Genomic DNA, 72,089 nt, shown 5'->3' on the forward strand with positions numbered 1-72,089 from the left:
TTTAGTTTTCGGTAGACTTAGTATGTGCTTCATAGCAAATTAATTTGCTCTCTAAAACACACATGTCCAATCAAACAAAAACAACTGCGGTTTCCAGTCGTACTCGCTCTGTGTCCCAGAGCAACATCTGCAAGTATTCTGATCAACTTGAAATGTCACAAGCCATATTTGCAGACGACCCCATGAAAGGCTCAGTCCTGACAAGCAGTTGTTAATCTTGCCGTAACATTTGCCTAATTGAATGTCTGCTGTTGTTTACTATTTGTTTCCATGTTGCCCCTCAAGTGACTACCACAGCTGCCTTCTGTTTCTTCGGTGCATTAGCGCTGATGTACAGTGTTGCCATCCCACAAGCCCACCAGCTGTCCTGCAGCACTGCGGCTCCATGGCAAGGCTCCCATGGGAGATTGCTTCATGAAAAGTCACATCCTCTGCTCTCTACACTTCTGTACTTTCTGCCTCCATCACATGTTCCAGATAACAGGGCATCATTGAGATACGGGAGGTGAACTCAGATACGAATCTGGAGTTTGAAGACAAAACTGTTCTAAAATGTGTGCCTGGGATTGTGTGTAAATATTAGGTAATGTCCTGCTCTGGTCGTGATAGATCTATCAAAAACTTACAGTACCAGTCAAAAGTTGGGATACACGTTTCCATTCACTTGACTTGAGAAAGTCAAACTTTTGACTAATACTGTATGTTTTTGACACATCTATCGTGACCACAGTGGGAGGCCACAGGTGTGTGAGCCCACTCTGTAGAAAGCCTCCCCTCTGATGCTGTATTCTGGGTAATAATAGTTAGCAGCAACAGCTGTGCCACCTCTCCCCCCTTCACCTCTAATGTTCTCTAATCATCCTCCTATCAGGCCTAATACCCTGCAGTGGTGCCCTCACAGCTGTCAGAGGGGCCCTGGGTATCGAGACACCTGTCAATCTCTCTCCCTCCCCCTCTCTCTCTCACACACACACACATGCACACAAACACATGCATGCATTAACAGGAGCACAGACCAACACATTTTGGAAATCTATTTTGTTTTATCACCATTTTGTTGCATTTAAAGAAAAATGCCAAGTTTGGTGCCAAATGACCATTTGCTAAATGCTCTAAAGAGGCTAAGCCTAACAAGCTTTCTGTTCTCAGACAGAAGTTTACAATGTTTACAATGATAAGAGTGGCTGACTTATTACAATATATAATGTCTTTAGAACAGTGGTTCTTGATTTCAGAAAGAGTTAGACATTATCAGCCATGGATTTTTTTGGCTGTAGCTTGAAGTTTATATCAGCTTCAGCTAGCCAGCTAATTAAGCTAAAGCTCCAAAGGTGGTTGAAAGCTGTCTCTGACAGACTTTTTAAGGTTTCTGGTTGACTCATTTTTAAAATGAAACACCTTCAAGAGGCGTCTTAAATATTAACTTGATGACTAGAAATATGATATCATACATGATATCATAGCTGTGTGTCCCAGGAAAAAAGTTGGACATGGAAATAAACAGCATTGTTCTTGTTAGCCCTAATCTTATGAATATGATGGGGAGGTACATAAGATGAGACTATTACTAGACAGAGGATGTGATAGTGATGAATGGGCGTTTTTTCAGCGTAACCTTTTTAGTTAACGATGTATCTACTGTAGAAGTGCTTACTATAGTAACACAGATAAAAACATTCTTTTATACATTCCTCATACTTTTGTTCTTCAGATACATTAGCCCCAAATTTCTTTACCAGAAAACAATATGCCACAACAGGTGCACCAGTATACCTTTCTCACCACAACAATACTAGCTTAATTCCAGATGTTCTTCAAGGTCTCAATTCTTTTTTATGTCTAGGCCCATAAAAGTAGGTATTTAGTCTTGTTTTGCTCAGTTGATGAATTATCCTTACTAGTGTTAAATAACCTGTATGATGTTTTGTTTGGGTCAGTGTCTGCTTTTATGTTTCAGTTCGTGTAGCAGTGGTGGTATTCATTTATTTTATTTTATTTTTTTAAATTGATGTTGTTGTTTGGAACTTCAAACTGTAAATTAAACTGGTGTTTTTCTCTACTAACTCCCTGATGCTGTCCTACCCAATACCTTTTTTTGTGATCTAGAAAATTCAGACTATCACAATAACATTTGCCACTTTTGCCAGATTCAACAAAACAAGCTTATAAACTTATCTTCAAAAAAAAAAAAAAAAAAAAATCAAAGGGAGGTTCAATTAGCATTTCCTCCTAAGAGACTTCCCAGAAGCCATCACCCAGGCGGACGCTCAGCTCACATCAGCCAAGCGCACACAGAGTGCAGCTAGCATCTCTAAGAACCACAGACCTCTGGGTGGTCTTGCCGCGTGCATTACTGTCTGTCTGTCTCAACCAAGCAGACCTGACTCCAATCCAACTTCTGACGGTCCCGCTTGTTTAACACTGGGAGGCTGATATGTGTTTAACTGCAGCGACACCCCGCAGGCTCTTCAGGCAGTTTATGACACTGCATGTGTGTGTGTGTGTGTGTGTGTGTGTGTGTGTGTGTGTGTGTATGAGAGACTTTGGGCCTGCTACCCCCTTTTCCGCTCCGTCACAAATACTGTCTGCTAATGACTACCAGCTCTGTAGGACCTGAGGCAGGAGGGGTTAAAGCCCACCAATTGAGCGAATAATGAGTTGAATTAGGAGATTTAGGGATGAGGTGGAAGGAGAAGGGGACGGGTGGTACTGAATGAAAACCAGAGGTGCTTACCGCAAAGCTGCGGTGCATAGAGACTGTGCATTGGAGTGTAATAGAGGACACAGCAAGCAAAGCAGTGGTGAGAAAGCAGTGTGAAAGGCACAGCGCCGTGAGAGAAAACACTCTAATATTCCCGTAATGCTCTCACAAACATATTTATAGATGTAATATGCATTTGGGTTGCTGTCATGAGAAGTAGTCCAGAGAAAAAAAATCAGAGACAGGCCCTCAGATATTATTACTGGAACAGATGTCATCACTGAGAGGAAATAACTTCTTAATCAGAATATTCACTTCTCCTTCCAGCAAGAGATGAGGCTGCTGAGAATAGCATTTCCATTCAGATTCAGTTTTTTGCCCCTTTAAAAAGTATTTTGCATAATATTTGTTGGTTAAGCTTTGGACTGATGAGTTTGGACCATTAAAGGGAAAATGTGCATCTCAGTGTTTATCCGTTTTGAGGAGGCCAGGCGATGGGTTGATGAAGTTTATTTCCTGGAACCTCCATAGAGGCCCCCTTAATAATACAATTTTCATTCCAGTTTGCTTTCGGAAAAAATGGCAGGTGTGACTAACATTTCCATTCAGATTGAGTTGTTGGCTACTTATTAGCTTTATCTTGCATAATATTCTCTTTTACTTTGTTACATGCTGATTAGTTTGGGCAGTTAAAATGAAAACTTCTCAGCAGATTGAGCTGTTTTGAGTTGGCCAGCAAAGCCTTGACGAAGTTTATTTTTTCTTGGAACAATTTGTAGTACCCCTCTTCAGTAATGGTGCTTTTAAAAGTGTATTCTTTTTTTATATATATATAAACACAGGAAGATGCATTGTCATCCACAATTTCCAGTAAATTTCACCCAAAATAGCCTCTTGGGTAGTATTTTTTCCATTTCTGGTTTTCTTTGATTGCATACATGTACAAATGAAGCAATATTTGGTTCCTGTGGCCACGTAGTTGCCTCGGCCCAGCCTGCCCCCCGTTCCTCTCTCAAGCCAAGCCCTATTCAAGTTTATACACAATGCATAACATTGTTCAAAAGACAAGGCATTCTGAAATCTGGAAGTCTTTGAACATCATGAAACAAGTCATTAACTCGGTTAACTTGGACGGCTGAACGTAAACTCTCAGAGAAGACTGATTCATGGTGAAATGAAGGAATAGATGACAGGTTTCTGTTCACTACTGTAGCTAATGAAAAATATCAAATGCACTGATGAAAATAAAAATGAGTGTTAAAAAGAACTGCTGCTCCATTTTAGCAAGCATCAGCAAATCCTTTTCATTCTTATTTCATTTTTCTTATTGCTTGGTCAGCTTAGTTTTAAACTCATCATTAGTGGGGACTGCAGGGGGCTGCGTTGGTGGAGGTATGAAATACAACCCGGGAAGTCCAGTTGGAGTGAGAGATTTATGCATTTAAAGGCTTATCAGACACCTAAAGTGCAGTTTGTTATACTCCCAGGCAGGATTTTACAACACAATCTGCAAGTGTTTTATCTTTTGGATCTCTTGGAAATGATCTCGAGCAGAAACACATCATTCACATTGTAAATTAATCCACCAGGAATGTGCGCCTGCATGTATGTGATTGGCCAACACAGCGCCTTGTTGGATGACATCACTTTGCGTTGCAGCAAACGTTGAGTCCGGTTAGATTTTTTTTCACTGGAGCCCCATGTGTTGGCACCCCTGCTGCTTCGATGCGCTGGTCCCATTCAAATGAGCGAGGGGGGGAGGGGGAGCTGCGTTTTTCACCCTTACACTGCAGAGTTATATAGCAGGGAGGCAGGCAGACAAGCTATTTTGAGGGGAGACGTGGAGAGACATCGGTGTATCTCAGCAGGTATAATTATCCCACAGTGGAAGAGTCACAGCATGAGCTGATTGTCTTCAGTCAGAGAAGACAAGCTGCGTGTAAAAACCCTTCTGCTGGAAGACCTCGACCCTCCAGCTCATCACCGACATTTATGCTCTATTGTTTATTGAGGGAGTCCAACTGACAGACACACACTCACACACACACGCGCACACACACTGCTTGACCCAACCCCTTGCGGCAGGTTAAACACCAAGATTGTTCTGCCCTGCCACACCTCATCAGAGTTGAAGCTCACTAGAGAAGCATTGGAAGTAAGTGTGTGTGTGTGTGTGTGTGTGTGTGTGTGTGTGTGTGTGTGCTTGCTTGTGTAACTGATTGTCCAGAGGTAGCCTGTCAGATGAGCTATTTTATTTTACTCATTTACACAAAAGTTGATTTCATGTCTGCCACATGGTTCTGGATTGACACACTCCCTCAGATCTACTTTCTCTCTTATTTAAAACACAACTGAGTCTTGATTCAGTTTTGTCTAGGTAGTTCCTTTAAAATCGCCAATTTTAAGAAAAACATCTTTTACCCAACAGTTGCAACCGCTAAACCACAGACTCCCCTGGAGCCAAAGATACTCTATCTTGACTAGTTTAATGAGAGAGGCCAGTCATAGAGACAAGCATACAAATATACTGGTTTATTCAGCGGCTAAAATTATACAAATCCCTAAGCTATCACAGAACTAAGAGCCGTGTTTATGTAATAGAAATGAATAACAGGGCAAACATAACAAACTAAAAAATTTAAAAAAAGCCCATCTATTGCTACACACATTACTGAATTTTCTCTGCAAAATATCAATGCAACCATTAAAGCCCTACCACGCATTTTGTGTTGAAACAGAACTGTGAGCAGCTTAAATCAGTGTTTGGTCAGTGATATTTTTAGTACGAAAGAGTCGTAATTTACCCAAAATACACAGCAAATCAGTTTGTCTTCATGCAATCACACTGTGGTTGCACAAAACACAAAATGTTAAGTTAGTCTTACTTCCATGTGACTAGTCTAATACAAGTAAGCCTAAAAGTTAACCAAGCTATCTCTGTTTTCCTGTTATATTCATACAGTATGGAGCATTGTGGCAGATGCAAAAGTCACGTTTTCTTTTGTTCTCCGTGAGTTATCCCACTCATTGAGGCAGGCGATATAAGCTGGCTGATACATGTTCATTCTTTTTACTCAAACGCTCACACTGCTCTGGTTTTCTTGATGTCTGCAGTCGAACTGCCTCCACCCCCTCCCAAGTCTGTTCCAGCATTAGCATTAGGTGAGTTGTGAGTCTGTGCCTAAGCTGTCTCAGATTTGTCCCACCGCCAAACAGAATGCATATCATGTTGAAAGAAAGTGCCCTGACTTCCAGTAAATACAATCAGTGTCACAACAAAGAGGGGAAAGAGCCATGAGCAAGCGAAGAGTTGTTGCTGGACTTGAGAAACCCAGTGAATTTTCTTTTCCTCCTATTTCTTTTACTCAACACAGAACAGTGAAACAGATTTTATTTGATAGCTGACAGTGGGGGAGCCAGAGGGATATGTCATGAAACAGAGGTCCCAGGTCGGAATCGAACAGCGGACCCTGCAGTTTTGTGGTATTCACCTTAACCACAAGGTTAAACAACCATTAACCAGTAAACCATTATAATATAAAAAGTGTATATGTACATACACATATACATAGGCATATAGTAAATAATATCACTGCTTACTATTGGGCTGTTTTCTACAGTGCTTTTCTACATATTACCTTTTTCTAAATGGTGAAAAAGTAAGTATTAGTCACAATGGGACTCATTCCAGAGGCAAGCTCTTTGTTTTCAGTGTGTGCTGGGTAAAGTAGGACTGCAGCTTCCAGTTTCTCTAATCTTGTGGGACGAGAGAGAGAGCTGGCTGAATTTCCGTGTGAATTACTGTCACTCCCCACGCACTTATTAGAAACCCCAGACCCTGTGGCTTTACAGACCTTTAATTGATTGGCTCAGAGGACCGCTTGGCCCGGATACAATGTTTGTGTGTGTGTGTGTGTGTTTGTGTGAGTGTGTGTGTTAGTAGAGAGGTGAAGAAATGCTTTGGAAATAAAAAAACAGTCCTTTTTTTTTTTTTTTTTTTGAATTCACAAATTTTAATTCACTTCAACACTGAATGAACTGAGATTTCATTGGAACTGCGTTTGAGTCTAACCCTGATTCCTGTCATACAGAAAAGCACAATAATATCATACGGAGTGATCGACGTAATAATTAAAAAGGCAGGTCATCTGTTTGAGTGTAGCAGCCGATCAAGACGGTCAAACAAGAGACTATCCGCTCTCAGATATTGTTTTGAACACATATTTGCACACAACTGCACCAGACATTGAACAAACCCCCCCCTCCCCAAAAAAAACAGTTTGAATTCTTTTTAAATACTCTTGTGATTAGATTTGCCTGGCACAATGAAATGAACTGATTTCACTGAGTTGTCCAAAAAGACACAAAAAACAAAACAAAATAAAAATAAAAAACAGCACTCTTCTGGTACTCCAAACTGGCTCAAACACTTAAAAGTCGGCAAAATAAAAAATAGATGTATATCAATAACAATTTATCCCATTTTTTTGGGTATTTACAGACATTAAAAGTGAAGAATAGAGTCAAACCTGCCACATTTCTGTAATGGCTCAAAAAAGTAGATTGTCATCAACTGCAGCAAAAGAAAACGCACAGTTTTGCTTTCTTATTTTACTATTTCTCTTTTCACCAAATCTTATTAACTACTTTTGGGAAACAGAACTATAAAAATAATACAACATAACAGGACTTTTCTTTAACCCAATAACACTCAGTAACTGCTTCTTTTCATTTTTCTTTCACTCTCCACTCCTTGTCTTCCTCTTCTTTTAGGGCAGAGCGCTCTTAATGTCTCTTGTTATCCAAATAACCGCCCTGTTCCGAAAACCAATATTTAAAACCATGGAAATAAAAACTAAATATAGCACGCAATGACAGCAATTCTAACCATAATAACAACAATAATAACAATAATGATAATAATAATCATGGATAAAGATAGCAATAAATAGGGTTGGTGAAGTTTAAGTGCGGGTAGGTGTGGTGAAACACAAGACCGTGGGCACCAATTAGAGAGGAAAAAGGGGGAGAGTGAGATGGAGAGGGAGAGTGGAAGGGATGGACTACCGCACATAAAGTGACTGATTGTTTGGTTGCTGAATCTCCGCTCTGTCCTTCCTTTCTTGACATTTTTCTCACCACACAGACGCGAACGGAGCCAAGAAGGGTTCAGAGTCGTGGGTATACACAAGCCCGAGTGTCCCTCCACGCCACATCCTCTTGATGTCAGTCCTCTTGCAAAACTGTCCACTGCTCTCCTCTCGTGAGTCATTTTCAAACCTCACTGCCTTGTTGTGAACCTCGAGAGGAGGGAGACGAAGTGGCAGGAGGCGAGAGCGAAAAGCATCCACAAAATATCTTTGTGAACTATAAGTGCTAGATAGGACTGGTAGTGATTCTGGAGTGTTACGGTGAGGCGAGGGCAGGATGTGGGGTGGTCATTTTCTTTTCCCCGCAAACTGAAAAAATGAAGATGAATGGCGACCGCCGTCCATCCGAGTTCTCAGGCAGGCAACAGCATTAGCAACATCAGTGTGTGTCCTGAGGTTTTATAGGATTGTAGAGGTCTCAGAAGGCCCCAGGATCCTGTCCATAAATGTCATTCGGCGGGGTGAATTCAACCCAGCATGTATGTCCTATGTGACTGTGCTCAGATTTAAGAGACAGAGGAGGAGAACTTTTATTCTGGAGTGCCTTTTCTGGAGATTGGCTGATTAGGAGAGAGCCCCACGATAATTTTGGTCATAAAGATTTTTGTGTTTTGTGTGTTGAAGGCATGAGCAGCAACTTTTTAATGAGAGTTTGTGACTGACTTATTTAAATTGTCCTGTTGGGGAAAAAAAACAACCTTCATTCACATTTACACGATCACTGCTGCCAACCTGCTCTCTTCTGCTGAGGTAAATTTACAGCTGTCACTCTAAAAAACAGGTTTTCAGAGATGTTTTTCTGAGACTGATGAGATTGTCATGAGAAAGAGTGTGTGGTTATTTCACTACATGTGGTTATTTCAGTATGTGTGGTCATGTACAGTATTTCAGCCCAAAGTTTCTTGATTAATCTGTTCCTATGTAGACATTTATCTCTCACAGTTTCTATGTGGCCGAACTCCATTTATCAATTCATTATCAGTTCTTCATTTCATTATCATAGACCCTTTCTTTATCTTGTTTTGTCTCCCTCTCCCTTTTTCTCGGTCCTCTCCTCTCTGTTTGTCAGTCTCTACCTCTGGTAGTCAGCCTGCTCTCTGGGACTGGATGAGGAGCTTCCTGGAGCCAGGGGGCCTCCAGGCCGGCCGTGCCCCTTGTCCTTGCTCTCCTCCTGAGCCATGTTGGTCCCTGAGGACAACTGGCTGGAGTTAGAACCAGATGAGGCCGGAGGCTGGTTCCCACCATTCCCATCTGTGGACTGATAGATCTCCTCAGCTCCATCCTCGCTGGACTCTGGGTCCTCTGAGCCAGAAAGCAACTCCTCTTCCCGGTATTCACTGACGTCCACACCTCCGCTGGCGGCAGCCCCCTCACTCAGCTCCTTGAGGCGGCCGTGGTGCTTGACGTGGTAGCGCTGGTTCTGGAAGAACTTGATGATGGTGTGCTTGGGCAGGTCAAGCTGTGCCGACAAGGTGTGGATGGCCTCCTGGTCAGGATAAAGGCCGACGTCCTGGATGAAGCTCTGCAGGATACCTAAGGCCTCCAGGGAAATCTAAAATGCAGGAAGGATAGATGGTGAGTGACACAATACAGAAGGATCACTTTATAGGTCCTAGTAGGAGAAAAGAAGGACTGTACCTTAGTGCGTGATCGTGGCTTCTTGTTGCTCCCAGCATTGCCAACATTGCCTGATTGACATCCGCTTGCTCCCACATTTTGCGACCCCTCGTCGTTCGCAGGGGCAGGTAGCGGCTCCTCGCGCATCGGAGACAGGCGGTGCTCCTTCATTGGAGTCGGGGGTGGCCTGTGGAGTGCCTGCCGAGAAAGACAAAAGAGCTGATTAATGGGGTACAGTGACCCCTGATCAAGATTTCAGCCAGGAACCGTTTTAAACAAAGTAAACAAATGAAATGAATGATAAGCTGCACAATGTTTATTTATTTTTTTTTCCTCCGTTTTATCTGTTTTATGTTCATTTAAGGTATACATTATTTTATATCAAGAATAAATTGGTGTGTATTCTGTACCTGACAGTGACCCTTTATGACGCAACACATCCTTATAAAACAACCAGTAACCTGTTGCCCCCTTCCAGCACACAGTAGCCAGGGCTGCAGGGTGAAGCGAGGGTGAGAACAAGTGTTTCACAGCTCACAGAGTGTCACGGTCTATTAAGCAGCTCTGAGGCTGGCATTCGAACTGCTATGTGTCCAGTATACCTTTGACCTAATGTGTGTAAGATTAGCTATAGTGAAACGCCAACCACCTGTCTGCCGGGAAGTCTCTCATTTACAAATTTATGACACCCTAACTATTTAACCAGTCCATTCAAAAACTTAGAGGGACAGATTGGAGAGCAAGAGAGAGGAGAAATGTAATCATCTTCAGTCAGTAATTAGATTAGTTTTATAACAGCTCCAGTGGTTGTACTTTGATAGTGGAAGGAAAAATGTTAAATATGAGATAGCATAGTTGATACAACTGTTAGACAAGGCAAGTTATTTATACACTACTTCTCAAGTAAAAAATTAAGTTTACACTGCATTAAAACATCTACAAGATAATGAAAGGTAAAATATAATACATAGTAATAAAAATAATATAATACATCCCCAAATTTAATAGTGTAAAATCAGTAATGGAAACATTTTCAGCCTTGATTCCCAAGAGTTTAGAGTTGGCGTAGTGCTCAGATCTTCTGCATAATTATTTCAGATCTAATTCATAGAAACAAGAAATCAGCTTTATTGTGCTTATTTTTAACTTTCAGAACAGTAAACAAACCCTTAGTCACAAACAGTCTGGAACAATCTCATATAAACCATTTAGTGTTTTACGAGCAAATAATTTAATTTAAAAATCAATGCTATGTTCTGAGAATGACCAAAAGCCACAACAATTGTTTTATGTTTAACTTTATACCCTTTTAGTACATCTAATCACTAAACACCCACTACTAGGTTAATAGGAACCAAAACAACAATAAAGACGGACTGAACTTTACTTTTGTGTCACGCAACTTTTGTTTTGGGATTAACAGAGAGTGATATATACTGATGTGACATGCAAAGGGTCTAGATTCAGAATGCAGGAACAAGAGCTCTCTCCTAGCATATTCATTTTAACCTCATACATTATACTTCTTATAGAGGGATGCAATGGTACCAGTTGGTCAATATCTATACACAAGGCTAATTGGCTAATTTAATTAATTATAAGAAAGTGTTTTTTAGTATTTGACTGTTTGTACTATCTTATTGTACCATGGAAGCCTCTTTTTGTCTTTGAGAAACCAATTATTATCAATTTTATTAATATTCATTTCTGAGAAACTACAAAACCAACAAGACAAGAAACACAATGACCTTGGTGATAAAAGGAATGGTCAATCATCTGCATTCCCCTTCAGTACCTGTCCCTACTCGCTCATCTTCAAAATATATTATTTAACATGCTTTCAGGCATCTGAAGGTCTAGATGAGCTTTCTCTCTTTTTCTACCGCTCCTTTAAAATATGATTTCATGAACAATTGTTATCCGACTATAAGTAATATGTTTTCTGGATTCTTTTCTTCCACAGTGTATATTGAGCCTGTGGGAACGAGAAGATTTAAAGGCTCAAGAATTGATCCTTGGGGAATTTTTGTATGCTCGGCTATGTAGTCATTACACAAAGTAGTAGAAACCTTTCAAGTTGAGCAACTATTCATTGTTTTATCAAAAGCACTGTGGTTTTCTTTCACTGATCTAAATTAGCTCTTACTGATTGATTTTCATATTATTTTAGGTGAATTTTATAAACCGGTTTCAAATCCAACTAAAGCCTTTTTTAAAAGAATCAAATTACCCTTTACCACCACTTTGATCCACACTGAAATTCTCTGTAGTGGATTGATGAATTCTACTGACTTTGGTCAACCTTTGACTTTTCCTCTCTAGCGCTACCATGAGACTCATTTCTAAAAGGTTTCACGTCATCCTGAGTGGAAACAATTTCCTCTTCTTCACTGGACAAACCAAAGAACAGACGGGCCGAGCAAAAAAAAAGAAAAAGAGCAAATGGGATTAGAAGGTGTAGAAATAGGCGTAGGAGAAAATGATTATAAATAGAGACAATGAGGGTGGGTGTGGAAATGTGTTTATTATTCTGATGGGTGGAGCTCTCACTGACAGAGAGGGATCCTCTAGGCGGTCGGAGGCAGTGTGAGGGCTATTTGACAGCAGTGTGTAGGGCAGGATGAAGTGTTGGGAGGGAAAGTGATGACTTTGGTTGTTTGTCAGAAGGTAGTGGCTGTTGTGAGAGCGTTGTGGTCGTGTCCCGCCCGCTCGCTTTAAGAGCAGGGAGGGGCCTCCCCACTGGAATGCCCAGCTATAAATCTGTGGCGCATTAAAATTAAAGGACCCACATAAAGATAATAGTCATTCGCTTTTCTCTCCCTCTCTTCAATAATAACAGGGTATTACTTAAATAATATTGAGGGCAGGCCAGACCATGAAATTGCTCCAATTTCATTCGCAGGGGCTTTATTTCCAGGGGGGGGGAATGACCAATTTACAGGAATTCGGTAGGTTTTAAGGTTTTCCTTTTTTTGTCATTTTTCTCTTTCCCTTCCCCCGTCTTCTCTTTCTTTCACGCAAAGTGACGGTTTCAGATATTGAGAAAAGCCTTTAAGAATGCTGGAAAACCAACAACAGAGAGAGAGAGAGAGAGACAGAGAGAGAGAGAGAGAGAGAGAGAGAGAGAGAGAGAGTGCGAAGCATAGGCCAGAAAAAAATATATCTATCCCTGCCCTAATGAGGACCACACAGCCACAAACATTCAGCTTTACAAACTTACTGAGACACTTAATAACTAAATTGAGGGTAAATCATGGATGGGATTGCGAAACCTACCCTCTCCACTCCCCCTAACTCTACCCCCCCACCCTCCCCCATCCACAGACCTTCATCATTTCTGAGCTTATTTGGGCTGACAGCAAGGACTCTTGGATCAATCGCCACACACACATGCACACAGTGATGGCGGGGCCTGGTCTCCCTCATGCACTAATGATGATGTTAGAGAGCAGAGCCAAACACAGGGCTGGTTGGCTCCTTCAAAGTTCATCTCGCAGGACTTCTTGTCTCTCTCTTCCTTCCCACTCTTTCTTCTTCTCGCTCTCCTCTTTTATATCTTCCATTTCTTTCCCCTTCAGTGTCTTTCCCTACTCTTCTCTACTACCCTGATATACTTTCTCTCCACCCCCCACCCCCCCACCACCACCACCACCACCCGCCTTCATCTCTCCTCAGGTCTAATGCATCAGGACACTAATGAAGTGGGCCCCTGCCAAGCCAACATGACTCCGCGTCCAAATCAGCCCCAAACTGGTGGATGCCAGGACTCTCCCCAACCTCCCCCCACCTCCTCCCTGTGTCCTCCACCTCCAGTACCCTCCATCCCATTCTTATTTCCCTCACTCCTCCTCCATGCTGTCCCTCCCATTGTAACTCCCCACTCTTTTTACAACCCATAGCTGTTTACTTGATGCCTTTAAAGAGCTGTGATAGAATGACATTAGATATAATCAGCATCTTCTTACAGATGCAACTCAACAACATGTGAGGACTTAATATCCAGGTGAAAACTATTAAACCAACCTGCCTCTTTTTTGTAAAATATCAGTAAAAACTGTAATTAGTCACTGAGAGTAGACTTATCTTGGGTACATCTCTGGGACAGTTGCCTTTCAGACAGAGATGCAGGCAAAGAGGCTGCAACCCTAACCCTAACTATACACAATAGGTGAAAGTGATTTATATGGCTGTTCACCTCAATGGTTAAGGGTTGGTTACTTGGTTAAGGTTAGGGTGGTGTGGGTTAAGATGGCGGTTTGGGTTGGAAAAGCACTTCATGAGTCTGACCTTAACCAAGGTCAGAGAAAGATCACGGTTAAAAGAAGAACTATATTTGCGTAAGATCAGGGAAAGATCGTGGTCTTGGTTAAAATAAAACAACGCTGACTGTTTTGGATAAACAGAATAGTGGTCTCACATTTCAAAGTCACTGGCTTTATTGACCCTGCTGTCATTTTTCTGTCATTCCATTGGATGCTTACCTGTACTGTATAAAATAAGTAGTATGTTTAATTTTCACCTACATTCTACTCCTTGAGTTTAATTTGCTTCTGAAAAAAATTGATCCTACGGTTTATTTTTAACTCACATCCCTCTATTTATGTCATCCGAGGCTTTCACCTTCATCTCTCCCTCCCCATCTGTCACCCCTCCCAGTCCTGACCGTTACACTTTGGAAGAAGCTGAATGTCACTTCAGCGCAACACAATACAGCTCTGCTCTCCCCAAAACCGCAAGCGCTGGAGCCCCGCGGCCAGACCGGCTCTTCTCATGGCTTGATTCAATATTCCTGAAAAACGTCTCTTTCTCTCTCTCGCTCTCTCTCCCACCCTCCCTTTCTTCTCTCCGTCTCACTCTTTCCCTTTCTCTCCCCTATACTTGCTCTCTCTCTCTCTCTCTCTCTCTCTCTCTTTCTCTCTCTCTCTCTCTCCTGGCAACGTTGTGAGTGCACTGCAGTAAAATGAAAAAAGTTTTCTTTTAAACGTAAATCAAGGCAAATTACGGTGCAGGACTATGAAAGAATTATAGAACATAAAATATTCATCTTCTCCTTAATGAGCTCTGGTCCTCTAGGGCCGCTAACTCTCTCTCTCTCTCTTTCCCTGTGTGTGTTGGTATGTGTGTTTTGGGTGGGGGGGCAATGTGTGACCACCAGAGACACCATTAACACTGAGATAAATATGTAATGTAGGAAAAATCACTTTTCTCTTAGTTTTGTGCATGACTTCACCTTTCCTGTTAATCAGTGTGTATTTTTTCTCTTTCTTTCTGCTTCTCTCTCTCTCTGTTAGTCTGTCTCTCTCTCTCTGCCTGTCTCTCTCTCTTTCTCTGTCTGTCTGTCTTTCTCTCACTCTTGTTTCTTACATTTGAATAAGTGTGTGTGGTTTATTTCATGAGGACTGGATTTAGGCTAAAGGAGTAGATGAGTCACTACAGTTTCCTTCTTTTTGCAAAATAATGCTTCTTTGATGAAAAACTGTATACGCGTAATGTTATTGAGGCTAGCTAGCAGTACACATGTGTGTGTGTGTGTGTGTGTGTGTGTGTGTGTGTGTGTGTGTGTGAGAGCGTGTCCATGTGTTTGTCTGTGTGGTCATATACGTGTGTGTACATGCACGCACACGCTTGTGTTGTGCTTGTGCATATTTTCTTCATTCAAACTGTGTGTGGTATTCATTCCATTTATCTGCAATTAAACAATTAACTTAATTGTGGTTTGCCAAAAAGCCCAAACTCCACCCTGCATCAGTGAATAAGAGGCCACCGGGATGCACTAAAGACTGGAGAGACACAGAGAGAGAGAGAGAGAGAGAGAGAGAGAGAGAGAGAGAGAGAGAGAGAGAGAGAGAGAGAGAGAGAGAGAGAGAGAGAGAGAGAGAGAGAGAGAGAGAGAGAGAGAGAGAGAGAGAGAGAGAGAGAGAGTACTTCCTCACAAAGTGGATGGATGAATACTGCATATGTTGTGACCTTTAATAAATGTGTCTAGTGGAAACTAATAATATGGTGGAAACACTTAATCATTGAGCTCTGTGTTATTATTATGGGGAGTTTTCTGTTTGGTGGACTTATGTTTACATTTTGGATCACATTTTAAAGAGATTACTTATAAAGGATTAGTGAATATTGATGACTATTCTATATTTTTAGTTCAACAAACCCTAGAAAAGGTCCAAACCAACAATGCATTAGTCTGTCTCAATAATTTGTTGACTTCCCCCTAATTTCTTTAGGTTTCAGCCCAAAGTCCATTTGACTCGTACTGAAGATGTAAATTCGTTCACAGATGTGAAAACAGCTGGGCTCTGTAGGTTTATCAAATGTTACTCACAAAGGTTAACGAGTGCATTGGTTTGGGACGAATGTGGTGCTTTTGTGAGTAAGTATTTACCACAGCAATAAGGTCTATGTGGGATCCACTCAAAATAAACATGTTCATCATAATGAAGGAACATGTCACAAAGTGCAATGGTGTGCCTCATTGATGTTTTTAAAGAGTTTTTGGACAACAATTGTGGTTTGTTGCACAAAACTATAATCAGGCTTTGGCTGCACAGTCCTAGTAGGATTAATTTGTTATAGGTTTGATCTTTTTATAGGATTTGTCGACAGTAAGAAAACATTAGAATATTACCAGACTTATATTTTACAATGATTAGCTTTGTCCTGCATAATTACCTTATTGTTGACTACAATAAGTTTGCATTGTATGCTTAAAGTGGATTTAAATTAGATATATGTATAGCACCAGTCAAAAGTTTGGACACACTTTCTTATTCAAGTGAATAGAAAAGTGTGACCAAACTATATATAATCATTTGACATTTTTGTCCAAAGTGAATTTAAATTTTTCCCCTCTGCATACGTTGGAAATAATTTGTATTTCGTGATCACAATAAATGCACAACCTGTGCTACAGCTGCCTCTCACAACCCTCAACAGCCATTAAAGCCAAGCAGACATTTTCATGACACTGACTTGTCACAGTGGTAAAAGTACAGGTGTCACTAATAACATTAACAATGGCTTTGTTCTATTCAAGTGTCCCAGAAAGCAGTGAACAATAATTCGCAAAACCAGGAACCTGAAACTGAGGCAGCCAAGTGGACTTCAGCCATCATCAGTGTATGACATGTCAAAATATCTTCAGTGAAAAAGACCTACTGAAAGCAGAGCGCTGCCTAACCCATAACCCTTTTAATCACCAAGAGGTTTTTTTTTTTTTAAAGACCTGTTTCCAAGAGGTGAAGGGTATTACAACCTACAGAGGACAGTGTTATCTTTATAAGAGGCACTCCTCTGATTTTACACATCAAAATCTGCTTACTCATCGTGAAAAGTACTACTCAGCCAGTGAAAGCAGTGTCATGGCTATGAAAGAAGAAGCTTTCCAAAAGTTTTTTTGTTTCTTGCTTTTTGACTTTTTTGCTGCAACTCAAATGCACTTTTGATAATCACTAAAGAAGACAGATGTGAGTTTTTCATGGTCTCGACAAGAGGAATTTGTTGCCGGTTTGACAATAAGCACCTCTGTACGTGATGCTAGTGAAGCGGCTTTGGATTAAAGTGAGACACACAGAGGAGGAAAGGAGCAGTAGTTGTTACTCCTTGTTCTAGTTCACCACTCCTGGGGTCTCAGCCACTGTGAGTGGTCATACACACATACACATACACACACACATAAACACCCCCAGACTTGCAGCAGAAATCAATTTAGCAAAAACAATAAAGAAATTATTTATAAGGGCAGACTCTGCCAAATTAGCTGTGGGACGCACTTAACTGCGAAAGCTGTATGAATAAGAGCTGTGGAGTGAGCACCAGGACCGTGTCAGTCATGAAGAAATGTGACGCTGCTGGGGTTACTGACTGACACACACACACACACACACACACACACATACACACACACCTGCAGACTTAACAGACATGCTGTAACACAGTCCAAGATCTCCCAGAGCTCTCTACATGCAGAAATGGCTCACGCTACTGTACATACAGTCCAGTCCAAACACACACACAAACACACACACACACACAGATCACAGGGTGGATTTACTGTACAGCCTCGGAGGATAGCGCTACATTCATTTTTCATGTTTGTGGTTGGTTGTTACAGTTTTAGAGACCCTCTTATTGTCCGAACACAAAAGAGCGCTCACGTTACCAACTATCAGTGTGAGATTTTTTGTGTACCGTATGTGCATGTGTGGCAGATGGGACACATGTGTGGTCTGTGGTGGCAGGCTGGCTGGAGCCTGAGGTTAGATGGCCGGGGGGTGGAAGGGGTCTGAAGAAAGACAACATGAATACACATATACAGTACACACACTCCTACACACACACACACAAAAACTTCATCTCCCATTAATAAATCACCAGTGTTTCACCACAGTTCATCGCTCTGCGTCTCTCAGGGCGAGCGGGGGGTGGACGGGTTACAACATGGGCGTTATGAGAGCGAACTTTATTTTTAGTCGTAGTTGAGAGTGTGAGAGGAGCGGAGGAATGTGTTAATGGTGCCACCGCAGCTTCCTCCCCATCTTCCCCTCAGCCTTTAATACAGAGCTCAGAATGGGAAGAGAGAAAAATCACTTGGTGGTAGACTGGAGGTGGGCGGAGCTGCAAAACAACCCATGTGATTGGTGTTGAGATGCTAAATGGGAAGTTTCAGCATTTGCCTGGTTTTGATTTATGGCATATGGTATATACTGTATGTGGTATATAATAGCTTTGCATTGGGAGGGGGGGCAGGGTGGGGGCTAGTGGTTTGAAATACTTTCAATCAGAGGACCTGGACTCAAGCTTATTTGAGCACTGAATTCAGTTTGCGTGATGACACTGACCTTTGACCTTTTTACATTGCAGTTAATAAGCAGGAGGACAGTGACATAGTTTGTGTAGTTTTGGCTCTGGACTCTCAACAGATTGGATATAAAATAAAACTGTGTGGTTGAGCTAACTTTCATCATTAAGGGTGTTTGTGGGTGTTTTATGTTGAGTGAAAAGTGTTGTACTTGTAGCTCTTTTTATACCATGCCAAGTCTCAATTTTAGGACAATGCAACAGGGCAATAATCCATTCAAACATACAGACAAGGCAGTTTTTCGTGGCCAAACTAATGATTGCTTTTAACTGGCAAAGTCAGTCACCTGATCTCCGTCCAAATGAGGAGATATTTTATACTTGTTGAAGACCACACTGAGGGCAAAATAACCCAAAAGCAAGCAAGAAGTAGAGTATCATTAGGGAAAAATATAATCTGCTGATGTTTGTGGTCTGTAGATTTCTGCCTGGGACTGCAAAGGGGTTTATTAACTTGTATTAGTAACTATTAACTATGATGACTTGAGTTTATTTTAACTTACGCAGCTCTTTTTTATCTGTAAAACTGGGGAACTATGTATAACAAATGTTTATTTTTTTGTCAAATGTACCAGAGTACAAAGCTAACACAGTAAAAAAAAAAGATGTTTGTAAAGGCAAGGGAAGAAGAAAATTGAGTTGTGTTGTATTTTCTGCTATTATCTGCTACTTTAAATAAATAGCAAGTACGCTTTTATCTCTACAGCTTAAGTGTAATAAAAAAAGACAGCTAGAAACAGACAGACAGGCAGGGTGGGTTCAGAGGATATCACTTTAACAGACAGCAGGATGGTTAATGAAAGAGGCCAACACGCATTGATCTCCCCTCCTACAGCCTCAGCCTCTCTCCTCAAAAACTAATGGGGCATTTCCTCCAGTGCCACACCACCCAGAAACACTGTTTACTCTTCATTGCACTGGGGCACGCACACAAACACATGTGCACACAAACAGTACAGTGCAAACTTAAAGGAACAAAAAAAATAATGAGCAAATAGTAATAAATAATAAAGACGTGCATGGCTTCAGAGGGTGGAGAAATATTTCGTCAGTCTGTGGGTCTGAACAGTACATGCATTGTCTATGCTATTAGTGGTTATTTGCGGGACATGGACAATGTGTTTACAGACAATTTCAACACATGTAAATATTATGGGATAAGATGACGTGGCCGAAAAAAATCTGTTTTCAATACGTTTGCCAGAGATGCCAGGTGTTAATAAAACCCATTTAGGATACGGGGTGCATCTCGTATGGACACGGAGATAAGAGATGCGTGTGAATGTCAGCTTTCACATGTGTGTTTTTTACCTGTGTGTCCTGTGGCAGGTGGAGGACGGTGTGCAGCCTCTCTGTGTGATGGTGTCTGGACTCCTCTTCGTACGCCAGGTCTCTGTCACCCTGCGGCAGCGCCAGAAACCTCCGGATGGTGCACAGGTTCTCCCACAGAGTGCGGTTCTCTGGGCTGGGGTTCTCCTTCCACCGGAGCAACTCGCACAGCCATCCCTGGAGGAGAGGAGAAATGAGATGGGGGTTAAAGAGTGAGGTGGAGTCAGGCAGATGTCAAAACAATAGTTTGAGATTTGGGGAAATATGCTTATTTGCTTTCTTGAGTTAAATTAGAAGTTTGATACAACTGACATGTCTAGAGGTTTAAAAATGTAGTTCATGTAGTATTTTAAAAATACACACTAAGCAAATAAGATAAAATATGTTAGTTAGTGAGCTTCAGTGCTATTGGTTGGCAGATTTTGTTACCTTTGGACAAACCCAGGCTAGCTGTTTCCCCCTGTTTCCAGTCTTTATGATAAGCTAAGCTAACTGGCTGCTGGATGTAGCTTCATACTTACTGGGAAAGACACAAGGGTGATACTGACCTTCTCATCAAACTCTCAGCAAGAAAGCACATAGCCATATTTCCCCAAAATTACCCGACTGTTTGTCATGAATAGATTTTGGAAGTAAGGGTATCCTGTTCCCCAAACATGCTGGGGTCTAGTATTTTCTGTTTCATGAACATTTACATCTCTCTACTGCTACGGGGGGCTAAAATCGTTCAACATACTACCAATGACACTGTTTGAAGAAGGATAATAAGGATTAAGAGAGAAAAAAATGAAAACATCAAGTGTAGGCTGCAGGTTAAGAAAGAAGGGATATAAAAAAGCTCAGCTATATGGAGATGAAAGTAGTCAGAGAAGAATTAAAACGTACCAAAAAAAAGTTGAAAAAGTTGTGAACGTGCAGGTTGTGTGAAGTAAATGTAGGAAAGGAAGATGAGGGGGTTGTGGAGGGAGGGGGGGGGGACAGAGAAGATTCAATTATATCTGCTAGACTGGTTCAGTTTGTGACACCAGCTGTTGTGTTCAACCAGCCACCTCGGGCAGCATGCACCGCTAATAGCCTGATCATCGCTCTCTTCCTCTCTCTCTGTCCTTGTGGCCAGCTGCAGCAGATGGGTGCACTGAGCCGTGACCCTCAGCCACCCCCAGACCCACCAACCTGCATGGGGGACTTCGCTAACCACACATACACAAACACACGCACATATACTGTATACAAAATGCCCACGCCATGCATATTTTCCTCCCTTACACCTGGTAACTCACAGCCACATCCCACTGGTTGAACAAACATAAACATCCCACTTAAATGGGATTATATAGCTTCTCCACTGTTTCTTTCTAACAGTAAATCACTTGTGTGTTGTTACTTTTTGTCTTTTAAAGGAATATTTATAGCAAACAAAACAAGTTCTTTTAAGACAGACTTGAAAAATCATACACCTATCATTTAAGATATTTTTCAAAATGTATACATTTCCTCCATTTTTTCACTTTAATTGAATTAGAGATGTATTCAGCTAACCTCTCTAGTGGCCCAGAGAGGAAAGTTAGTGTGTATCTCCTTTGTGACAGTTGCTGCAAATAGATGTTCTGTCTCTCATTAATCTGTATCTAGGCCTGTGTGATGCATGAATATGAGAACGCTTTACCGCCTTCATGTGTGAGCTCTGGCAGGTCTAACAGCTGTAGCCAATCTAGCCAACCTCTCCATTTAGGAAAATGGTGGGATTGGCATGTGCTTGAGGAAATATTGACTGAATGAGGAAAGAATCAATCAATCAACTAGTCGTGTGGCTGATGTGATTGGACGAGATAGAGAAAGCTGATGAACGGAGAGAATGTGGCGGGATGTATTTGAACGATGAGATATGATGATTTCCCTGCTTTTTTTATATACAATTTGACATTGTGTGGCTTCCGTGTTCCCGCTGACTCCCTCACCTGACTCTTGTTGGCGGCCACCTTTGCAAACAGAGCTTGCGACACTTTGGCTCTCTTCATCTCCTGCTGAATTTCGTCATAGATGCCTGACGTAATGTTGACCAGTGATTCCAGCTTCAGTGGGAGGTCCAGGGCTGGGCCAGATGGCTTTGGCTGGGGGAGAAACAGAGAGAGAGAGAGAGAGAGGGGAAGAGAGAGAGAGAGAGAGAGAGAGAGAGAGAGAGAGAGAGAGAGAGAGAGAGAGAGAGAGAGAGAGAGAGAGAGAGAGAGAGAGAGAGAGAGGCGACACGTGATGTAATACTCATGATGTACAAATTAAATGGACTTCGGATGGTCAATGTTGTAAGAGGAGCGCTTGTATTAAAATAAATATCATAAAGGCATCCCGTCTAGTTTTGAAATTCTAAATAACCCATTTAAAACTACTAAGAGATTTATCCACCAAACCAAATCTTGTGTATACAATATGAGGAAACGTTATCAGCTGATGATCAGGCCGAGAGTAAGTTGCCCTGAGAGCAGACACGCAGCGTTCCCTATGAGCACATCTGCAGCACACGTCTCCACATGACATTTGTTTACAGATCAAAGTCATTAAGTCCCTCTCTTTTGTCTTTCTTTGTTGTTTCTGTTTGAATGAACATGTATTGGCTTTCAGAAAGCTTGTATACACAGTGTTTGAAGTTGTCCGCAAGACATGTACAGACCGGCTAGCTTACATTCCCGCAGTATAAACGATGCTGAGATAATTTTACATAGACATAATAAGAATAGCACACAAATTCACCCAGAGCCATGAATGGGCATCAGAGAGAGGGAGCATCTTATCACTGACGTTGCTAAATTGTTATGTGCAGATGGAAAGACATTTCTAAATACTGTATAATGTCCTTTATGTTTACAATATGCGCCTATGATAGCTTTGAACTTGTCGTTCCATTATAAACGGAATTTAAGATTTAAAAAAAAAAGTAGATCTAAAGACTGAGAGTGCATTATGTGCTGCCGCCTACTTTGTGAGGGCAAGTTAAAGATTATAGATAACTCACTGAGTTGGAGATCTTAGTCTTGTTCTTCCAGATGGAGGCCCAGGTATCAGGGGTTATCTGGTCTTCCAAGCTCCTCTCCCACACTTTCTATGCACACACACACGGGACACATGGCATGTTAAAAATTAAGCTTGTAGATGTGTGTGATTACATATGCAGCCATTATACATTGTGGTACAAATTCCATCGTTTTTTGGGTGCTGCATTACAGTTGCACCGGTGTGAAAAGTCACTCCATTTGTCTTTCAGGTTGAAATCCTGTAGGTTGGTGTTACCTGTGAGAGACGTGGAGTACCGGGGTTTGAGGAATTGGAGGCAGGAAGGCCAACTGTAGGGTTCATGGTGCGCTCCCTCTCCTCCTGGTAGATTCGGTCTCTCTCGGTCTCCGGCAGGTTGAGGAAGTTCTGCATTGCTTTCAGATTCACCAGCAGGGACTGCGAGGCGGTGCGAGGGTCCTCCTCCTTCCTCAGGATCTCTGATAGCAAGCCCTGATCAATGCAAACACACACATACACACACACACACACACAAACACACTTAACTTTGCAAGAATGACATGTTATTGTAATGTTTCCTTAATCGCTAATGTTAAACCTCTTTCCCTAATCTACAAACTTATTGAGCATTGAGTTTTTGCTGTTGCTCATGCTCGGCATTGGAGATGTATGATATGTAGAGGTCATATTGTTTTCAGTTTTTATGGAGACTGTTTAAAAAATGTGTAAAATTTGGGTAACACTGTACCATTGTTTGGCGCAAACCAATTCATATTTCTTTCTTTTTACTTAAAGAGACATATTCTGGCACCATTGGTTGTTTAATCCCAGTTTTCTCTTCATTATTACTTGAATTTCTGAGACAATTTCACAAAGCACCTCTTTTACAGGGAAAAAAAACATACTTTTGGGTGCATTAGGACTTACCATACCTAGCTGAATTTCAAAGTTTATATCTATCCTTTTAAAAAATGGCTACTTATTTGTTGAGAATTGGTCAAAACTGAAAACAATAAACCTTAGATGTACAATTCTGACAAATGTGTTGGACACACACATACATGTCTATACCACAAATATGGATATTCATACAAATATATACACAGACACAGAAAACTCACTAAAACACACCTGGCCTCTACTCTATACTAGTAGGTCTATGAGCCACCTCCCATTACATTGATCTAATGGGGCATGTAGTAACCGGTTTAGCACAGCCTGAATGCATCAGGTGTTTGTGCTGCTGTGAGGGCGGGACAGGAGACTCAATGACCCAGCAAGCTACCCTGCCATGCTTCCATTAATCCTACTGAAAATACCACAAGGTGGGTGACCACAAAATTAGCCAAACCCTGCGTGAAAAATTAGAAGTCTATCAGTGACGTCAATAGCCATTTATTCCTATCAAATACGGCAATTACCTCTCCTCACCTGATAGGCTGACATGAACGTGATCTATCAACAGATTAGTCTGAAAAAATGTAGCTCAGTAAAGCCAATGCTGGATGCGATATATTCATTTTCAGATGTTCTCAAACTCTCTCTCCATCCTATCTGAGGCTACTCTTTCCCATATTTGATGCACCGTCTTGACCTTCCACTCCCTCTGCGAATTTCTCCACCACACTTTCCCAACTTCTCCTAACCTTCTTGACCACAGTCTGTCCTGTTTTCCTACCTGTGTGCGGTTGAAAGCCACACGGGCGAACACGGCCTGGGAGACACTAGCTCTCTTCAGCTCATCTCTGACCTGCTGGTAGATTTCAGAGGAGACCTCGGCGGCCGAGGGGTTGCTCCCAGGATGGTCGCCGCCAACTTTGGATGAACCCCGAGGGATGGGTGGGTGGTTGAGGAACTGCTGGTTGAGGGCCTGGGGATGCTGGTGGGCCAGCAGGCGGCTAACAGCTAGCTGTTGGTTGATGAGGTGGGCCATGGCGAGCTGTTGACGTACCAGCTGCGGGGAGAGCTGAGGGGAGAGCAGCCCACCTGGTCCCAGCAGGGGTTGGAGGGCACCAGGCGGGGGCGGAGGGGGCGGAGGAGGCACCTGGCCTGTACGAAGAGGAGGGCTGTGGTGGAGGGGGCCGTGGGGCGAGGGTTGTTGCTGGGGAAGAGGAGGCTGCTGAGATTGCTGGGAAGGTGCCTGCGGGTCTCCAGATCCTGACTTTAGGAGGGGACTGCCGGCTCCCAGGTGACTGAGCTGGGCCAGGCCGGCCAAGTGAGGAGGAGGTCTCTGGCCCAGCACACAGAAGTCTGCCATGTTGTCTCTCTCAACTGGAGAAGAGAGGAGACAGTGCAGTCAGACAAACAGCTTTACATTAACACAATGTCAGAAAAAACGGAAAAAATTCCTTACTTTTGATGTCAGCAGGATCTCGTCCAGACCACATCTTCTCCAGATAATCTACTGCTCAACAAAACAAATATAGACAGTCAGTCGAAAGGAAGATCAGTTGTATTCATGCTGATGTTCATAATTGACCTAAACAATGTTAACTCAAAGTCTGTTTAATGAACAGAGTGAACTTTGATGCTCAACCTCTAATCCATAAATCCTTGAGGTGCTCAGACATAATGGAAAATTAAAACATCTTTAATTCCAGGACGAACAGCTACTAAATATAGCTTGAGATGAGACTGTTTTGTCAACTGCTCTTCCAAGCAAGTCCAAAGCAAGACAAATGGTCCAGAATCTATCCTCCTATCATTATACCTTTTAAAAGTTACCTATTCTAGCTTCGACTGCCATAACAGCCAATCAGACAGCACTGAACTCGAAATGTGACATCTGGAGCAGAGCAGTGTGCGTTACCCGCTGCCAGCTGAGGAGCAGAACTAGTAGTCGAAATGCCGAGTGTAACCTAACACTCCTCAGCAGCAGGCTCCATTATTACACCATCCTCCATCACTGTCTCTATCGCTATCCCTCTTTTTGTCTAGGCTCAGTGTTTAATGTACTGATTATAGCGTATCTTCCTAGGAGGTAATGGTAGAGTGGGACAAACTAATGTGGTTGATGGGATGATCCTGGCAAGTTAGGGGGAAGAAAAGTCATTACATTGGATTTGTTTGACAAAAGTCAAAGGACCGTGTTGCAGAATTTCTCTACAGCAGCGTTTCCCAACCTTTTAAACAAATTCATTTTAACTTCTATCCCTCATCACAAGTTGCCCAAACAACTAAGTGCTGACACAAGAGGAGACTGAGCAGTTGGAGGGAATTAAATGTCTGAAAGCAGGCAGCAGCAGCATGGCAGCGAGGTTACAGAGCTCAGATTTGCCGTAGTATGGAAGTATGGAACATGTGAATACCATAAGGCTCCATACGTTATGATTTATAGTCCAGTGTTGGATTTCACCCGCTGAAAGCACCACTGCAGCACTAGATGGATGCATTGCACTTGATCAGGTTTGAATTATATCCCTCAAAGTTAACATGTGTTTACATGCTTTCATTTACTTTACGATAAGAGCGACGTCACATCTCTTTACTGAATAGGATGGTCGTGCAATTGCTGTGTTTACATTCATTCATTCGCTGTGAGAGAATGGTGATCACGTGATCTCTTTGTTAGCTGCGCTTTACTGAAAAACAGACAATTTCTTCACTTTTCTAATGTTGTTTCCACTCTCAACAATCTCCACCGGCATCAGAAACACTAGCAACTCAAGCTGAGCAATCACATTTCCTGCAGGCTGCCCATTAACACACAACTATAAGACAGCGATTCTTTAATTTGGAGAGTTTCAGTGCCACAGAAATAAAACTGTACAATATTTCCCAAGAAAAGGTTGGGCAACACTATCTACTATACAACTCACCTTTGATTTTCTTGTATTTCTTGTACCAACGGCCGAACTCCTGGCACTTGGCAGTAGAGACGTTGGCGTAATAGGAACTATTCACAATTGAGGAAATCATACTCTGCAAGAGCAAGAGTGGGGAACTATAATTAATAACCAACGTAATATGAAATGCTTACAGTCACGCAACAACCACATGGCAGGCACACATAAACACACACACACACACACACACACACACACACACACACACACACACACACACACACACACACACACACACACACACACACACACACACACACATATATACAGAACACACACATACACAATAGAAATAGACAAACATTAATCATGATTGGAAGCCACCCATGGAAACTCGAGCCAGTACAGTGCAGAGAGGGAATCTCCAGCCACATACACATATGCTTGCAATTGATGCTGCGATCAACACCCCCACCAGAGCTCCATTTAAACACAATATCCACACATACACACATACACATAAATCTCACACACCAGTCATTATGAGACGAGGATAGAGGCTAAATATGCAGCTGGGGAGTTTAACACGGTTGTGGAGATGGTGCTGAATCTTGTGGGATGCAGTTTGATTAACATGTAGCGATAATCAATACAATGTAGGAAGGATTTGTTTTCTAAATTTGTAATTGCCCAAATGCATCTCATGGGGGTTGACTTCAGTCTTTAAACATGTCATGTGATGTCAGACCTATTGCTGACAGCTGACAGTGTAAAAGCATATGTAACAAACATCTTTAAGGGAAGGGATAACTATTGATAAGCAGTTTTCTGATGACGACCATCTGATTTCGATGTGCAGATGAAGTTAAGACTCTGTGTGTTGGTGTGTCGCCAGTTGTTACCTGTGACAGGGGACACTCTTTGGCCAGAGTGCTTTGGTTCATTTCCTTCAGCAGCTCTTTGAGAGCGTTTCTGACAGTCGCGTGGTTCCACTGTTCACAGGGCAGGTCCTCCAGCTTTGAAAAACTACAACCAAAACAACATCAGGCCAAAGAAGTCAGTGGCACCATCTTCCATCAAGTTAATAAATCAAGATACAAAATGATTAGTCATAAAAAAACAACAACTTCTGAAGTGTTTTACAAGATGTTTTACATAATCACTACACCATGGTCTATATAAAGTTAAAGGAACATTTAGGGAAATAGACTTGTTTAATGTTAGATGAGGAGTTTCATACTTCTCATGTCAGTATGATAAATATGTTAGCTTAGTTTAGCATAAAAGACTTAAAACAGTATGAATGTTGCAGTTGCAGTGTGTATGCCAAGCTAAGCTAACTAACTGCTGGCACCAGCTTCATATTTACCGAGTGGTATCAATCTTCACATCTAACTCGCTGCAAAAGAAGTGAATAAGCGTATGTTCCAAAATGTACAATTATTCTTAAATCAGACCCCACTAACTTTTCATCTCAACCCCAAACCACTTCTTCCACCTATCTTCCTGAAGTCTTCCTATTTTATTTGAACCTGACGTAAATCATTATGACACTGAGCACAAAGTGTTCAAAAGCTCTACCCGTCACCATGGATACACACATACACGTGTAAACAAACCTGGTTGGTATGTGCCAAAACAATAACAATAATAACCCTCTCATCTGGAGTTTATCTGTTTTTATCTGTCCATCAAGACCCCGCTTCACTAACTGTAGGGAAGAAGGAGTTCCTGGCAGACAAGCGCTCCCTGACGGAGACAGATAAAAGATAAATCCCCACCAGATTGTTTAACTGGAGTTTTAGTGTTTCAGTATTGCTGCTTTCACATTTGATAAATTTGATAGATTTTTGAACTCTAATCAGCCGCAATGACATCAGCCGCCCAGTGGACTGAGAGTGTGATTCAATGGAACCACACACTGCGTATGGATTGAAAGCCTCGCTGTGTTTAAGAAATATGGTCATGCATTCTTTCCTGTGTTGTTTTTATATTCGAGGGAGCAGTACTGCTGACTGCCACACAATTCCTCAATGAATGAATCTGGATCCAAATATGCCTAGAAAAATTGCAATGTGGGACATGGGACTTTTGAACCTGAATCTGACCTTTGAAGTTGGATGCGTAGTGTGACCATGTGGTAAACCTCCATCAGCATGTCAGCCACTGTTGCTTCTGGAGCGTCAGTCAGGAAGTGGATGGGCAGAGGGTTCCACCTTCCCACCTTGATGATGCCTGGACAGAGAAAGTAAAAGAAAATTAAGAAAATCATTTGCTTATTTCAAACCATTTTCCAAAGCTTACCATACTTTTTTAAGATCAAATCATGTTTTCCAGGCAACCTCTAGTTCAAATATTAAGATAAAAAAAATCAACTTTCAGAGACTTTAACCTACTTGACACATGTAATATATCACTGTGAACTATTGAATACCATTATTTCTTTGTCAAAGCTATTTTAATCTGAAAAAGTGTCTCCTAAGCAATCAGATCAATTATTACTGAGAAACTGTTTTATTAAATTTATGTAGTTTGTCCAAAGCCAGCACCAGAAAGACAATGATCTAATATTTCTATGTAGCTACATTTCCAATTCACACAGTGTTCTTACTGGATCTCCGCTCTGATTACTGGAAGTGAGCTTGCTTATTATATTGTAAAAAACATTTACTGTGCCACATAACTATTGATGTCGCAAATAGAAGTTGTTGGACTCTTAAGGACATTTCATTCGAACTATATTTTATTGTGCCACAGTTATAGAGAAAGAATTTATTATAAAGCAGTGAGAGCTACCACTAGTATTTTTAACATTATCCGTCTTGGGAGTTTTTTTTTAACCCTGGTTGGATCTACAGTAGCCATTCATCTGTCAAACTTTTGTCACCACTAAATATAATGGAGGTAAATGGAATTGCAAATGTGCTGCTCAAAGTATTGAAATATTACATTGTATCATCTCAGCAGCGTCTTTCCTTCCAGGTATACCCACACAAACAGGGGATCGACACAGTATCATGAGTCACTCTGAAAATCACCCTGCAAAAATACTACCTTTGCATTGGGTTAACTTGTATTTCAAACTGTAACTAATAGGGGTCTGGATTGATGCACCAACCACCCATAATCATCCAAAATTGCAGTCAGAAAAGATCAGCTTTGTGTGTGTATGTTTGTGAATTAGTAGGTGTTTGTGTTTCTGCAGTGTAATGATATGCTAGTGACCTGTAAATATCTCATTTAAGCCTCTTGATTTGAACAATCTATTCAAATGTCTTTAACACGCATATAAACACAAACACACATGTACACTTCACCTAGGTCACCCACCACACACTGACACACACACACACACGCACGCACGCACACACACACACACACACACACACGCACACATGCACACTGGTTTTTCATGGGGACTGGAGCTGTGAAAACTAAACAAAGCTAATCACATTACTATCCTCTAAATGAGATCCAGATGGGTCCTGAGAAGTCTCTTTCTCTCTCTCTCTCTCTCTCTCTCTCTTACTGTCCCCTTGTCCCCCCACCCCCCCATGTCTTCCCGTTTTATTTTCTTCCTCCTTTCTTCTTTTTTCTCTTCTCCTCCGACCTCCCTCTGATCTTTCTAACCCCCTTTTCTTCCTTCCATTGTGTTTAGAGCTCAGTTATATCTTTGATTCCAGCCAGGCATCGCTGTGTTCTTCATTATCTGGTCATAGAGAGGGAACATCATTTAATCCACTACGAACATAATGGACTGAGCTGTTCAAAGTAGAACCCCCCCCCCCAAAAAAAAAACCTAAAAGCACAAAGGCAACATTTAAGAACCCAAACAGAAGCAGATATTTTTATTAGTTGTATTTCATTTGGACTATAAAAAAATGCTCTTTTTGGGATGTGAAAGTTAGGTTATTGTTAGGTTGTGGGAAACAAAAATCTAAACCCTTATTGAATAAAGATCATAAGAAAAACCTGCGCATGTGAATTTCTCACTTGAGAAACACATTTCATGACCTGGATAAATGTGATTTTCATCAATTTGACAAAAAAAACATCAATTTCCCAAACAATATCACATGTGAAAACATTAATTTCACATGTGAAAGAGTGTGTTTGCATGCTTTTCACAGGGAAAAGATGTCATAAAATATATTTTAAAGAGATAAAATAAAATAGTTACCATTTTATGAAAGAAAAGGAAATAATTGAGCCATCTTCAGCTATGTGTACCTTTTCCATTTCTGTTTTTGTCTTTCTCAGACACACCGTCTTAAGGATATCTGTTTTTTTGAAGGAATTTTTTCCTTTATTGGATTGTGGGCAGTGAAGAGACAGACAGGAAACAATGAGAGAGAGAAATGGGTACAACATGCAACAAAGGTCCCTGGCTGGAATCAAACCTGGGACACTGCAGTTAACGTGGCACATGAGTGCTTCTTCTGGCTATCTTAAGCAGGCAACATCTACACATATGAATATAAACCCTAACAATTTCACTAATGCCTAGCCGGGTGGAAGTAAACGCGTGAATAAGCAGACAAACACAAACTCACAGAGGACACATGACATCACACAGGGAAGTGGACATGTACATGTACCAGCTTGCATGCAAGCGCACACTCACCCACGCACACACTCACACGCTCACAGTGTGATGGTAAACACATTAATAATTGATCCATCATTTTTGGTCTGCTGTTCAATGGGCTCTGCTTCTTGTCCACATTTAAAAGTAGAAATCATTGTTCCCATTTCCACATTAAAATTCCACCTCCCAGAGACATGCTTTTATGTGGCCGGCTGGTGGCTTGGCTCATGTCTGAGTGTGCCCATCCGCACAAACGCAAATCCATACACAAACACACACTCATGTCTCCGACTCCTCTCGTCAGTGCTCCTACAGGCCTGCACGCATGGCTGCCTGCGTGCAAACACACACTCGCATGTACACGTGCGCACAGAGTAATCCTATTGTCCCATGCTACAATAAGTCTTAATGGTCGCAGCAGCCTGCACACACATGCAGGGCTTCTTCCAAACTCGTTCCAGGTTCAACCCGTGTCGCACCCACAGGGAAACCCCATATGCCTGAGTCACCATCACTCGCTCATCATCTGCCATTCCACCCCGAGGAACTCCTTTTGATAAACATCTGTCATGTTGTCATTTTAGGGAGCGCTGCATTCTGCCGAAACGCCTCTGAAACACTCATTTGTAAAATAGTGGTTGAGCTTTCTGCTAAGGAAATGCTATTTTTGGCTTCTAACAAACTATGGTACAACTTTCTAATGAAGCATACCTTGTTAGAAAGTTGTAACTTAAATTAATACAATTGTTTAGTTAATTATAATTATTTCTAAAGCTTTATTGATCTGAAAAGAACTCGCTGACCCATTAATAATGAAGTCCAGACTTTCTAATAGAGACTGGAACATTTATGTCTCTCTGTCTTCTTTTCCGTTTGCCATCTGACAGGAGTTGTCTTGCTTTGATGCTTAGGTCTGCACAAGGTTCTGTAGAGGAGTCAGAGTTATGTGCGTCAGCTCCTCTGTAAGCATCTGCCACCCACAGTTACCCATTACACTCTGTGTAGACCCACAAGGACGTTTATATGTGTCTTTGGAGTACTACATTCCCAGCCTGACCCATCAAATCTTAATAAATAAAGTCTAATTATATGTTACTAATATGTTACTAATGATATGTTACTAAGTCGTCCATGGAAACTATTTGGAAAAGGGCATGCACTTTCAAAAATTACTTGGCAGGTGACTGGATGAACCATTTGTGTCAGTTTGATCGGTCCAAGCCGATGGTGGTTCAGACACAAGCTCATAACTTAAAGCCTGACTAGATGGATTCTTGCGTGATCTTCTGATCTCAAGATCTTGAAATGTCGCGAATCCAGCTACTCAGTCATTATGTTGCATTGCACTTGTCAAAGTAGTATTCAGACACCGCTCATCGTACAGAAAAACTGTGTACAGGCCACTGCCAGAACGATAGGTCAAATCTGAACCAGGAGACTGATCTGTAAACTGTGATGAATATCTACAATTGATAGTTATGGTAATGCATTTAAAATTTTGCTTCTCTTTTGTATGATTGACGGATCATATGCTCATTTTTCTTGCCCCTCCAGACTTCTTGTACCCATGTTGCTGCTTTCACTGATCACAGCAAGTAACTGGGTGAGATGTTATTACCAGTGTTTAGAAATGATTTTTAAAGCATTAATGAATCATTTATTAAATAATATATTTGTCTTAAGTAAAGAAGAATGCAAAGTGGTACTTAAATTAGACAAGACCCAGACTACAATTCACAAAAGGTCTAAACTCAGATGTCCAGTAAATTGCTGACATGGTTTGCAGCAGTGACCCTTTGTGGCCTGTTAGACGTGGCACTGCAACAATGCTCTCTCTCTCTCTCTAGCTCTCTGTCTCTCACTGACCACTGTTAACTGTTCACTGACTAAAGCCGTAAAGTACAGGTCTGCGCCCATCCATTCTATAAAAGCCTTCAGACCCTTATAATTGAAATAAACAATATCTCCCAGTTAATTACTGGGCTAAGCTAATTAAAGAAAGGCCATGGTCCTCAGCTGGGACTTTAAATACACCGCTGGGACAGAAGAATGCAGGACACAATTCAAACAGGGAGAAAATAGCTGGGACTCTGTGTAATTTTGGTCATGGACCGCAGGGGAAAAAATGTATAATTTAAGCCAAAAATTATTCATTTAACATAAACGCTTGTTTTAAAAAACAAAACGTATTCATTTGAGAGAAGCTGGGGGAAGTGTGTGTGTGTGTGTGTTTGCGCGTGTGTGTTTTGTCTGTGATACTGCATGACTCCACCGTATTCTACACCGAGTGTGTGTAAATTCTAGTGCGAGCGTGTGCAAAGGCGTCCGCGCATGGGTTAAATAAAGTTTACAAGTGTGTGTGTGTGTGTGTGTGTACACTGTAAGTGAACGGAGCTCGAGTCAACTCTTCGAGCTTTGTTTGTGTCGAGCTGTGATGTCCCGTTTAGTCTAGCCTTTGAAGCCCCTGGTGTGGTGTTTTTAGTGAGGACTGCATTGATGTGGACAGGGGACCAATGTGGCTCGCTGTTTTCCATACACACTGATGAGACAGACAGAGAGAGACCTCCCCTGATACTTGGCAAAAACATTGAGGCTAAAAGTGCTACTAATGGCATTCATCTGCAAACCATAGCAAACACTCGCTGTACAATTTAGTGGCCTATTTTAGGCCATCACTGAAGAATAATGTGCATCTGTGCACTGTTTATTTTTCAAACTCGCTTTAACAGGCTGTCAATTGAGGTTCCGAATTTTACAACAACAAAAAAAACACACAATAAAGATCTTTAACGTAATCATATGACAAGAATGAGTGAACGTTTTTTACATGGCAGGAACTGAGGACATATTGGAAGGACAATTGCATATCTGAGTTTGTCAGATGGATAAAACAGAATCCGCCAAGTAGCTTAACTGACAAAAAATTGATTTAGTGGCATCTACATGAATGGACTTGGCAGAGATGGAATATAATATTCATAAGCATGTTTAAACGAGTGTATAATCACCTGAAAATAAGAATTATTGTGTTTTAGTTTCCTTAGAATGAGCCTTTTATATCTACACAGAGAGTGGGTCCTCTTCCACGGAAGCCACCATGTTGCACCGCCATGTTTCTACAGTAGCCCAGAACGGACAAACCAAACACTGACTAGTACCGAGTGCCTTTTGCGTTTTTTGTGAGTTTTGTGACCACACACTTGGAAGGGGAGGGCAGGGTAGTTGGTCACAATTTGCAACCTCACTGTTACATGCCAGTAAATCTTAAACACTGGACCATAAAAATCGCTTTTGGGTGGCATTTGATATTCATGATTTGAGGGTTTTTTTTGTATGTGATTTCATCATAATCATTTTTAGGCAATGGATGACAAATATTTCATGAGCAGCAGTGGCGCCAAGGAGTCTGAAATGATTGGGAATATTAGTTTTTATGCAATCAAAGGAAATGAAAAAGAGTCATTGAGGTTTTGTACAAATTGGGTCGAATTTTTTGTAGCATTGATCATCTTTTTCTACTCATGAAAGAAACTGTGGAAATCTGGGAAAACCACAACATCTTTACTACTAAGTTTGGTTGTAGAGAAGCAAACTGTTTAGCCAGATCATTACAAATATTGTACTATTGAGATAAAAATCCACTACGGTGAGAACAGTAGATCAAAGTGGAACCAGGAAGTCAGCCTGTAACCTCTGATGATTTTGGCTATAATTTTTTTGTTAACCTTAGTTTTCTTTTTCAAATGATATTGGCTTACATGGTGGTTTGTTTAACACATACATGAATGTCTGACTGCTCATATTTTGCATCTCATGTTTTATTTGATTTCTTTTTAGCAATGTAAGCATAAAGCCATTATTATGATAACAATGTTATCACAGATAGAAATGATGGCCAAAACTATAAACCTAAAACTCAAGCTGTGATGTTAGTCTTTAATACCCCTATTCACACTACATTAAATTTAACTTTCGTTTAAGCTTTGCATTGTTTGACAACAGGGTGGAGAAGGAAAATCTTTGACCAAAGAAGCAGAATGACTAAATGTGTTCAAGATTTGGAGAAAAACATTGTTAACAGGATGTGATAGGACTACCAGATATCTGTACTGTTCATTTGCCATAAGTGTTTTCACCAAAAGCATCAGTAATTACTTTGGTAGTGATCAGAGAACACACGCTCCCCGGAAACCTGAAAGTCTGTGATGCTAATGTGGGAAAGAACCAGCAAATGAGAAACAGATGACTAAACTGTCCTGGAAAACAGTGAGTGTGCAACAACACTGTATGCATGATGTACTGTCAAGTCCCCAAATATGAATTTCTGCCCCTTGAAACAAACTGCTCCTCTACTCAGCGGGTGAGGAAAAGGTCGGAAAGGTATAAAATCATGTCCTACCTTAATTTGTCAGTTTATACAAATGCCAGCATAGGTTTGTTGGAGTTGAATAGTTACTGTTAATGTGAGTGTTTGGGCAGATTATCTGCTAAATTAGAGATTGTGAAAACAGGTGTGCATCATTAGGCGCTCTAAGCAGTGAGTGAGTGTCAAGTTGGTGGAGGACAGGTAAAGCTGCTCTTTGTGTGCTCATAGTTGAGCGTGTGTCCCTAGATAAATTATGGATGTTAGCAGTAAAAAATTAATCCTGTATTATTATTTGTTTTGTTTTGTATGGTTTGGAAACATTGTATTAAGCTCACCTTGTGTCAACATTAGGTGAGGCCGAGAAGGTGAAAGGTCAGACGCTGGTCTATAGTAACGGAGGTGAGTAGGTGGCAGCTTTATATCTATCTATCCTTGTTGCATTCCCAGGGTTAATTTTTGCCTTTGTTTCACTCTTATTTTAGTTAATAAATACCACTTTTTTGCACTTACTCCTGGATACCAACCAGCTTCTTCAACATCCCCTTTTGACTTGTCCAGTGCCAATCAACACCTTCTGTCATTTGTATGAGGTGGCAGCACTACTGTGTACAGTTCAGATATTCAGTTCATTATCAGATTGGTTGAATTTAATTCCTAAAAAAAGGAAAAATCTGTATTTGTCACATTTGATTAACTCTTAGGTTAGATTCAAGACATCTTGTGCCAGTTTTTGGAATATTATTCTGCTTTCATCTTTAGTATAGAGTCACTATTAAAGAAGACTTCCATAAAAATAATCACATTACTCTTGTGATTGTTAAAAAATGTTCTTTTACATGTTTTACATGTAGCAGACTGAACATCAGACTGGTTTGAAACGTGATTGATTGTTCAGCTGTGCAGCGGCTGGATGCGTGTTAGAGCTTGTAAGGTGGAAGCAGAGAGTACACGTTCCTCTTCAGATGGGCTAGGGGTCTGATAAGAGCTGCTGGCCTTGAGGTAGTAAAGGGATTACCTTTGTCAGTGTGTTTATGAGATGAAGAAAACACACAATCACACATACATGCAATCTCCTGCACATTAGAACCATGTCTGCATATTCGTGGATCCACAGACTTAAATCTAACAAGACCTGCCGGTGATGACACACACACACACACACACACACACACACACACATACAAACACTCGTGAGATTTCAAACAGATGGGGATCTCCCACCATTTTCAGTCGCAATCGCATTATCCATGTCGCTCCCTGTCGCTCTGTTGTTACCAGTTTATATCGATGTGAGGCAATTGCCCCAGATGGAATATTCTGCATAGTTGAGAAAAGACAGCAGTAAATGACACTGTCCTGTTGCAATGACTACCATGTGTGCAACAATAAATTACAGAGTTTTTTTTCTCCTCTGCTTCATAAACATTCTCACACATACTGTACACACACACACATGCACACAAACACACACAGTGTATTTTTGTCTTGCGGAGACATTCCTGTCCAGCTCTTGTGTTTTTAATGAGTTTTACAGGCTCTGTCTGTGTCTTAGTTGTGTTTTTCGAAACATTTTTGTGCTTATTGCCATTGTAACAGTACAGTGTCGGCTCTAAATAGACAACCCACACATCCCGTTTTCTTCTCAGGCCGCTGATTACAGGGAGAGTCTCCTTTCAAAGACCATTCTCGGCTTGACCCGTAAGCTGCACGGTATTTAATTCTGAGTCAGTAGTACCGTAGTTTACACAGTCACAGACACTGGTGGTTGGAAAATCATGACTATTAATAATAGTCTTAACGTAGCTCTCCTCACATGAAATAAAGGAGGCAGCGTGGCCTCGCGTATATGTCTCCAATAAACGTTTCAATAGGATTAGAGGAAAACTGTTTTTCGGTATTCTTCTGCCTGGTCGAGTGTGTGGTTTAAGTTAAGCAATCTGCAACGGTTATTGATTTTGGCAGCATTTTTCTTTCTCGGTAAGTGCTCATTGCTGCGGTATCACTTGTCAAATAAACAGTTGTGTCCATTATTTCAACATCCTTTGCCTTGAATTTTCTGTCAATGAAGCGGGTACGGGGTGGTGACTCCTGCTAGCTATCTTCAAACGTCAAATGTGTGACTTGAGTGCACCAGACGTTTTTTTTTGTTGTTGTCCCCTGCAGGAAAGACTAACCAGACAAAGGCATTCATCTGCTTTCGTGAAGTGTGTTTACGCTAAAACAGTTTATTGACAACAAAGTTAATGAGCAAGCACCAAAATAAACTGAGTCTGAAAGTCAGGATTTTGGTGCATTTAAGGGCAGACTTAAGAGAACCAAAAAAGTTTTCGGCGCTCAATCCTGAGCTTGAGAACTCAGTGGTCATTATAAAAACATTCAACTAAGAAGACTGAGCTCGTTAAGACCTATATTTCACTATCATTTTCTATATTTCTGCTTTATAGATCAATTAGTGTTTGTTTTGTGCTCTTTCAGCAGTTTTGATGATGATGGATGGAGTGTTTATCAGTTGGCATAAGCATCGTACACACGTATTTGGGAAAAAATGCCAATAGATAAATAATCAATATTTACACACGATTAACTTCAAGGAATTTTGAATTAGAATTCAGAGACCTTTGCTCGTGAAATAGCTACCATGTTAATTGCAAAAGACTCATTTTCTTTCATAATATGAGACAAGTAGTGAGATGTGGCAGTGTTGGTGCGATTGTGCTTGTAGCATCTCTCTGACTGACCGTGGGCCTGCGCAGCTGAGCTGTGGGAGTAGCCGAGGGCCAGCAGAGCCGTCTCCACCAGCTGAGAGAAGAGAATGTCCTTCCTGACCAGCACAAACTCTGCATGCTCCTCTCTTCCATCACATCCATCCGTCTGAACCCCTCCATCTGCCTGCTCCACCACACAGAAGACTGGAATCATCAGACCTGTCGAGCAGGACGAGGGGAGAAAACAAAAAGAAGATTATTGAAGTGTCTGGTTTTATTGTCTGTGATCACAACACTGTTTATCCATCATAGAAAGCAAACATATGGACTGTATTAATAATGGGTGAAGCTTAGAATCACTTCATCTTTTTAGATTTTACAAGGTTGAATTTTGCAACACCTGAAATTCTTAATAGGACTCATTTAGAAAGTAAGAAGAGTAATATACAGTGCTGTTCACTGCCCACAGGACATTTCCAGAACATTCAAACGGCTTAATAGATGGGCAGTTATAATAATACATCCCCTAACAGATATGCAAAGACAATATACAAAAGACCTACACTGATAACAGCTGCTGCTCATACAATTGCAACTGTAAAAAAATAACAATTTAACTGCCAAGAAAATCATAGTGTTTATAGCAAAACATTAAAATCTTACCGATGCATGCAGTGAATACATACAATTATAAAATGTTAATACTGAAGTGTGAGGTCAAAAGGTCAAAATAAAATGTGTTGAATTTACATGATACAATGAGTCTAAATTATGCAAATGTAGGCAAGATGAGAGCCAAAGCAGGAAAGTCAAAAATCCTCGACATACTTTCACAGACAGCACATGTTGAAGTTTGTGTTTTGGGACAGTTATGTTAATTATTAACTGTCACAAAGATGTTGAACTAGTGAGTCACAGACATGTTGTTTATCACTATGCTTTAGCCACCTGGGACTTGCTGATTTTAACTCATCTTTTATCACGAATGGCAAAATACTAATAATGTCTTCTTTCATTGTCTTTTAAAACAACCCATACGAGTTTTTTCTCAGTCATTTGCAGGGGGATTCCAAATACTGATACTGATACTGTCACAAAAATAATCTTTGTGTGCATTTTCCTATCTGTCAACTCCACAGTCGCAGTTTGGTTAGACAGAAGCTGCTTCACTGAGGTTAAAGGAAGATGGTGTTCAGGATTAAATGAAACATGGACTGCTGGTGGGATACAACTAGCGTCAAATCACTCGCTTCGTCAATGAAACCACACCGACCTCCTGCCTAAGAGATTTGTGACAGGTCCTTTACAGAAGTTTAAATATGCATCATTTTGTGTTTTCAGTGACACATGCTGTATTCATGCTCAAGTATTTATTGTACAATGGGCAGGGAAGATACTCACTTTTGATTGGTTGGAATCGGTTGGGAACCCATTTGTCATTTGTTGGAACACTACAAGCATACTTCCAGCCAACATTTTAACTAGTGTTGTAAATCATTGCCCAGGTCATACTAAAGCTGAAAACTGTGACTTTATTTAATTTAGAAATCCTGGATTTAAATCATCTCCATGATGAAATGTTTCAAGAGGTCAATTGGACCATGCGGATACAAGCTTTTTCTTAAATGTGGCTGACATCAGAAGCAGGCCGCCATCATTAATGAAATGAACAGATGTCATCTCTGCAATTCTTCGTACTATGTTACTAGTTTAACGTGGTCTCACACACGGAACTTAAAGGTTGATACCACTCTTATATCTGTCTGATCAACATGAAGCTACAGCCAGCTGCAAATTCATTTAGCTTATCACAAAGAGTGGAAACAAGGGAACGCCTCTAAAACTCACTAATTAACACGTTATATTTTATTTCATCAGCACTAAAACTGAAGCATAACAATGATATGTTGTGTTCCATTTTCCCCCAATATGTTGAAATATTCCTTTAACTTTTAACCTTTAACCCATAGTCGACACTGGATTTAACCATGGTCTTAACTGACAAAACACAGCCCCTATTTTTTTCCCTCTTTTCTTATAAAGTCCATGATTCAGTACATGTATAATAATGCTCTAGGCGTCCAAGTATTGAAAATGATGAGCTCAGTGGGGGGAATTCCCTCCTCTGCTCCACATTGTAGCATATGGTCACAATTTTTCAAGCCCATCCTCAAAAAATAGCCAGGCGCCCAAATGAAAACTGAAATTAGTTTTTCTTGCCATAACCATTCCTCCTGTTCCTACTGACCTTTAGAACATCCTTTCATAATGCCCTTACAATGTAAGCGATAGGGGGCCAAAATCTACAAACCTTGTGTGCCTCCTTCTGTGCAACAACTTGAAACTGTTGTTTTAAAACAGACTTGAAAAATTGTGAACTTATCCTTTAAGGTTAGGGAAAGATCATGGTTACATTAAAGGTCGGATGTTAATTGTAGGTCTTTATTAGGACAGCAACTCTGTCCAGCATGAAAGTTGGATAGGATCATCTACCACCCTTCCCCTCCTCCCACACACACACCAGACCTCCACACCCTTCATTTCCGACTTGTTACATGAAGGGCACACTACTTCCTGCACTGGGACTAAACATTGGCAAAAACTGGAAGTCATTTCTCAGATACTTGCATTCTTTAACTCCGCCTCATCTATCATTTTAATATATATATATATATATGGACATCTTGTTGTTACCTTTTTTTAAATATATATATATACACCATTACATCAGTGTTATTAATAGGGTTATTTCACATTGAAATGGAGAAAAGCACTTGCTCCTCTCTGGTTATATTAAGTTTTCCATTCCAATATTTCCCATCCGCCATCAGTGTCCTTTTGGCTCCCTGTGCTAACATCATTCCTTCTTCTCCAATATGAGCTTTTTTCCTAAAAGGCTTTTGGTTTTGGGCCACCTGTCAACTGTCAATTAATTAAAGCTCTCTGAAGAAATGATGGACTGAGAGCATTAGGCAGTGTCCCAGCACTAATAATATGAGGTATAGCAATGTGTTTTACCCAATGGATACCACACAATACCAAACACATGCGCCTCCTTTTTCCCCCGCGCGTGCACACACACACACACACACACACACACACACACACACACACACACACACACACACACACACACACACACACACACACACACACACACACACACACACACACACACACACACACATAAACTTGGTCCTCCATACAAACACATGAGGTGCATGCAGCATTAGCTCCCCCTCCCCAGATCCATCCCACCCGTTGTTTTAATCAGTCAATTCCTATATTTCTATTTCCTCCCCATTAATCACTCTGCTCCCAGTCCTCCAGGCTCTCATGGAGTGAATTACACACTGGAGCACCGTGCCAATTCAAGTAAGTGAATTTCCCCCAACAGGGAAATATAACTGTCAACACAGAGCAGCTCCCTCAGACCAGCACTCCTCTCTCTCTTTCTCTCTCTCTCTCTCTCTCTCTCTCTCTCTCTCTCTCTCTCTCTCTCTATTTCTTTGGCTCTATCTCACTCTATCCTCCGTCTCCACCTCAGTCTGTCTTCTCTTATATCCAGTGTCCTGTGATTTGCCCGCTGACTCTGTGATCTGGTTTGGATGATGTGATGTTGCCTCAAACCTCTAATCCCTCTAATATGTATGGGGATGAGTGAACGGGGATATTAAAATAAGATATGTGTGCTGTGTGTGCTTTGTGTGTGTGTGTGTGTGTGTGTGTGTGTGTGTGTGTGTGTGTGTGTGTGTGTGTGTGTGTGTGTGTTTTGGCAGCAATGCTTGGGTGTGAGTGTCAGAGCATATGTGTTTGTGAGCGAGTGTGTGTGAGCATGTAAATCTGTGTGTTTGTGTCTGTGTGGGCGTGCGTGTGCGTGTGTGTGTGTGTGACACTGTGTGTGTGTGGCCCCCTCCTCGTGGCAGCAGTGTGGTTTGGAGGAGACACGTCGAGTTTCCTGTCTTCAAAGACAACCCGTCATTATTACAGGCAAACCAGCCCAGTTCAGCACAGGAAACCCCTTCCTCCTTCCTCTCTCTGTCCCTCCCTCTGTCCCTCGTCACTCTTCTCACACAGAAACGTGTTCTCCTTCTTTACATGTTAACATTCATTCATACGCTGTCCCTCTCTTCTTACTGTGGTCGAATCTGAGCCCCTCGTCGCTTTGTTAACCTCTTCAGCTTCTCTAAAACCACTGATCTTTGTAAACCCTTGTTGTGCAGCCAAGAAATGCTCAGACCCATTTGTTTTTATTCTAGCAAAGATCCCAATGCAGGAATATTCAAGAATACATTGGGAGGGGGGGGGGGGGGGGGTCCAACATGGTGTTAAAATCATTGCATCTGGGATTATAATTTTTCTGTCAATGTAAACTGTTAAAATGATAATCATTCATTCTATAAGTTAAAAAACTTAAAGAGTTTATGAGATTAAATGCAGGCATTTCTGCAAACATATGGCAACACCCAGACAGAGGGACAAGTGCATACACACATTATGCACGCACATAAACAAGAAACAACTTTCACAATGAATGCAGGGATCGATAACCCAGAGTGACTTGTATAAATCTTGTTTATATGGAGCAATCTCCTTTATTTGGTAAGCCTGTATTATACAGTTCCCCCCAGACTTATAGATTAACAGTGTAGAAACAGCTCTGGTTCTCCCAGCAGCACTGCCACACTACAACACAGTGCACTGAGCCAAACTCGACTCATGGCCAGGATGTGGCTCAGTGTGGAGCCAAGTGCTTTCTTTGGGTTGGATACATAAGATCTGGGAAACTTCTGACACCAGGGTGAAATGTCACCATGTAGTCTTCTCTGTTTCAATTTATTGCAACAATCTGAGAATATTTTCAGTTTCAAGGTCTTTCATTTTTCTGTCAGTAGCCACATTTAAAAAAAAAAAAAAGGTATCTGGCTTTAAAATATATCTCTTCAAACAGTAACAGTATGTTTTGCTCTTTATTCAGTCCTCATGTTGCAATTGGTCAATGTATCGCTTACCTCCTAGAGGTCTCAGTGGGGCTCCATTGTGACGTATGCGGGGCCCAGTGGGGCTCCCATTGAGCTCCAACCGGCCCTTCTTCCCTGGTGGTGGGAGGCCGCTCAGATCTGGGCTGCCTCCCCTCCGCTCAGGACTGTCCTGGGTGATGGGACTCTCCCCTCCTCGCTCCATCCTCCTCCAGGCCCCCAGAGGAGCTCCAGCCAGAGAAAAAGAGTCTGGAAACAATGAAGAGGAATAAAGAAGAGACGGGGATACAAGTTGTCACTACGGGTGAAAAATGATTGAAAGTGGATTGTATGTTTCGCAGGAAGAAAATGGGAATTGATTGGCTGCTGCTGTTGTAAACTCACAAGTGCACCAAATGTGTATTCATCCATGGCTGAAAAATGTCCCCAACAAACTGCACTAATTACTCATTTTACTCCTGCCTAGCCATTTTAGCCATTATGTTGCCTGTTTAAAAAAAGACTAAAACAATATATTTGTGACCCATATTTAAAGATTTTCAATGTCCTCAGTTACAAATGATGTCACAGACTGAGTAAGCAACACAGAAAGTATGTTTGTTTTTTATCTTTTCGTGGGATTTGTATGTCAATGAGAAGAAAATAGAAGAATAGCAGCCTTATTCTGTAAGTGACAAAAAGTGAAGCAGAGACAGTCCCTTATCAGTGTTTGCAGAGACTGTATATTATGTGGTGTCAGCATTGGATCACAAGCATATACACATGTGTGGGCACAACCCCCAACATTGACACACACACACACACACACACACACACACACACACACACACACACAAGCATACACAAACACATGCACACATGTACGCCAGAGTGAGTAGCCTCGTGGGTTGGTGTCCCTTGATAAGGGAGCGTCAGCCAAACGTCTAATACAGGGTAATGCCATTAGACATGCTGCCAGGCCAGACAGGGGACATACGCCAAAGTATCAAAGAGCAGCCAGCTTGCTCAGGCCAAATGGACTGCTTTTATTTACATACGAGCCCCTGGACAATATCTGCCAGCATGTGTGACCCTCGATGAAGAGAGAGCGAGAGAGAGAGAGAGAGAGAGAGAGAGAGAGAGAGAGAGAGAGAGAGAGAGAGAGAGAGAGAGAGAGAGAGAGAGAGAGAGAGAGAGAGAGAGATAAGAGACTGCAGTGGAAAATGGCAAAAAGAGAGAGAGAGAGAAAAGAGAGTAAGCATGGGAGGTTTTTCTATTAGAGTATGGAAATCAAGTTAGTGACCAGATTTGAAAGTGGAAAAACACAGAGGGTCTCGGTGCTGAGTGATATTGGCCAGCAATTCACCAGAACAAATGAGGGAGAATCCATGGTTATTGTTTGTGTGTGGCATATTCCACAGCGCTTGATTAGAAACCATACCCACATCCCTCACTTTTTAATATTTCTACAGCTTTTACTGCCCCAGCTGTTGTAACGCTGAACAAAAGACAATGTTCTCAAACTGTGGTGTCTCTCTGCCCTCTTCCTCCTCCTCCTATTCTTCTCCCTCCTCCTCTTCCTTTCCTTCTAGCCTCCTCACTACCTTCCTATACTGACTCTCATTCTTTCAAACAACCGCACAGCTTGAAAAACACCATCCGCCACAAAAAGAAAAAAAAAAGAAAAACAAAAAAAAACTTCAATCTGAGAAGTATTAAGAGCGCGGGCAAAATTTCAAAATGAATAGTAAATTAAAAACATTAGCTTTGGCGTGATTAAAAAGTGTGGGAGGCTGAGAGCGGGAAAAAAATGCAAGTGGCAGAGTTTAATAAAAGTGGCTTTTAAAAAAAAACAAGTTCAAAGAGTTATACTAAGTGGAAAGCAATGGGTTTAAATGTGAGTACAGTGGTAGCTATAATTCACAATGTGAGGCTTGCTGAGAAAAAGGGAGGCTTTGCAAATAAATCTAACCACTAGAAATGTTGTTGCTACAATAAAGAACACCTCAATATAATACAACATTGCAAGAAATTCACTGGCTGCTGTCAGCTGCGATTTACAGCCAGCACTGCTCTTTAGTGAAGTGTAACTCTACCTGCCCTGTTAGTGTGACTGTGAGAGGAGGTCAAATCAGAGACTATTTCATTTTGAATTGTCCTCTTTAAAAAATAATCCTCCTGAGAATCTGTCTTTATCAGCTTCAGGTCCTAACCTGTCGTAGCTCCCCCGCTACTGACGATCCCTATCAAGACTTGGCCCTTCCGACATCTCACCATCTAACCTGGGACACCCACACACACGTATGCATGCACAATAACAGAAACAGACAGTTTCCCAGCATCATCTAATCTCCCAACACATCCTGCTTCAATTACGTTTCATTTGGTATTTGACCTAAGAGATAAAAAAAAAAAAGATTAGCATGCTGTGCATTTTTTGTTGACCCCCACTTGCTCTCTCAGTGCCGTCCCAGAGATAAGATGTCCCACCTGAACAATGGAAAATATTACCAGGTAAGAAGACTACCAGGAGTACATGCAATCAGATGAAGGTTTCTTTTTTAATGTGTGACGTGTGAATGTATTGCATTTTCAACTTTTAAAAAGTTTTAGGAACTCTAATAAAAAATATTAGCAGGTAAGAGGATGTTAAAGAAGAGGGGGTGGGGGTGTTGTAATTCTTATTTTGGCTGAAGGAAGCAGGATTAACCTTTTTTTTTTTTTTTTTTTTTAGGAGGGCAGGGGTCAAGAGAGAGTCTTTTATTTATTTTCTTTGTGTCCAAAATGTTTTTATTTTCAGCCTGTCTTTATAGTCAATAGTTAGATAAATAATTTCATCAAAAAAGTCAAAATTCATGTGCACTGTGGTTCATAATTTGCTAAATGTAGAGGACAGCATTTCTGTTTTATTACTGTGTATATTAGGAGTTTTAAAAATGTTACGGTTTAAATTGGGATTAAACCGGTTGTATAAATTTGGCATTGTTATAATAATTTGACGTCTTGTGGGGAGGCTGTTGCAGTGTTTGGAAGGACGTCGCTCTCTTCTTACAAAGTGAAACACCAGACACTCAGCCGCCCTCACTACCCCAATCATCTTCATACAGCCCCCTTATTGTGCTGGCGCTTTAATGTCTATTATTCAGTTCGTGTTGAGAGGAGTTAAGGATCAAAAAGTAAAATATTACCTACGACTGCTATGAAGGTTTTTAGTGTTTCTTATAACAGGCATCTGATTTCAGCAGTTCAGAAGTGTGCATACCATAGTGAAGGTAAGTATGTAACTGTTTATGAAATATTAAGATGTGACTCCAATAATGTGTAAAAGCAGCCTGAAGAAAGCCTCTTAGATTTCTATGATCACTGTCATTTATGGCCCACACACTTTCTTACTTACATTCTTGCTTACTTTTATTCAATGTTTTTAATTTTTCTTTAAATGTCCATCTTAAAACAGCATTGACTTACATGTAAATATTGACTAGGGTGTGGATTTATATCACAATATTACAGACACATCCCATACTCATAAATGCTAATCCATTTATGCTATTATTATAGGTGTGTTGAGCAATAGCCTTTTGTTCTAAAGACCTTCTTTAGTCAAATGTGGGTACAACTTTATAACTGTATGACGGCATAAAATACATCACATGTTAATGACTACAGTAAAATCCTGGATTTATCAACATGGATATCAGGCTTCAAACACTATGATTGTTATCAAGCATAATCCTAAATCCATCTGTGCTACATTGTCAATGAATAAGGGGCGTGATACTTAAAGCAGTTAATAAACATGTGATAAGAGGAGCTGTTGCGTGTCTGTTATGGAGACGGAAAACAAATGTAATGTCTTTTTGATAAGGAAAGGGTTCATGACATATTTCTCAATTTATTGCTTCTGTGGGCAACTGTCATGGCTCTCAGAGAAACAATGCAATGAATTATTCAAGGATTTGCTTTGAAATTCTCACCTGATGAAATGATCAGTACAGGTGAAAAAGCTGCTATATTCTAATAATAATAAAAATGTAATAACAGCTTTTAGATTCTTATGTAATATGTTATCAGATATAAAGAAAAAAAAGCCACTCTGTTGTGTTTGTCCCGCATTATGTTTGATACTGAGGCGACCTCTTGTTTTCATGATAAGCCACTATCAAATTCCACATTATTACATGTTCTAGACATAACAAATACATACTGAGGGCCAAAGACAAGATTGCAGAGCAAAAATGCAGACACACCCTAAGAAATAGAAGAGTAGGACACAACAACAAACACACCTATAAACAATATGTCCAGCTCGACGACGTAAACACACACAAACAGAGGCTAACATGTAATTCAAAGCCAGTCTAAACTCTACAAATCAGACGGCTGACAAACACTGATTGGTAGTCCCATCCATTTGAAAGACATATGGTATAATGATGGGAGTAAAGAAGTGTGAAGTGGGAGCCACAGCAGAGGAACTTAGAGCGGTCTGTGAGAGCTGCTGGGTGCTTTTTAAGTTCATGCTGTCACTATTTAATTTTAGTTTCGTTCTGTCTCTGTTTGTGTCATTATTCCTTTAAATCTCACAATCAACGTGTGACAAAACATTTTCATCGTGCCGTTTTAATGTTAGGCCTCTGTCGAAGCAAGATGCAGACAACATATGAAACTTTAGGGGTAACGACAGGTAGAATAAAGCTGATGTAACACTCCTCCTTCAAAAAGAAGACTATTTTAATGGCGCCTCCTGTCTCCCAAATCCATTCCCCAACAGCCTCACACACCCACACACACACTACTTCATTGTAATCCCAGTGTGATAAGTTGTAGGTGTACAGGAAACGGAGAGCAGTAAACACTGCAGCTCCGAAACACACACACACCCACACACACACAGACACAGACACAGACACACTTACGCTCTGCGATTGGAGACACAAGAAAGAATAACAGGGATAATTGTGGGTGAAAAGTTAACGCAATCAGCCAAACAGCAGGATAAGATGTTAAATCTGCACATGTAAGAAACCAATGGATCTGAAAGTGTTAGTAAGAAATACAACTAACCTCTTAACACAGCCAAATTGAAGAGAGTGTGACGCTTAGAGAGGGAAAAGCCAAACTAACATTGAGTGTTTCCTGCTCTAACTGCCTGTCTGGTATCTCTTTCGACGTTATGATACGTGTCTGCTAATGAAAGGTTATGCCTTTAGCATGCAAACCAGACAGAGAGAGAGAGTGACCTATGAGGGCATTATTAGCACTGATAGCAGAGGAGCACGGGAGAGGCGTCACCTATAGGAAAATATTCATAGATACGGCTGCTCTTCCCTTGCGAGATCCACTTTTATAGCAGGGTTATCAAGCTATTGGTTAATGCTTGGCTCTGCAGCACAGATAAAAGAAGGCAGGAGGAGGAGGAGGAGGGGGAGCGATATTAAAAACCCTGCTGTCAAATGTACTGAATGTACATATACTGTGCATGTATGCACAGGGAGGGACAGACATGAAAATGCTTCCCTGCAAGGCTACCATGCACACACACACACACACACACACACACACACACACACACACACACACACACACAGTCCCATCACAATTAATTTGCAGCAAAATAATGTGCAGAAATAACACTGAGTGGGGAAGTGCAAAAAAACACATGATTCTCAGAATCTGTTTTTTAAAGTCTGAAAACAAAATGGGGAACAACATGCAACTTTTTATGTGGCTGTTTATGAGAAATGATCGCTGTTAGGGAAGGTTACATTATTGTGGAATTTGCCGTTTATGACCATCAGATGTGTTACTGAGAGAGTGTTGTGATGTGGGGAGAGCTGGTGTGAGGGGAAGAGAGACCTTTATAGCAAACACACACACTCAGACATAACTTCTTCTTTTATTTAGCTCTGGAGAGGGTCCACAGGCTCAAACAGACACTCTCACACTCTCACACTCTCTCACACACACACACAAACACACACTGAGGAAAATAACCGGGGTGAGGGGGCGAGACGAAGGCCTTCTGGCAAACATGTTTGGCTCTCTCGTAAACATCTCATTTGATAATACGGGTTAACAGTGAGCATTTATAGCCTCGCCCTTCCAGCTAGGAGATGCACACGCGTTCTCGAATACATTCATCCATGTACACACACACACACACACACACACACACATACACACACACAGAGTCACACACAGACAGACACTAAGCCACACAAACCACAACCAGCATGCTACACAGACTCTGCTTTAACACTTCCAGGGACCACACACTGACTCTGAACGCTGTCGCACACAGAGGGGACAAGTAAGAGTCTGAGAAGCAAACACACGCACACACACACATACACAAACACATGCATGTGCACAAAATAATAGTGTTACAGTAGCACAGTGATGCAACCTTTGTGACGCTTGTGACTGTGACTCCAGCTGCCCTACATCATTAGGTGATCCAGTCACTCTGTTCAACCCTAAATTGTACACGAGCAAGCCTCTCAGACATTTAGAAAACCTGGTGCTGCTTAAAGAAAAATGGCCACAACATCCCATTCAACTTACACACAAAATCTACTCGTGCACACACCGATTGCCAAACCAATTCCACCACAGCTCACACCAGTCTCACCAGAGTGGGAATAACTGTGGGTGGGAGAAGAACAAGCCGGAAAAACAGAGAGGGCAAGCCTCAGCGTCCACTCGCTCGCTTGCATTTAGAGCTTTAAAAGAACATGAAATTTTATCAGCAACAATCATCCTGAGCCGCAGGGCGTCAGATGAAATATGCACAAGGCTACAATCAGAGACATTATAGTGATTTGTGTGGGATAGTGTACACAGACAGCAGCAATGACACCCAGGCAACAGCTGGAGAGGGGAGCATCATTAGAGAAGCTCCACTCTGACCACAGATCTTCTCCACTATCTAATCTGTAGTTTAATAGTGTAGACACACCCATATTACGTGTGAACAGATAGCTGTAGTTCATAGAGAACTGGGAGTTACTTGGTATACTGAAATGGATAAGCTTTGATTTTTAATATCTTAATTAATTGTGGCCGGGATCAGGTAACACTGACCTCTAAAAAAAAAGTTAAATAAAAAAAAACTACTGGTGAAATAAAAGGATATTTCAGCTACTGAAAAATGGCAGTCAATCTAAAAAAAAGGCCAAAGGAGAGGTTCTTCGTAATGTGCGTAAATTTGCAGGCCATAAATAACAAGCGCATCACCATCACTGTCTGTAATCTTCTCACACACTTGGCGGCAGAATAAGAATTTAAAAAAAAAAAGCCTCACACATTTAAAGGCTGTGCAGCTCCGTGAAAGCCAAAAGAAAAATAAGCAGTTCCAACTATTTTGATACGCAAACTCTTTACACATTAACCCCTCATTCACGTCAACTTTTTTTTTCTTTCCCTCCAACATCTGAGCAAACTTTAAGCAGACAGGCCAGAAACCTGGAGCGGGTGCAGAAAGTCTCCCATCACAGCAACTGAAACGAATTCATTTTTCCTCGCGGTTGGCCCAAAAAAGAAAATGTTTTTATGTGTGTGTGTGTCTGTGTGTAAGTGTGTGTATGTGTGTGTTGGAGGGGGAGAGAGGGGTATGATGGGCGCCTTGTGGGAGACCGAAAATGGTTGACACTGACGCGTCACGGTGCTGTCATTACTTTTTGGACGTATTATTTTAATTGCACCATTATTATTACAATTATCGAAGTGTGTTCAAACGTTATGATTTATATATGAACCTGAATCCAGATGGGTTAAATTCACCATCCACAAATTCAAGAAAAAGTGTCACTTGTGTAAACGGAAGCTGGAATCACATGTGTACATTTTTTAAGAAGAAAAAAAAGAAGAAGAAGAAGACTGTAAACATGGAGGCTGTTTGGATTCCTGGTGGTTTGGAAAAGAGGAGCGCACTGAGTCAGCCCGCTATGTTTTTAAAGGTCAGAGAGGACGAAAGACTTCGGTTTGGAGCCGAAAGTAGCTGCTGTCGGTGCAACGACGATCTGCTTTCATGCAGGGAGCATCAATAAAGGAGTAAGTGACATATTTAAAAAATGAGAAGTGAATTAAGGAAAAGCTAACTTTTTCTCTCACGCCTTGTGCGTAAAAGCGCCTGACCTGCGCACGTATTTAAAACGTATTCCAAACTTTTAAAACTGAGTTTTAATTCAAAAATTAGCACAAGAATTGAATGCAAACCAAAAAAAAAAGCTTTTCTGTTTAGTGCAGGACAAAATATTGCTTTTGACATGACGGTCTGCAGGAGGACTGTTTCTCATTTGTAGTCAAACGCATTTGGCTTCAGTTTGTTGTGCGCAGAGCACACTGGAGGCCTTTTTGTCCTAAACTTCCTCAAAGTCCCCCTCATCAGACCTCACTTGTCATTTCAGTCCTCTTGACGTTTGTGAATTGAACGAGCATTTTCATCCATCTTGAGGTTAACTTTGCTTCGAGGCTGTTGTTAACTTTCTGTGTGTGTGTGTGTGTGTGTGTGTGTGTGTGTGTGTGTGTGTGTGTGTGTGTGTGTGTGTGTGTGTGTATGTGTGTGTGTACTGTCTCGTGTCTCGCAGAGGTTAAAAGGCCCTCGTATAGCTGCTACACCTTTCCGTTCCCTCCATATGTTTTATTCATCATCTGTCCCGTTTACTGGTGAAGACGCAGTTTAAAATTATTTAAACTCTGTAAGTGTAAATCAGTAACACCAGGTGACACATCTGAACGTAATTGGTCATTAATTATTTATTCAAAAGTTAAGTGGACGGAAATTATTGTTGAAGTGATGTCGTGACGCATTTTAAGAGGTGTTCTTGTTTTCTGAAAATTCCCCCCAAAATTTTTTTTTTTTCTGAATTGTAACACACACACACACACACACACACACACACACACACACACACACACACACACACACACACACACACACACACACACACACACAAAGTCAGTCAGTGACGAAGTTTTGGTGTAAATTTATTGTGAACCTGTGTGCGGTATAAAGCCTTTAAGGCCAAAACACCATTGAGCTAACCTAACACTAACCCAACTTGCTCGAAAAAGGGGAGTGAAAACACTGTAGACTGCTTGAGATTTAAAATAACTTTTTATATATTTCAATGCCGGCTTTACACACTATTCAATATTTACTTATTTAAAATAAAATGATTAAAAACACTAGAATTATATTTTACTCCAAGACACAGAACAGTGCCAAGAAACTGAATTTCATCATGATGAAATAAAATATTAATAATAACTTCAACAAAATTAATAACATGTATTATTACTGAAAAATAACACACGTGCTAATTTAATACCAATTATAATACTAATTGTAATAATTATAATAACAATTGTAATAATAATGATGATAATAATAACAATAATAGCAAGTGGTAGTAATATGGCGTGTATTAGGCTATTATTATTAGACTAACGATATGCACCTACGTTAATAATTATAATACTTTATCCTTCATTTAATCAAATATATTGATCAAATGTACAATAGCTTTGGCTCAAAGTCAAAGTTTGTTTTAGTTGCTATTAGTTCAATATGACTAATACTGCATCAATGTATTATTTAGGCCTATATTTCTTTGATAATATTGACTTAATGATGATTTATAGTGTTTTAAATCATTTCTGGCGGGCAGATGAACATGCAGCCTTCAGTGTGTTTGTGTGTTGAGTGTGTGTGTGTGTGTGTGTGTGTGTGTGTGTGTGTGTGTGTGTGTGTGTGTGTGTGTGTGTGTCTGCAAGCTACTCACTGTTTACGGCGTGTCTGAAGCGCTGCTGGCCGCTGAGGAGGCTCTGTCCATTGATCAGGAGTATTGAATCCAGGGCTGGGCTGTGCTTCGACTCCCGGATACACGGATCACGCTGGTACTGAATCTGGACTCGGGAACCGGACCGGAGATCCACAAGGAGTGGGGGAAAAAAAGTTTGTTAGTAGCGATGGACGGACTGAGGGAGGGAGGGAGAAAAAGGAGGGGAGGGTGGCGGCGACGATAGCGCGCAAAGCAGCGGACTGCACTGAATGGAGAGGTGGAAGGACACGGGAGCCCCAGACGGAGGATGCGCGTCTGTGGGGAAGTGGTGGCAGGAGAGAGAGAGAGAGAGGAGAGAGAGAGAGAGAGAGAGAGAGAGAGAGAGAGAGAGAGAGAGAGAGAGAGAGAGAGAGAGAGAGAGAGTCAACAGCAGCACTTGTCCTGGAGCTTGGGGTCCTTTTTCTCGTAGCGGAGCTCAAAAACAAACTTGATATTTCAGATGCAGTCTGGACTTTTTTGTCGTCCTCCCTTTACATTTTTGTCCGCATTTTTTTTTCTTTAGCTCAGAAAGCGTCTCTGTAGTGTAGGTCTGCCCTCCTCTGAACTCATGGCTTCATCATCGGGAGAGAGAGAGAGAAAAGCGCAAAAATAACGCGACACAACCAGAAAAAGACAAAAGCTGGTGCGTAAACCCAACGGAGAAAAACACACACAGAACAGAAAGCTGACCGAAAAAGCAAACACTGGCGTCTGAACTTACAGTAATAGTGGCATTTATCGGCGCAAAAGGACCGCTTTCTAATCAGAGTGTGTCACTTTCAATCTTTCCTGTGCCAACGGGCGCACTGACTGATAGAGGGAGGAGAGAAGGGAGGAGAGACAAAGAAGAGAGGGAAGGGAGGGAGGAGAGGGGGCGTCAAAATACTAATCTGACCCATGAAAGCATTTTGTGGGCCGGATCTCGCTTATAGGACACATAAAATGAAACAGGGGTGTCTAACTAAACTTTTTTTTTCTTTCTTTTTCTCCATGTTTATACATTTTGGGTGACATTCAACGCATCCAGATCTGGAGTGGTGCACCAACGCACAATTTCAAGGCCTGTGGGATACGGGAGCAGATGAAACTCTTCTTTCAAAATGTTCTCTTTTTTTTGGCTTTTAAACATATAAATATTTATATATATATATATATTTTTTTTTTTTTTCTAAATCCATATCTCACATCTGAAATATCCCCCCGTGTCTTATTGTGTAATTATCAGAGAGACCTTGACATGGGACAGAAAAAGAGATAGAGCCCTCTTTTGTTACGTTTCTGTGATTAGTGCGTTTCTGCTTCACGCAGCACTAACTTATCGTGCTGCTATCAGCGCCGCAGCTTCCCTCTAATAGTCCCACACAGGTCAGTATCATCCCGCAGGTGATCCGCCCGAGCTGAAGTCCACGCACTGATACATGTTAATCAGTAGCCTTATAATAAGTCAAGGATGAGCTCTCTCTCTCTCTGTTTCTCTCTCTCTCTCACTGTCGTTATTAGACGCCATGCCAGGTTCAATGCAACAGCAGAGTCAGTGTCGTGGGATCCCAGTTAATGATAAACCTGTGGCTTGATAGACAGATGTCACTGCGCAGTGTCTAATAGATAAGGAGGCCAGCGAAGGTCACATGACTCTTAAATCTGACATATGAGCTGTTTTCTGGAGGCAAAATAACCTTTGTATTGAAAATAACAGGGTTTTGTTTTATAATGGCATGCAAGAAGGTTAAAACGTGTGTGGTGTTTCTAAAGTGTGGAAAACATGAAGGTGGATATGAGATCATTTCGTTTGTCATTTTGGCAAGTGGATGCTTGTTTAAACCACAGCAAAAAAAGAAAAGAAGATGAACTGCACTGGAGGTCAATGGACAGAATTGTTAACTAAAAATAAAATAACCAAAAATGACATAATAAAAATTTTAATATGTAAAAAATGTGTTAATATGGTGCATGAATACATGGTTAATTATTTTGGTTTGACCAATATATTTCAATCCTTTACGGCTACTGTATTCATGGCTCTATAGTTCCCTCTTATTTCAGCTGAATTAACATGGCTCAGATTTGCATGTACCACCGTGTCTACAGCTTTACGGTAAACTGCAACTAGGGTGTATTTCATGCACATTTTAACAAGAGCATGCGCAACTCAACCGAGCAAAATAAAAACTGAAGCCACAGGTTTGCAACATCTGCAACACCGCGGCTGTGCGTAAAAATGCGTCCAAGCGTGTTTGGCTGCATGGAGCATTGTGTTGGTATGAGCGGAACCGCAGCGGGTGCCAGTGAGAGGGGGGGGGGGGGATTACTGCTCGCTCTTGGCCCCTGGGTGCTCATAACGTGGATGGAGAAGCAGCAGGGTCCACTAAACAGCGCGAGAGAGCGTGCGCGTAGCTTTCCAGGAAAAAGGGTCGAGCAGAAGAGCTTCAGTTCAAGGCTTCTTTTAAAAGTTTTATGCTGCTGATTAATAACAGGTAGAATTTTGCATATTTTCTTTAAATTGAAACAAATAAATATTTATAAACCAGCTTTTACAGAAACTAAATGACTAAACTTTTTGCGCCAAGAAGCTTCTTAGTCTTGATTAGAACCTGCTTTGGGAGAGAGAGACACTGAGCTCCACGCTTGTCAAGATTTATGAAGGCTGACTCTTTACCACTTTGCATTTACAGTCACATTTAAGTCATTATACTCACACAATAAGCGGGGAGCTTCAAGTACATCCATCCACAACATTGTATGAAAATCCACCATAACACCCCACATCTCTCACTCACCTTTTTTTTAATGAAGCCTTGCTGTCAGCGCCAAGACACCTGGCAGCTCTGCAGCTCTCAGAGATGCAAAGTAAGAATTAAAAACAGACCGTGGCTGACAGCCAGTCTGCTTCTCGCTGCTCATTCGTCAATATTATTAAATATGATAATGACGACGATGATGATGCGACGAGAGAGAGAGAGTGTTGGCAGCAGTGAGGTAGTCTGCTTTAGAGGCCTAATAGCAATAATATGGCGAAGTGTGTGTGTGTGTGTGTGTGTGTGTGTGTGTGTGTGTGTGTGTGTGTGTGTGTGTGTGTGTGTGTGTGTGTGTGTGTGTGTGTGTGCATGAGATGGCTTTGTGTTTCTTTTATTTAAAAAAAAGAAACTTTAACCTAAATGTGAGATAAAATTAGCATGTAGGATTTTTTTACCTCGCAGATTGGTGCAAGTCACCGTTGAATTCTCGCAGTTATTTTAATTTAACCGTAAAAGGGCCACTAAGGGTTGAAAATACGCGCGTTAAAATCCATTTAAAGTTTTATTTCTCACCAACAGAGCTGTTAAACCCAAAGTGTCTGCGGTTTTTGGATAAGGCGATATTAAACTCCAAAGTTTTCCTTCTTTTTTTCCCGAAAGGAAGAGCAAAGCCTTTGAGACTGAACCTGCTCTTACGTCCCACTTATAGCTATTTTCATTAATAATTGATAATTATTTCAAATGAAATGTTGGACTAAAAGAAACTTAATAAACTTCTAGTCAGTTCCGGTGGTTTAGTTTTGTAGTTGTCAACTTTAACACGCGCCTCTACATTAGTGATGGTATTATTTATAATTCATTCCTCCTAAATCCTGCGTGTTCTTTTCAGTTGTTTTTGAGTTAAAAAAAATAAAAATCATTTTACTCATGGTGCACACAAATTAATAAAAACATCTGGATTAATGGTGTCATTTGCTTTCTGCACTGCTTTATATTTTCAGTGCATATTTCCCTTAAATCAGGAGACAAAAAAAATGTTACAAGTTAAATTTAGTCTTTCTGAAGGGGTAAAAAAACAAAAACACAATTGCTTTGTATTTATTCAAAGAAATGCTCTAACTTCGTGTGCATTTCACCTCATCATGCAGAGACACTCGGCTGCAGCAGGAACGTGAATAATTGAAGCTCGTATAGGGAATCGTTTGCTTGCAGAGCTTCTCCAATGCATCACTTACCAACTCCTTCCTTCTATCTATTTGCATTTCTTGGGGTGGGGGGGGGGGGGTATACTGGGAATCTAGGAACTAGTCCAAACAAGCGTAAAAAGCTCCACAATGCCGTGAAGTCGAATAAAATATTGATCCTGAAATAGCCCCGATGGACAACAAATCCAGAAGACTAGTAGTTGAATTATTGATGTGACTCTGCATCCCTGAAGCGTGTGTACAACATGATAGTGATCGTGGGGGCGCTCATGGTTATTGAGAACACATTTTTTGATCGCACAGGTAAGTCGTGCATGTGTGTGTGTGTGTACTTGTGTGTGTGTGTGCGTGTCCGATCACCTCCTAGCACCTCGGAGCTTCCATAAACTGCTCCCTACTACCTCACCTCCTCCTCCTCCTCTTCTTCCTCCTCCTCCTCCTCCTCCTCCTCCTCCTCCTCCTCCTCCCCTTCCCCATCTCCACCGACGGGAGAAAGAAAGACAAGAATAACACGCTTTTATTTATTTCACATCCAGGGACCGGACCAATTTATAGAAAGCGTTCCTGTGATCTTAAGCAGAGCAGACCTCCGGCACAAAACTCATTTCAAATTCAAGAAAGTCAGCAGAATCATTTAGAGAAGAATGCATCTGGCTTGGATCAAGCAAAAAATGAAATATTAATAAATAACCATCGTTTACTCTTGGATTTACTATATGGAAGTATAACGATGCATGACTTGAACCTATATAAACCTACTTTTTTAAAAACAAAAAATTGATTTATTTTATCTTCATGATAAAGTCCCGCTCAGTCTTAGTTTTACAAATATGAGTTTTTAGTTTTGCTGATCACTGACGGGAGGATGACTTTTAACTCAGCTTCTTCTGCTTATAGGTTGTGTGTGTGTCCATTTGCCATCGGGGAAGTGGGTTTTTTTGCTGTGTGATTGTTTAAGACGCCTGTTGGCACCTTCTGCTGAGGAAACTGAGGGGCATCATTTGTGCAAACAGCGCGGCTGTGTGGTGAAGAGGAAGAGAGAGAAAGAGAGAAAGACAGACACAGAAAGAGAGAGAGAGAGAGAGAGAGAGAGAGAGAGAGAGAGAGAGAGAGAGAGAGAGAGAGAGAGAGAGAGAGAGAGAGAGAGAGAGAGAGAGAGAGAGAGAGAGAGAAACAACACGGATAGAGGTAATGCCAGTGCACCCCACTGTGTTACACTCACTATATAGGTTTAATAGCATTTGTTTTAAAATGCACACTTCTTTTCTGGGATTCACTCTTCACTCTGATTCTACTGGAGCCCCAGAACAATGACAGGAAGTTAACAGTGATTCCCATCATGTGATAATCCTACACTTCTAGCTTTACTGTGTAAACTGAGCCAATCAGCTGTGAGAGTGATCCACCTGGGACAGATGTGTTTTTAGACAAATGAGGCTCCGCATGGGAAATAACTGAGGGCCCCCCTCACATGAGGCAGGCTGGGGAGTGTTAGTCTGTAAACCTGTGAACTTTCTTAATGCACTTCAATGCGAATAACAGGAAGTGGGAAGTTCAGTTGGTTTATACGAAATAAGGAAGATTAAGTTGGCAAGATTTTTTTTTTAAAGTTATTTTGGTGAAATAAAGAATGTTGCACAATTTTAGGGCAAATTATTAATATTTGAATAGATGCAGTGTAATGCAGGCAGTGAATGCAGTGGGCTGACTGACGGAGCTCCAAGTTGATCATATAAGACATTTCTTGATAAATCATTTTTAGTTTTAGATTTTTCATTATAAAACTCACAGAAAGAAAATGAATGACGCAGCCTCATTGATCGCTATTTTCTGATTGGACAGCCTCTCTCACATCGCCAGCATATTGTATTCATGTGAAGGGCTTTTCCCGCTGCTCTGACACTATATGAATCTCTCTTTTAGTTGGTGTTGTCCATTCTGATAATGAGCGAGACACATCGCCAGGTATGGAAGGCCCGTAAGGCCAGAGGCCAAAATATGAAGGAAATTCACCAGTGAAGCAAATGACTAAGTAATACAGAAGACAATATGATATGTGGAACAAATTAATAACAACATCACAATGAAAAACAATAAAATCAGAGTAAATTAACTAATATCATTATCATTATACTATACTGTTATACTATTATCATTATTATTAATACTATACACTCACCAGTACTAATAATCATGATACAATAATAATAATAATAATAATAATAATAATAATATGCCTCATATTTATTATCGCCATAATCATCATGATAATAATTAGAAATAAAATAGCAACACATATTTTGTTTATTTCACCTTCATCATTATCATTATCATTATTATTATTATTTTTATAATAATAATAATAATAATAATAATAATAATAATAATAATAATAATAATTATTATTATTATTATTATTATTAAGGCGTTCCGTTCTGACTGAAGCAAGCGTTTTTTAATTTCAGCATTTTCCAGTTTTCCGCTACATTGAACGGCCATGGTTAGACTCAGTGCTAATTGAAAACGAAAGTAACTAACGCATAACGAACAACAGACGCGTGACACAAAACAGACAATCAAACAAAAATGTGAGCAAAAATAAATACATATTTTGCAGAACACCTATGTCAGATTGTGTTGCTTTTCGTTTGCTTGGCTGCAGCAACATAAACGAAGCAGATTTAGAAGTGAGGCTTAAAAAGGTAAAAGCTTAAAAGCATCTTTTAAAAAATCTGTTAATAGCTGTATTAGAGATCTGTGTGAGTTATTTTTTAACACCAAATACATTAATTGCATTGAGTCTTATTGTACCTTTGCACAGCACTAATATTCCTGTGGTTGCTCAGTGAGATTACAGAGTATAAGTGCAGGGCCAAAGCGCTCCAAATGGCTTGTTTTTAAAGGATGTATCTCGTTTCTGTCAAGGATTAATTTGTCTTTTTACCGCACTTTCAACCCTTTTCCAAATTGCTTCCATACAGAGGTCACGACTCACGAGTCCATTATTGCTCCTTCACACCATTTTTCACTGAATCGCTCTTTATACTGCGAGCACTGAGAAGCTGAAGAGGAAACACGAGAAGAATAAAAAACAATTTGGATTTGCGATAAGCTTTATCACTCATTATTTCCTATTGAAAGATTTGTAACAAAATAATTATAATAATACGCCTAATTTGCAAATAGCTCTAGCAGTATTAGTGTCAATATTATTATTATAATTATTATTATTAAGCTACTTAATTTGTAAATTGACATAACATACTATATTTTTTAAATAAACGGAACATTTAATTAAAAATCAATCAAATAGCCTATAAAAATAGATCAATACAAGACTGTAGAATCTATCAATAAGCAAGATTTTTGTGTGCAAATGTTGACCTGAAACACCATTTAAATGTTGTAACTAATAGATTCATAAATGGCTCATTCATATCTGGCTTAGGCTTTATAAACCAGTTATAAAATATTAATAAGGAGTAATTCTGGGTTGCCAGATCATGAATAATCTCTTACTAATTGGACCATCTGACTTATGCCCTGGAAAAGAGCTGCAGGAGTCCATTTATTAATAACTTATTAAGCATTTATTAGTAGATTTATCACTGCATTATTGCCAGAAGGATTTTTCACAACCTGGCAACCCCCCTATTTATTCTTATTTATGGCTTATAAGTGATCTTTAAAGAGTGAATAAATGATTTATTAAACACCATTACAGCCAGGAACAATTTATAAACCCTTAATAGACGATGCCCTGTCAGAAAGTGGAACCATATTTCCGTTTTTCATCGTTTCCCCCATGATAACTGGACAGAGATTGATTTAAAGAACATGAAAAGAAAAAGAAAAATCTCTTGCGAGACTGATTTATGAAAGATATTTTCCCCCTTTAGATACACAAAACAAAGCCAACCCCAAACCACTGAACAGACTTGACAATGACAAACTGACCTTAAAAGTCTAAAGTAAACTATGAGAACTTTTATTTCCTGAGCAAATTGCATTTATCAGAGACAGCAGTTATAATGTCCTTATGCATGTCTCAGCTTCTCAGTGTCTGGGCCCTTTGAGCTCTGATATGCAACACAGGATTGTTTTCCTTTTGGTAAAAGCCGTGGCCCTCGCTGGCTGCCCCCGCAGCCTCTTTTCCTCCCAATAAGTTCTTACCTGAAATCAAATCCGCCTGCTTAACGAGGAGGGAGAAAGTTGGAGCGAGAGAGGCAGTTGTGAGCGTCAGCACTCTGCACTATGTCATTGGGCACAAGTATTTGACAGTTGGAATTATCTGTAAATACTTCATTAAACAGTGTATGAGCTCCCCTCTTGTGCCTCATGGTCCACTTCTGGTAAGATTTACAAATGATAACATAAACACTTTGAAATATAAAGAAAGAAAAAAAGGAAAAAGAAATTCAATTCTCATTTGAAAAGAATTGGACTGGGGAGGAGGAGGGAGAGCTGGGAGAATTTGATTGGAGCAACAAAACAGCGGAGGTCTCTGTAATGAGGTTTGGAAAGTGTGTTCAGTGTTTGGGGGCCAGGTTTTACTTGACCTGCCAGAGGGATTGTCTTCCAAACGGACGCGGTGCCAGGAGCTGAGCCGTCCAGGCATTCACTACTTACTACCTATGTATTAACCCCGCTAAGAAATGTGGAAAATAATATCTGAGTTGCTCAAAGTGCCCCAGACAAATAGGGTCAACTCGTCAAAAAGGGTGAACCTAATTCATCCTGCGACTTGGCCTCGAAGAATTGAAATGAAATTCGTTCTCTGCCAGTCAACTGTTTACAGCATGAAATTTTTCCTTAATGCATCCTCATTACAGCATCTAAAAGAAGCACTTGAGCAGCCCAACAGACAGGATAGTCTTTAGTCCAGTGCACACAAAGCTTGCCAAAAAAAAAAAATTATAAAAATGCTCCCTTGCTCTGAGATAATCTACACTCACGCTGACGCTCAATAAAGTCGCTCCCAATTCAACTCCGTTCCACTTCCAGTCACCTCTCTCTACGCCTGACACAATCACCTTGCCAAACAAATGCACTCCCCATGTCAGCCTGTCTGCACTAATAACCCCTGCAGCCAGCCTCCTATACCTGAGAGCCGCATGTCAAGAGCAGGCTGATGTTTAGAGGAAATGGAAACTGATACAGTTTAAAAGTGTAGCCAGTGTGTGCTCTGGCAGAGGAGGTAGGATAGGAGCTGGGAGGTAAAGGGGGGCAAGGGGTGAAAAAACATTGAGATATTAAAGAGGAAGGAGTGAAAAAGAGAGATGTTTTTAATGTTTTCGTGAAGGGAGGTCGCAGGTGGAGCAGGACAACACTAAACAGGCAAGAGCTCATTTATTGTGTTGATATATAAAACCAAGCACACACACACACACACACACACACACACACACACACACACACACACACACACACACACACACACACACACACACACACACACACACACGCATATCTGTATGTATATCCTACCATGAAGTCAGCTGGTCCCTGAAGGTTGTGGAAACATGTCGTCCATAATCGGCGTCCCGACATCCCCAAACATCCCAACGTCTCCAACTGGTCGCCCACAGGACACAGATGAGCAAAAGCATTGTGGGTAAACAAGGGTGCGGGATAGTGAGCGGTTTCACTTTGCAGGTCCCCCCACGAGTGGGCGTAGCCGATGGAGTCAAAGTAAATGTCAATCATTTACTGTCAGACACCATTGAGGAAGCTTTAGTCTCCTGAAGTAAATCCCTTTGATTTCTCTAAAAGGAGTCAATGATTGAAAACATGCATTGAGGGACACCCATATTGGCCCGTCAGGCTTGTGAGTCTAAATGTGTGTGTGTGCGTGTGTGTATGTGTGTGTGTGCGTGTGTGTATGTGTGTGTGTGAGCTGATTCCTGAGTGGCTGTCAGTGCGATAATGATCTGGCCGGCTGTGTGGAGGGTGCAGGGTCAGAGGTGACCTCACTGCTGTGATCTTGTGTTTGTTATTGCTATGCTGCCCTTGGAACGGGTTAACATAGCACACACCGCATCAGCTGGTCTGCGCACTTCCTCTGAACCACACACACATACACACACACACGCACACACAGACACCGCTCAGTTGTCAGGCCTGTGAGAGGTTTCTGAGGGTCACTTCCACATGTGCTGAAGGGCTCTGAGTGAACTCATCTAACTGGTGAAATGTTATCCCACTACAGGGAGGACATGAGCTCAAATGACTCCACTACTGCGTTCTTTATCCCCTAATGTTCAGGAGAGCAGCCATGGAAAGATCTGGATCTGCATGTTACTGTGGAGCTCAGAGGGCTTTAGCTTTGGGGGGTCTGTTTGGCATCTTTTTGTTTCCACACGGCACTTTGGTCTGAGATAATAAGCACTGCCTGGTTGCAAAACCTACATTCAAACACGTTATTAAAGCTATATGACGTTTGCACTTGCATATTCACATCTATGATTTCCTGGGACATATGCTTCATGTCTTGTGCATTATTTTATATACGTTTCACCTGAAACCCTATCTTACAAATTAAGATGAATATCTTTGGGATCTTTTTTTTGTATAAAAAATACATTTCTATGTGTTTTGATAATGTGTGACTGCACAGCATGAGGTTGTAAAGATGGAGCCACCAGTGGAAGAGTTTAAAAGATTAATGAATGAGGTGAATGAAGTTAAGAGGAACGTCAGTTTTATACACATGCTAACCTGATGGGGACTTGCTACAAGTTTACAAAAATCTTATTGTTTCATTTCATTCAAATTGTCCTAGAGCTTTACACAAGAAACAATATTTCCTCATCAATACTCATCAACACTTTTCCCCCCCTTTTGTTTAAGGGTGTTATTGATGTTTTGGCTCTCTTACTGTGAGGATAGGTTTTTTTGGTTTGTTTGTTAGTAAAATTGACTTTGTTACAGTTAAAGGCGCTGACCACAAACTACAATATCCACACTTCAAATAGCTGCTGTGGGCTTTTTTTTTTTTTTTTGCATCTCCCTCATTTCCTGTCATCTGTTGTCTATTGCTATCTTATAAATAACCCACAATAATAACAATAATAATCAAAACAAATTGTTAGATCTCAGTGGAGCTGGTTTGTTTTGTTCTGTCATAAAATAATGTCGACCTAATGTCCAAAAATATGCACGTTACAATAACCAAAGATGTCCAAAAGACAAAGAGATTAAACAGAGCATGTGTTACATAAATGTGAAGACAGATTAAATCAAACCAAATAACCTCAACAAGAAAGCATGTGAATTTATCAAATGTGCAACAATGAATAAATGTGAATGAATTTGCCATGCTATTTTGTACAGAACAATAGATTCAAATGAAATAAGCCTGTAAACTTTATATTATAAAATTGTTGTTATTGTGCAGTATTTAAACCAGATTGTTGTGAATGGCTAGTTTTCTCTCTTACCCATTGAGGTGGACATAGGATTCTACAAGTGCGTTAGCATTTCAAGTATTGTATATGTAACTCAAGACCCATTTGTTTAGACGTGCCTTTGTGTAATTTTTCTTTTCTATTATCTATTATACTATGTATTATGTATTATCTATTTATTTCTGTCTTATCTGTCTGTGTTTTTTTGTATGTTTATGCTTTATTTCCTCTGTGAAGCACTTAGTGACATTTCTCAAAAGGTGCTACATAAATAACGTGACTTACTTACTTGCTTGTATGATGTGGATGTCTCTAAAGCATCTCGCAGGATTTGATGTATTTAATTGACAGGCCTCAGCCTCGAGATACATTTGCGGTGAAGCCTCCTTACAAATATAATAGCGGCCACATAAGAAGGCTGTGGAGGCAGTTGTGCTGACTGTAGCCGTGCCAGCAGAGGTATGCTAATGGAGTCAGAAGATATTTCTCTGTGCGTCACAGGTCTCCTCTGAGTATGGTGGTCGGCTGCCCACCCACCTCCTTAATTTTCATACTTCAAACACTCAACAAAGACCTACTAATACAGAACATATTGGGAGGGGTTGGAGGGCTAGTGTGCTGGACATGTAAGAAACACAAAGAACGAGAGAGAGTAGGAATAAGAGAGAGTATCCTCTTAATCAGTCATTATTTATAGTCCAGGGAGGTTTTAAATCAACATGTTCAGGAACCGAGGCCAGGCCTTATGGCTTTATAACTGCTGTTCAAATAATCACAGCACAGATACCAGATATGGATCACTCCTCCTTGGCTCCTAGCCTTTTCTCACTCACATCCTTGCATCCTCCTCTCCATCTCAGTCCTTTGCCTCTTTTCTAACGTTCCAGGGTCCATGTCTTACTACTGAAATACATATCCCATTATGTATTTTTTTTCTTCAAGAACACTGCTTTGGACAATTCTTTGCTGCATTTGGTTATGCAAGAATTACTTCTTTTACAACTTACATAACGAAGGAAGGTAGGAGAGGAAGTTTTTATCCACCTTCGCATAAATGTCTGCATGCTCATGAACACACACACACACACACACACACACACACACACACACACACACACACACACACACACACACACACACACACAGAGATACATGCCTCTGTGTGTTCGTGTTAGTGTGTGTGTGTGTGTGTGTGTGTGTGTGTGTGTGTGTGTGTGTGTGTGTGTGTGTGTGTGTGTGTGTGTGTGTGGTGTTTTGCGAAAGCTGTGAAATGAAAACAAATGGCGATCCTAAGCGGAGCGAACATGACTGATGGAGCTGCTCAGAGGGAACAGAAGCATTAGTGTGTATGGAGAGTGGTCTGGTTTGGCACATGGGGGGTGTGGATGTGTGTGCGTGTGTGTGTGTGTTTGTGTGTGTGTGTGTGTGTGTGTGTGTTGTAGGGGGTGGTAATAGAGGAATGGGTATGACAAGGAAGATGAGGGGAATGGTGGGATGGAGTAAGTGAAGGTCTGACATTGCCAGAACCTGCCATGTGTCATTGATTAACCGGGTTGAGTTGCAATGATTTAGTTGACAAAACATCACATTAGTGCTGAGGATCCAAATCTGTGTGTATATGTGTGTGTGTGTGTGTGTCTGTGTGTGTGTGTGTGTGTGTGTGTGTGTGTGTGTGTGTGTGTGTGTGTGTGTGTGTGTGTGTGTGTGTGTGTGTGTGTGTGTGTGTGTAGATTAATGATGCAGGGAAAAGCCAGATACTTGTTGACACAGACTGAGGTGCCAGAGTGATATCATGACATTGTTTTATTTCTCACGGTCCTATTTTTTTTTATTACTTAAACATTATTGAGTATGACTGCAATACTTTCTTGGAAATGGTACTTGCAAAATGATTCATGCAAGACACTTTTCAGAAACCGTAAATATTAAAACAGGAAAACAGCACAGCGATTGTTCAGCTATTGTTAAAGAAATTATCGTAATTATATTGGAGATGTAATATAATTCAGTCGATCAGTTTCATATAACAGATTAAGTTAAACCTTTGAGTTTTAGTGTCAGGAAGATAAACAAATATTGCTTTACTTGCAGACCAAAAGCCATGCCTTTGTGAAATTACACAATGGGTTTTTCGAATTGGTTTCATGGACTTTAAGTTTATGGAGCTTACTCAACTCATAAAACAGCGTGAAACCATTCGAATCAGGGGAAAAAAGGTGAAAACCACCAACAATGAGGATTTAAGTCACAAAGCTTCTGGATCTTTTTTTTTTTCTGGATCAGAATGCAGGTTCAGCTGAAAAACAGCGCTGACTCCAAACACTGTGAAACTACATCTACTATGACTACTTACAGTGTTTCTGCATGTGTGTGTGTGTGTGTGTACATGTGTGTTAAAAAGGTGGAAAACTTGTGCGTGTGTGTATGGGAGAGGTGAAAGGGCCAGGTTGACTAGACAAGAGGAGTGGATAAGTGAGGGACAGGAACAGCCAACACTTTTCTTAAACCGAAGCCGGACCTGTTTTATCTCAGTGTGAGACGAGAGGGAGGGACAGGGGTCTTTGCAGGGACAAGGCCATGCTCAGCGTTGTGTGGCTGGGAGAGGAGGAGGAGGAGGAGGAGGAGGAGGAGGGGAGGAAGGGGAGGGAGTAAGATGAGGCTGCTGTAGGCCTGGGGGTCTGTCTGTCTGGGAGCTGTGTTAGGCCTGCTCTTGGGGCTAACTGATTAGGCTATAATTTGAGGGGTGTCTTGAGGGAGCAGCCCCCTTTTCGCCCACCGCCACCACCCATGGGAGGCTGGAGTAGGTGCAATAGGACCCCGAGCACACATACACATGCATGCTTATGAAATGATGGATAAGCAGACGTGGGGATTGAGAACAGGAAGTGATGATTTAAACAGAGCACCAGAGACGCCAGCTAGAAAACCAATTGCCCTCCCTCTAACTAAAACTAAATGCACACTGGATGGAACAGGTATGCTTTGAAATATGTTTAATATTAACGTCGCCAGCACAAAGTCATTTAATTTAAAGCGGCTGTAATCAGTATTTCAATGGATCACCAATGGACGACATGTCTACTTGTAAGTGGAAAGCATTGTTAGTAGTGATGAACCCACCAGACTCTGACTCCCTCAGCTTTTTAGTGTTTTACAGCTCACTGTTTTGGTTTTATAGCCTACGACTTCAGTGTTTTGGTTCACTCTTGACATTCTCGTTGATCGTATTTTTTGGCTGCTGCAACTTTTTCAGAAAAAAGACAGACAAAATTAGCAAACATCTGGTGAACAGAGTGGATAAGAGACAGATATTTTTTCTCAGGAGATGGTGGAGACCAAAAACAAAGCCAAAAAGACAGTGAATATTCGTCTTACATTTCTCAAATAGACTCCAATGATAATGTTGCTGCATGTATGCTGTATGCCTAAATAAATAAAGTTTAAAAAAATATCGAACTTATAATGTAATATGTCAGTGTTGTGTTTACAGCTTGTTTCCTTTGCCCACAAGTGACAAAATATTAAATTACTGCAGGTTCATAGGTGTCACTTTATTCATACTGTATGTTCTGACAATGTGTTTCTACTTTTAAAATATTCCCTGCACACCAAAGAATATTTCTCCACATGGGTATGTCAAAAATGAATCGATGAACTCAAATGAATCAAGACAGCAACCCACTTTAGTGCAGTCTCCATGAGACCCTTCATATTTTAAGCAATACAGATGACATAGAAGCTGTAATTAAGGCTGCATATAATATTTATTGCTGTTTTAAGCAAAGAATCTGATATTTATTCAGTAATTACAGGTACTAAAGCTCAGTCCTGCTTTGTTTCCATGTGTTGTTTGCCATTACCATGACGCTCTGTGGGTCTCCACTGTCAACAAGCAGTCTGCAATCTCCCATTAGATCAGACGCTATTAGGGCAGAGAGGAGTCATTGAGCAAACAGTGTCCCTGCCTTTAAAACCGGGTTATCTAATCTAGTCAACAGGGATGAGCTGGACTTTGGAGTTCACAGACAGACAGGGCAGTTTGTATGCAAGTATTGTTTGGCAAGGGAAAGAAACGTCACTCACGATCAGGTCAATTCACATGCCAGTTGTAGTATGAGCTTTATGAGCAGGATCAGATAAGGGTTTGTGGAGGTACTTTGTTGAAGGTCAAATAAAGGCTGGTGCTGATGATAGGATATGTTGTCCACCCCAAGCAACTGCATTAATGTGCACTAGTGGACTGGTTTGTTTTGTAGCATTGACAAATTACTGGCCACTAAGAGCCACATTCCTCATTCTGTGCTGAAGTCAAATAGTGAAATTGTTCAAAAATCCCAACTTTAATGTCAATTGTGGGAGACCAGGAGTGGGTAGAGAGATTCACCTGTCGCTGCACAGGGGAGGAGTTTAGAGAAGAGCAGATTATATTGGGGCTGGGTTTGTTCTGTTCAAATCCTTTGTCTCACACCATGGTGCTACACCAATACGTTTGTATGAAATGACAGTTTGTTTTCAATAACTTATTGTTTATTCTGTGAGTTATATGCTGACTTTCTAATAGATCATAATGTATTAATTTTGAGCTGTTTGATCCATTTATTCATACCCCTGACTGAGTAAATGGTTAAATGGCTCCTGGATCCTCATGTTTAAATATGCACACCAGTGAGAGGCTCTATGGTTTAGTCATCCTTATACAATCTAATCAGGCAATAATAGTCTAAATTACATCACACATCAAGTTTAAAATATAGTCTTTTTTCATGGTCTTTCAAGCCTTAGGGAGCCTCTAGACTGGATATGAATCAAAGCCAAACCAGGGAGTACAGAAGTGGAAGACAGCATCAAGAGAGGCACATAGCTGGTTTTATCCAAGACCACACCATACAGAACTGTACACCCAGGCCTTCATACAGGATGGAGTTACCTGCCCTTCACCACCAGAAATGGTTCTATTAAGGCAAGAAATGTCACTGTTTTAAAAAAAACAAACTTAAAGTTAGACTTTAGGAATATGAATAGCGTAATTCTGAAAGAATTAGAATCTCTCTCTTACTTGCCAGTCAAATGCCCTCATCTCACTCAACTACCAGCCAATGGTCCTCCGCCAAAGAACATTCTAGTCAAACACTCCAATTCATGCCCCCATCCAGCCAGGCACCCTCAACTCTAGCTCCTTTCAGCCAAGCGTTGTCTGACTATGCCCATTCCAACCACCTGTCTTTAGCTCCTGTGCATTTCGGCCAAGCACATGTAGCCCAAGCATCTTCCAGGCCATTTACCTTAGTGCATTTTGGTCAACTACCTGCAGCCCATGAATACCACAGGTATTAAGGTCATGTGCCCCCAACCAGGGGTTAAAGTGTAACGGAACAATCTGGATTTTTCACTATGAGGAGAGACCTCCCCTCAGGTTTGTATGTCACAACATGGAACATAAGGTGCTGCCACATGTCTATGAATGTTGTGTGAATGCTTCCATTTGGAACAACCAGCTGTCCGTGCTGTACCACATATGCAGTCCAAATGCATGTCCAGGATGAGCAGAATGGAGATATTCTGGAAATAGTCACCCAATCACTCTATGTTTATAATTGTCTTTGATCACTCCCATGCCCAAAAGAATCAAACAAACTCTTCCTAAAGATGAAAACTTCACTAATGACAGGAGGATTAGAGGTGAGGCAATGGGCCAGTAATATTCAATCTGTTAGGTTTAGGGTTAGGGTTGTGGATTAGGGTTGTGTTGTGGGTGATTTACCATCAGGGACACAGTCCCACAGCACTGAGTTTTAGCTAAACCAAGCCCAAACAGACCCAAGAGAAGGTGCTATTGGGCTAATTTGGCACTGTTCATCAGACTCCTTTGGCTTTAAGTGTAGACCTGATCTGTACCATAACCTCACATTGAGAAACATTAATAAAGTCATAGCATCACAGAATGATCCATTGGGATACATTGTGTCTTTTACTACACGGGCCAAAGTCCTACTCTAACAGTTTTGGATTAATGAGGAAGAATAGTATACACCTATAAAAGACAGAGAATTGAGTCATGCATGGAAAAAGTGGAAAAGTGAACTCCCAAATTTGACTCATATCGCCTTCCCTGGATAGTGGGAAAGCAGTGGCAGCGGTAGCTCATTTGTAGTTCTAAAGAGAAAACAGCATATACTTATGTGATGCTTCAGTGCATACGGTTCAAAGGCATATCTGAAGGTAGAGGGCAATGATGGACGGACAAATGTTTCTTTTATGATGGTTAGATCACAAGTAACTCCCTTGAACTATCTCTCCATGCTTTGTCTGAAGCTATCTGCAGCCCTAACAGGGGCCCAGCTGGCTCAGTTGATTCAAACAGAATGAATACTCCCTCTCCATCAGACAATTCTGTGGCAGACTCCACTGTAGTCCTGAATTGGCTACAGTAAGAATCATGTCAATACAAAGTCTCTGTCGCCAAAAGAATTGTCAAAATACTTAAATTTACCTCTGCTAGCCAATGGAGGTACTGTAAACTCAAATCAAAATCCAACTGATGATATTATAAGGGTCAAAATAATTCAGGAACTAATCAGTCAAGGCTGATGGCACAAAGCTAATGATTCCTCAACCTGCCTGCAAACCAACGACCTCCTGGCCAGGAGATTTCCTCTGAATTGCCAAAACCTATGTACTGTAGTTTCACACAGTGAAACTACAGTACAGAAGAGTTGTCTTCTACCACACAATCCTCAATTTGACAGTGTTCTAGAGTTTATCAGAGTAGGGGGTAGACTTACACAGATAGAAACCTTAGATAAAGATATAATTCACCCTATAGTTCTGGATTCTAAACATCCCACAATCTGCCTCCTGATTAAACATTATGATGAACAACTCCTACATCCTGGATCAGAAAGGGTCTCTGCAAGTCATCTGCCATACTTAGGATCCTGTGTGGTAGGCAAGCTATGAAGAAACATCAGTTGTCATGTAATGGATATAGGAAATGGCATACAAAACATACCTATCCTAAGATGGCAGATTTACCTCCTTGCTGGTTTCCTCCCTTTTGGTCAACAGGTGTGTATTGCTTGGGTCCACTCAACTCACCAGTCTTGATACTGACAGTTTTCTAGTGTCCCTTCACATTGCTCATACAGGGCAACCCTATGAGTTATTACCTGATTACCTGTTAGCCTAAAGAGGCATTCTCCACCCTTAATCCAAATCTAAAGGTAATTTTAGAAAAGCAAATACATTTTCAATTCTATCCACCAAATGCCCCTCATTTTGGTGGTATGTGGGAGAGAGAAGTAAAATCAATCAAGTCTGCCCCAAGGGTCGTATTAGGGACTCAAACTATAACTGAAGAAGTCCTCAACTCCAAACCCATTGGATATGTGTCTACGCATGTAGCTGATCCTGATCTTATAACTGCAAATCTTCTCATCATGGGAAGGAGAGACTCCTCCCTCCCTAAGGCAGTGTCTGCAGGTACTGAGATCTTTCATAGACGATGGAGATACACTATAATACCGGCTAACCTGTTTTGGCCCCGATTTATTAGGGACTATCTCCCCAACCTCTAAATCTCATAGTCATATATGGCAGAAACACAGCTTTAAAATGTAGAAAGGAGCAGTGGTTATGGGCATGGACTGTCAGCTGCTGAGGGGTTTGTGGCCTGTGGGAAAAAGTGAGGCCCAAGTGAGGCCCACCAAGGATGGAAGAGTTTGGACCGTGGCTGTTACCATCAATAGTAAGCAATATTTTAGACCTGTGGCCCAATTATTAACCCTTGCACCTATTGAAAACACATCAGCTGACAAAACCTAATCCAAATAAGTTTGAGATTTAATTTCAATTA

General features: G+C 41.0%; 1 protein-coding gene across 3 annotated transcripts; it reads right to left on the reverse strand.

The window, feature by feature from the left end:
* Nucleotides 1-8,907: 8,907 nt before the first annotated feature.
* On the reverse strand, nucleotides 8,908-53,198 carry satb2 (SATB homeobox 2). 3 transcript variants are annotated; one of them, XM_062432307.1, is made up of 14 exons: nucleotides 52,853-53,198; nucleotides 43,119-43,334; nucleotides 38,140-38,325; nucleotides 28,556-28,682; nucleotides 27,350-27,473; nucleotides 26,481-26,583; nucleotides 25,016-25,066; nucleotides 24,413-24,933; nucleotides 22,942-23,154; nucleotides 22,667-22,753; nucleotides 21,618-21,770; nucleotides 19,642-19,836; nucleotides 9,490-9,687; nucleotides 8,908-9,403 (listed from the first exon to the last, which is right to left on the reverse strand). In XM_062432307.1, the coding sequence occupies exons 2-14, from the start codon at nucleotides 43,288-43,290 to the stop codon at nucleotides 8,924-8,926; spliced, it is 2,610 nt and encodes an 869-aa protein (XP_062288291.1). In that variant the 5' UTR covers nucleotides 43,291-43,334; nucleotides 52,853-53,198; the 3' UTR covers nucleotides 8,908-8,923. The 3 variants fall into 3 exon arrangements, with proteins under 3 accessions (XP_062288291.1, XP_062288290.1, XP_062288289.1); XM_062432306.1 differs by having other exon boundaries at nucleotides 9,490-9,666; nucleotides 24,341-24,933; XM_062432305.1 differs by having other exon boundaries at nucleotides 24,341-24,933.
* Between the last annotated feature and the right edge of the window lie 18,891 nt (nucleotides 53,199-72,089).

Source organism: Scomber scombrus, chromosome 13 (genome assembly GCF_963691925.1).
Source record: "Scomber scombrus chromosome 13, fScoSco1.1, whole genome shotgun sequence".
Classification (NCBI taxonomy): Eukaryota; Metazoa; Chordata; class Actinopteri; order Scombriformes; family Scombridae; genus Scomber; species Scomber scombrus.

What these genes read in the sequence shown, in the direction of transcription:
- satb2 (XM_062432305.1), bottom strand. Translation starts at nt 43,290, where the DNA reads ATGGAGCGAGGAGGGGAGAGTCCCATCACCCAGGACAGTCCTGAGCGG. An exon ending in AGATCCTGCTGACATCAAAA is followed by an intron (nt 24,934 to 25,015) that starts GTAAGGAATTTT and finishes TCTCTTCTCCAG; the next exon opens with TTGAGAGAGACAACATGGCA. An exon ending in TGGCCGCCAACAAGAGTCAG is followed by an intron (nt 19,837 to 21,617) that starts GTGAGGGAGTCA and finishes CCTCTCCTCCAG; the next exon opens with GGATGGCTGTGCGAGTTGCT.